The sequence below is a fragment of the Onychomys torridus genome, chromosome 3 (genome assembly GCF_903995425.1).
Source record: "Onychomys torridus chromosome 3, mOncTor1.1, whole genome shotgun sequence".
NCBI lineage: Eukaryota > Metazoa > Chordata > Mammalia > Rodentia > Cricetidae > Onychomys > Onychomys torridus.
This window is the reverse complement of record NC_050445.1, coordinates 102140116-102211593: the sequence shown is the minus strand read 5'-3', so window position 1 is coordinate 102211593 and position 71478 is coordinate 102140116. Positions and strand designations below refer to the sequence as shown.

Genomic DNA, 71478 nt, shown 5'->3' with positions numbered 1-71478 from the left:
TGCGCTTTAGCCTCCTTTTATAGGGTAGGCATTTCCTAACTCATAGGGTTGAGTGAGCAAAATCTGATTTAATATGTGTAAAGCACACAATGCCTGACCCATGGCAATGGCTAGATGTATTATTATTGTTATGAAATTAATAACAAGAGCAGAGGGAGTGGTAAGATGTGAATGAGTTTGAAGATTGGATAGCAGACAGTGCAATTGGCACTCTGTAGGCACTTTTATTTGTAGTGGATAGCCATCCCAGCATTGGCTGGGAAGTTCCAACCCCCACTGAGGCTTCGGTAATGGTCGCGCCCATAAGGCAGGGCGGAGAAGGAAACGGAAGAGGGAGGATCGGAAGGGGAGGTCGCACGCTTGGTTCCGGGACCCTGGACGCTGGAGGTAGAGCGAGCAGAGTTCTCCAGAGAACACTGCCGGACTGCACTATACCTTTGCCAGACCCTGCAACCTACCCCTTCATTGTAAGTTACCCCACAAAATAAACCTCCCTTTTAACTACGAGGAGTGGCCTAAATAATTTCACCAATATCTGGCTCCCAACGTGGGGCAAATCCCAAAGGCCTAAGCGGCTCCCTCCCTCAGCCTCCTCCCTGGCTGGCTGGTACCTAAACCGGCCTGCAAAGTTAGCTTAGCCCCTAGACCAGCGAAAACCCACATGACATTTATTGGAGCTCGCTCACAAGGTGGTGCTCCCAAGGTTCAGTTGCTGGGATGGCTCTTAGTGGTGCCTCTAATCTCAGAGCCCTAGGGTGGTCCTGAAAGGGTTCACAATGGTCAGTGACTCACAATTGAGGATGGCCTTTTGACCAGAGCTGGGACCTACTTTTAGCGATGCCTCCTCTGGATACTAGGGCTATTGGTTTTCACAGGGTGCTGGAGGAGTTTTCACTTGGTTTGAGATTGAGGATAGTGGGTCTATGAGCATGGGTGTAGACCATTGGTTCCCAACCTGTGGGTCACAACCCTTTGGGGGGTCAAATGACCCTTTCACAGGTCATAAGACCATCCTGCATATCAGATATTTACATTATGATTAATAACAGTAGCAAAATTACAGTTATGAAGTAGCAACAAAAATTATTTTTATGGTTGGGAGTCACCACAACATGAGGAACTGTATTAAAGGGTCGCAGCATTAGGAAGGTTGAGAACCACTGTTCTATAAGCTGCCTTGGTTGTAGTGTTTTTTCACAACCACAGAAATGTAACCAGTACTTGCCTGCAGTCACTCTGGTAGGATGTGGAAGAGGCTGCTTGATTGAAGTCAAGCCTCATGTTTTTTCCACCTCTGTTGAGTTGGCAGGAGGTCCCTTTCAGCTCAGATTAATCTGTGGGTCCAAGAAGGGTAGAAGTGGGACCCTATAAGATGAGGGGTTACAGTGTCACACATTGCTATGATCTTCAGCAAGGCACCTGAGAGCTTCAGCAGGACAGGGGACTGACATCCAGGACTCAGGAAGTTGAATGTTCAAATCTTCCTTATCTTTCCTCAAGGGGTAGTGAGGTTTGGAGGGCACGTGGCTCCCTTGCCAGAAGTTTGGCTCGGTCTCAGTCCCTTCCTGTTGATGTGACAGAAGCTTATGGCCTGGGTAACTAACTTATAGACAGCAGGCACTGGTTTGCTTCGTGGCTGTGGAGGCTGGCAAGGACTGGGGCTGCAGGTCAGGGATGTGTCTGGTGAGGGTGGGCTTCAGGCAGCATGGTGACATGGAGAGCAATTGACAGAGTAAGGGAGTCTGAGAAGGCAACAGAGGGAGCCACATCGAGCTGCTTGACACCCGTGTTTATTACAGCACCGTCTATAACAGCTAGCTACAGGACTAATGTAGGTGTCCGACAGCAGAAGGGATGACGGAAATGCACTTTATAATCACAGTGGGACTCTTCTCTCAGCCATAACAAGGAATGAAGCTACATTGTTTGTAGGAAAAACAGATGCAGCTAGAGACAATCATATTTAAATGGATTAAGTCAGTCTCAGAAAACAAATATTGTGTATTTCCTCTCATTCATAAGTCCTAGACTTCATAGACCCATGAAAGCAACTATGTACCAATGACTGGGGAACAGAGGTGACTGATGAAAGGGAAAGAATAAGGAGGAGAAGGCTGCAGGAGACAGGAGAATATGTACAAAATACATTCTGTATATGCACGGAAATGGCTTCACCTCTAACCCTTGTTTAACTATAATTAAACCCCTATGTCCTTACTAATCTTAATAATAATTTTTAGAAACACCTATTATGATGATGACATCAATTTGTTGACTATGGCAGAGCCTCATGATCACCTAGTCATGTCTGTCTAGGCTCCACCTTCCAGCACAGTTGCATGGGGGGGAAGTTTTCTGCCCTGTGAACTTCAGAAAAAGCTTCTAAACCTTAGAAAGTTCTAGGCCATGAAGCGTTCTTTCACTTGCAAATGACAGAAACTAAACTCAAATTTCAACTGGCCAGAGAAACAAATAGGTGGGTAGAGGACTTGGCAAGGCTCAGGAACCTGCAGAGTGTTGGGTGGACTGGCCTGCAGGCTCACTTGGGTCAAGAAGAGACATCAGGGCATTCCCTCTTAGACTCTACATGGTGTGAACAATTAACACATGTATGCTTTCCAATCCCAGAGGGAAGAGTACACTCATCTCCCAGCCCAGTGTCTTCCAGCAAGGTACAAAGGCAGCCCTGACCAGCCTGGTTCACCCCCTGGGCCCTTCATAGTGACCAGGAGAAGAGGAAGAAGCAGAGGTCAGTTTCCTGTAATCCATACAACCAGTGCCCCACTAGGAGCTTGGTTATTACAAGAGATGGGAGGGAGAGCAGCAGAAAACCCAGTGGGTTCATCCAGACCCTGGGAGTCTGGTAAGATGAGCTAGTGGCTGGAGTCTCCAACAGACATGGTCAAGACCATGTAGCTCTCATCCACAGGTGAGCCACCCTGTTTGGAAGAATTCCAGCCAGGGATGGGATAGGGGAGAGGCAAGCTTCAGTTGAAGGAAAGAGTTCTAAGGCAAGCCAGAAAGGCCTGGTGTGGACCTGGAGAGGCAGAACTTGATGGATTCACTTGGAAGGCATTTGCCAACTACACAGCAGAAAGGATTTTTGCTGTGATCACTCTTCCTTGAGCTGAGAAACAAAGATGTATGAACACTCATCCTCGAAGCTCAGCTTCTGAAGGAACACACTATAATTTTCAAAACAGGGTAGCTGAATCTGGGCAAGAAGCCAGGTATGTTCACCACAGGTGGGATCCTGTTTAATCACAAAGCTAGGTGAGAGACCTGGGTCCCAATTTGCCTCATCTCATGTTATCAGGAAGTGAGGCTCAGTGAGGTCAAGGGTCAAGGGTCATAGGGTTAACAGGTGATTTGCAAACTTACTTTTGAAGAAATCCATTTAATAAGTTAATAAGTTTACCTATGGATGGAGGGCAGGCTGAGGGGGCTGAGCAGCTTGGGGGCTCTGGCTCTTCACCTTGGTTTCTTTTCTTCTTCTCTGGTCCTTCAGCCAACCAGAACAGCTCTCCACTGTGCTTTATTAGGCATTGCACTTACTTTTTTTTTTTTTTTGGTTTTTCGAAACAGGGTTTCTCTGTGTAGCGTTGTGCCTTTCCTGGAACTTGCTGTGGAGACCAGGCTGGCCTGGAACTCACAGAGATCCGCCTGGCTCTGCCTCCTGAGTGCTGGGATTAAAGGTGTGCGCCACCACCACCCGGCAATTGCACTTACTTTCAAGAACACCTTAAAAGAAACACTCCAACCTTCACTTGAAGACCAAGGCAGTAAAGAACATGCATGGTGTGAGACCTGGGCACTCACAGGTGTAGATGGAAGGCCCAGTCAGCTGACATGTTTGATAGGATCAGATACAGTGGTGCCCTGCCATGCCAAGGTGCATGGATGCTTGACTCCCTGTTCCTGGCTCTCCTTTCTTGCTGGAGGCATTCCTTTGTCCCCAGAGCCTGCTCTGGGGAAACATTACCCCACGTGAGTAGCCTGTAATCACTGGCTGATGGGAATTGGTGTGTAAATACCCCTGCCCCTCAGGCTAACTCTGAAGTATATGGTGTTCAATGCTGCCACCTTGAGGTCTCCTTGAGTGTTACACTCTAGACATCAGCAACCAATGACTGGCTGGCAGGATAAACCCTGGTTGGCAATGCCCTTGTCCTGCATCCATTCCCTCCCTGATGCTAAGTTTCCTTGTACTTTCCATATAAGCAACAGATTTAATATATTCTCAGAATCTTCTCAGAACTTAAATTCAGACCCCCTCTCTATCTTAGGACCTGACCACTGAGTCGAGACAAGGAGACGGGTTGCCAGTCTGGAGAACTGGGATTTTAATGTTGCTTGATAGCAAACTGGTGTTGGTCTTGGTAGTGGGGACTTGGGTAGTGCTGTCCTGGTCTCCCTTTGGCTCAGAGGCCCTGGAAAGCCAGAATCTTCATCATAAGTATCTAGTTTAAGGTGGAGGGGTTGTGTGTATTGGCGGTGAGCATGGGAGAGAGATGGGACACAGGGAAGACAGGGACTCAAGTAGTCTGTGCTCAAGGCTACTGACCAGAAGCATGCCTTGTTAACAGATTTCACCGGAGTGGAGCATTGGGAAATTTCTTGGCCCCCAATGAATTCATTTCTAGGCCTCTTGAGGCCTCGGTCACATGGAACATTAGAGTCTTATTAGATAGCTTCACACCCTGTGTTCTATTGAAAGGTCACATGACAGGGAAAGTGAGGGAGGGGTCTTTCACTTTCACAAGCAGTCCATACCACAACCCTTGGGGAATAGGTTTAGGCTTGGGATCTCAAGTCCCAGGTTAGAATCGGGGTCCCGTTGCTTTGGGGCTGTGTGAAATGCAGAGCCGTGTACTTACACTGCTTGTTTGGGAGGCGCCGATACCACATCCAAGCCACCAGGGCCAGTGGTTTGAGGCCCTGCCTCTAGACTTGACACTGGGCTTGAAATCAGCTTCCATCTTTTAGCAAGGGCCGTTGTTAGACGAGCACCCGAGGAGAACCACTTAAAGGAGGGAGAGTTTATTCTGGGTCACGGGTTCAGAGGTGTCAGTTTGTCCATCATGCCTGGGAGGGTGTGGTGGAGCAGAGTGGGTCCCATCAGAGTGGGTAGGAAGCAGAGAGGGAGGAAGAGACTGGGGACCAAGTACAACCTTCAAAGTATAACCCTAGGGATGTACTTCTTCCAACTAGGACCACCCCTAAAGTTTCCCAGATCCTCTTAACATGGTGTCACCAGCTAGAGACTAAGAAAGTATTTGATACATGAGCCCATGAGAGGCATGTCACGTTCAAATCATAACAGCTATGTAAGCATTCCTTTATTAAAAGAAGACCAAACTGGATATTTAACTGTCAAACCCATTACGTATTGTCACTTATTTGCAGGAAGGCGGAGCTCTTCAGAGGGAACATGTTGTAGGTGTGGATGCTATGGGAGACAGGAAAGGGGCCATCATTCAGTCTTCTTAGATGGACCTAGGAGGAGCATCTGGGCAGCTGGGAGAGCCTTCAGAGTGAGGACCTAGCTGTCCCTCTCTGGCAGGGTTTCTGTTGAGCCCTAGCCTCTCGAAAGTCACCTAATAATGAATGAAGTCAAGGGAGTCTTTGATGTACCTAGGGTAGGCTGAGGCTTCCCCATACCAGGGCCAGTTGTCTGGAGCAGCTCATGGTGTTGGATGAGGGGGCAGCCTGCTCACATAGTAGGCCCAGCTCTGCGGCTGGCCTGTGTTCCATGTATCCATATGCTAAAACTTTCTCAGTGGTAATTAAGGTTCAATGAGGCATGAGGGCGGGTCTGATCCACTAGGATCAGTGTCCTCCTGAGGAGAGGTACATAATGTTCCTATTACTCCCTTTGTTACTGAACTTGGGGTCACACACTGTACCCCAAGAGGCCAGATTCAATTATTCTCTATAGTGCAGTTAAAATAGACAAATTGAGAATAAAAAGCAGTAAAAAGAGATTTATTCAATGTGACCACACTGGGAAGAGGGACAAACAGAGCCAGTGACTCTCTCAAGTCCATCTTTGGGGGTCCTGAAGTGAGATCGAAGTTTAGGGAGTGGGCTGGGGATATGTACATCTAAGCAGTCCTGGTCAAGGTGTGGTCCACTACTGACCCATCCTTGTCTGGGCTTCAATGTCCTCCTACGAGGTATTAGAACTGTGTGAAATCTTTCTGAGTGACAAGTTCCCCTTCAAGATGCAAAGACTCTGCCCTTTCCTTCTTCCAACAGGAGGCTCCCAGGGAAAATACAGTTTCTTGGGGTCCATTGTTTCAATAGTCTGATAGTCAGGTGAGAGACACATGGACATCTTTAGAATATCTTCATTCCCAAACTGGGGTGGGTACATGCTTTCAGTTTCAGAAGCTGGGAAGCAGAAGCAGATGGATCTCTGAGTTTGAGACCAGCCTAGTCTACATAGTAGGTTTCTAACCAGCCTGGACTACATAGTGAGACCCATCTCCAGAAAAAAGTTAGTAATCATTTCTGCTGGGCTAGTTACACTTTCTCCCAGAAGTTTTGGTCCAAATGAGTCCAGGGCATGGTATACTGGTATGTGGAAGGCTATGCAGTGGAGTCTTACTAGGTGACCTACAGTCTTTCCCTAGCAGGGCTCCTGTGGTCCTTCTCCAGTCTTCTGTACAAATCACAGGCACCTGTTAACCAGAGCAGGTGTGAGGTGCTGAGTCTGCTGGGATATTGTTTGAAGACAGAGCATGCAAACCTAAAAATGAGGTTTCTAGAAAAACGTGATTTCATTTATCACAACTCAGAAATGTAACCAGTACAACTTGTGTGCAGTCACTCTGGTAGGATGTGGAAGAGCTTGCTTGCTTGAAGTCAAGCCCCATGTTCTTTCCACCTCTGTTGAGTTGGCAGGAGGTCCCTTCAGCTCAGATGAATCTGTGGGTCCAAGAAGGGTAGAAGTGGGTCCCTATAAGATGGGGGGTTACAGCATCACACATTTCTATGATCTTCAGCAAGGCACCTGAGAGCTTCAGCAGGACAGGGGACTGACATCCAGGACTCAGGAGGTTGAATGTTCAAATCTTCCTTATCTTTCCTCAAGGGGTAGTGAGGTTTGGAGGGCACGTGGCTCTCTTGCCAGAAGTTTGGCTTGGTCTCAGTCCCTTCCTGTTGATGTGACAGAAGATTTCAAACTTGTGATTTCTAGAAACATGCAGTGTGAATAACACCTTCCTGTGTTACCTGGGATGACCCAGTACTCCCTGGTCACAGTCTCGTGGAGCCCAGAGGTGAAAGGAGGGAGGGAGGGGTGAAGAGGAGACATGGTTCAGCTCACTTCACGTAGGAGTTTCCCTTTGTATGTTATTTCATTTCTAGCCTCAAATTGAGGAGGGAGAGAAATAGAGATAGATAGATGATAGATAGATAGATAGATAGATGGAGAATAGATAGATGGTAGTAGGTAGATAGAAAGATAGATGATAGATAGATGATATATATATATATATATATGATAGATAGATAGATAGATAGATAGATAGATAGATAGATAGATGGATGGAGAATAGATAGACAGACAGGGAGGCAGTGAAAGAGAGACAGGCAGACAGAGAGAAAGAATGATTCTGCAGCCTCAGACTACTTGAGGAAGCTGAGGCTGAAAACCACTGCCTTACAGCTCTGCATCACCACGAGCATTGTTTACCCTATACCTGTATCTGTGAAATTTCCATCACTCTAAACTTTTCCTTTTGCATTAGTCATATTACAATATTTTCTCATGTAGATCTGTACTCCCAGTACCTCTCCAGCCTGGGGATATGTTACTTTTTTGTTAATTTAATAGCATTCATGTACCACTTCCTCGCTTTCATTTCTTGGTAGCTGGGTAATGACACACATTTATTTTCTACGATATTTTACTGTTTTCATTTTTCCCCCTGGGGATCTTTTCTCCTCCTGTCTTATACACACTGCCTGAAGGTTTGCATTGCTTGTCTGAGCTCTTTATATAGAGATGGGCTCTGACAGGTGTTCTTATTTGCTGGTTTATGATTGCGTTTCTTCCCTCCTCCCCTCTCCCCCAAGCCAGTGCAGTTTTAAAACTGAGAGCTGCACTTGCATCTCCCTGTGTCCCTCTAACTTATGAAACTTGATAAGTTGATGGTGTTGCTAGCGGCTGAGCACTTGGGATATTGAAGGTTTAATTTGCAATGAAATGAATTGGCTTCGGCTTCAGTCGGCTGTCTAGGCAGGAATGAGTTTTTGTGTACTTCCTGTCTCGAGCCCACTGCCAAGTGTGCAGTCTGGCATTCTTTCCTCCTGAGCTCTGACTTCCCCTTTTCCTTTCCATCCCTCTGACTGAATTAGCTGAAGAGGAACCCTTAGAATCATGCTTCAGGTCAATGGGGAGACTGGCAGTGCCATCAGTCACTGCAAAAGAAATGGCCCTTGATACTGGATTCCCTTCATCTGTTGGAGCACACTACACTTGCCAAGATATACTCTTGGTTTCCCTGAGGACCAGCTAAGACCAGCTGTTTACAGCTTCCATTTGGGCTAAGGAACCAATTGAGTCCCACTAATAGCTTGCAAAACATTTGCTCACTGATTTCCACCTCTTGTCATTTTGTCGATTTCCCTTTCCTCTCATGCAAAAACACTGCCTGGGCACCTCTTTCCTTCTATATGGCTGTACCAGAACAGAAAGAGCCCCAGAGTTTGAGTGCATGGACACTGGTACAAACTCTGCTTTTCTCTCCAGCTGTGTGAGCTCAGAGGTCCCCAGCTTCTCTGGATCACAGAAGTTTGAAGAGATGGTTTAATGGGGAAAGCCCCTACTGCACCAGCATGAAGACCTGAGTTTGAGCCCAAGAACCATGTAAGAAGCTGAGTGCTGGGGGATGTCTTTCTGCACTCTGTGAATATATGTTGTTCCCATTGGTTAATAAATAAGCTGCTTTGGCCTATGGCAAGGCAACTTAGAGGCAGGTGGGAAATCTAAGAAGAGAGAGAGAAAAAAGAGAAAGGTGGAGTCTGGAGAGATGCCAGCGCCACCAAAGGAGAAGCAAGATGCCAGCAGACTGGTAAAGCCATGAACCATGTGGCAAAACATAGATGAATAGAAATGGGTTAATTTAAGATGAAAGAGCTAGGTAGCAAGAAGCCTGCCATAGGCTATACAGTTTGTAAATAATATAAGCCTCTGTGTGTTTACTTGGGGCCAAGCAGCTGCAGGACTCAGGTTGGGCATAATGATGAGTACTTGTAATCCTAATATTGGGGAGGCAGAGATTGATGGAACCCTGAGACTTGCTGGTACACAGACTGGCATAATTGGCAAGTAAGCCCCAGATTCCAGGGAGAGATTCTGTTTCAAAGAAACAAAGCAAACACCTGGGGTTGACTTCTGGCCTCTATGTGTGCCTATCCACACATGCACACACACCTCAGCATCTATACCTCCCAAACATGTACACATAAAGAGTTGGGATTCTATTTAGTAGTCATGGTGTGTGCAGCTGGAGGGACTCACCATGCATCATCCCCAAGGAGCTACAGAGAAGCCTGTGTTTTCTCTACATCCGTGTTTCATAGTGGGTGACTCTGCTGAGTGAGGGTATGGAGGTCCATCTGAATGGTAGAGTTTTGCACACTGCTTGGGTGCTAGCCACCCCTGAAAGTGACATGGTTACATTCACATCAGAATTCCCGGAGCAACTTGCACAGTAGGGCCATTCCAGTCATGGGTTGCTGGACACCCTGCAGCCCTCATAGTTTCAGCCTGCATGCTAGCTAATGGTTTTGTGAGAGGGAAGCAAGGTGCCCTTGTGGGTTTACCTGGCCATGGAAGGATGAGAGTAGCTCACAGGAGCGGGGGACAGGCATCAGAAGCCAGCAGGACAGATGCTTTCCCATCCTCTCTGTGTCTTCCTTCTCCATCTCTCAGGTCTCTAACAGTTTCCAAAGGACTCCTCCTTCTTGCTATCAATAGACCTTCTCATTGGCAGGGAAATATTTCCTCTCCTTCTAGTGTCCTTCATTTTCTTAGGGTACCAAGGCAGGGCTTTAAATTGGATACTCCCAAGGGAGGACCTGACTAGCCTGGGTTGGATCAGAGTATGAGTTGGGGCAATGGAAGCCCATGGTTGGCCAAATTGGGGTCACATGCTTATTCTTTAAGCGGATGGGCCATGAGAGGGCTGGAGGAAGATTAGGAAGGTTTTTTGGTGAGTCCTTGAAACGCCCACAGTTCATCCCTTGTTGCTCATGTCAGTATCTTGAGGAAGTTGGAATTAGAGATTCCAGGAAGAATTGTAAGGTGTGATTTATTTCTTGGGAAGTAATTTTCTTTGTTTCTGAATAACCTCATCTATCTCAATAGGATGGGGTATGGCAGTGAGTTTTGAGCTCTTACTAAACTTGTTTTATTTTAACTACAGAAGTGGTGGAGATTATCCATAAATGTTCTTTTTCAACCTCTAGCCTTTGAAAAGACTGATAGACTGCTGGAAAGAATCATGGCCTTGTAGCATTAAAAAAAACCCTGGTACTGCAGAACTCTACAATCTGGTATCTGCAAGAAAGTTTGTGAGTTCACTTAGCCTGTTTTCCTGGCTTTGGAAAGGTCTTCCTCTCTTTCTTTCTTTTTTCTTTAGAGTTTGGATTAGAATCTTTGACTTCTTTTGGAGAGTATGGTGGACATGGCATTCTGTCATGGCCACCTGAAATCTGAACTGCCTTCCTTGGTTTTTAATGCATCATTACCTACCTCAAGAGCCTGAGCCCATCCCATACTTATCAGATAGTTGTCATAGTGTGCTTGGAACTGGGGATGGGACAGGGATTCAAGGATCTGAAACAATCAGGATGAGTTGTCATTCTATGTTAATAATGTCAGCCACTCATTTCTCAGCCTCCCTTGAAGCTAAGTGTGGTCATATGACCCATGATCCTTCAGTAGAGTGCAGATATACCTTGATTCAGAGGCATGTAAATTGGAAGAAATGGGAGGGCAGCAATAGTGTTTGTGGGAAGTTTCTCTGGGCAGTGATGCTGTACAGAGCTCACTATCTCCTCGTGTAGAAGATTCAGGATACAAGAATGTCCCCCATCATTGATGATGATGTATGTTAGGCAAGAACTCTACCAGGAACTACATCCCCAACTCAAACCTTTCTTTCTTCTCACTCATCATTTAAACATTGCAAACTTCATCTCTACTATATCATCTCTACCAGGAAAAGGAAGAATTTGGAGGTTCTGCAGCTTGGTGCTTCTTGCCACAACAAAAATATCATGTTGCAAGTTGGCTATGGTGGCCCAAACCTGTCATCTCAGTACTTGTAAGGATTATGCAGGAAAAAAAAGAAAAGAAATAAGTTAAAAAATAGTCATCACCTGCATGTATATGATTGGATTTCCAGTCTTCATGACATGTCCCAACTAAAATGCCGCTCTGAGCTGATTGCAAATTTGATAAGTGACTATTCTAAAATCTTTTGTGAACTTGCCGCACACACCTTCTGAAGGGCATTGTTGAGAAGAGGCCATATTTTGCCCCTTAGACTTAGTGATTCACGGAGCCTCAGTTGTCCCATCCTTGAGATGGAGAGAAACCACCTTGCTCAACAGGCTGAGGGAAGAACCAAATGTAGTGAGTGGGTAATAATATTAATGACCTATTCTAGTTTCATTTTTCTTGCTGTGGTCAAATATCCTAACAAAAAGCAACTTGAGGAAGAAAGTTTCTTTTTTTTCTCCTTTTGCTTACAGTTTCAGATTACTGTCCATTATTGTGGGGATTGTGTAATTATGGTATGATCATGACCATGATATTATTGCTGTAATGTAATTACATATTGCTGTAATTCAGGATGATGGTTGAATTTAGAGTCAGGACTTCTGGATTCAGATTTTTGGTGTGAAACCCATTAACAACATGATTTGAGCACTTTCCTCAGTTTTCTTATCTGCAAAATGGGGGTAATAATCATGGTGCTGCCAACTTTGACCTGTTGGGAAGCTCAAGAGGGAATGCATAAGACATGTTTTGATTGATATATTTTGTGTGTGTGTGTGTGTGTGTGTGTGTGTGTGTGTGTGTGTGTGTGCGCGTGCTTGTATGTGGAGGTCAGAGGGCATCCTCTCAGAGTCAGATGCATGTGGATCCTAGGGATCAAACTGAGATGGTCAGACTTAGCAGGGGACACTTTTACCTGATGAGTCATTTTGTCAGTCCTATGAAACTTTTTTGTTTTAAGCAGTGAGTGTCACACATACACATTAAGGTACCCTCATTGGCATCCTTCTCCATCATATTCTTTATAAATCCTGCTTGTGTGTGTCATTCAACATCATCTTTATGTCTATCCTTGGAACCATGAGAGACATTGAGAACAAAAGCCCAGGGTTCTTTCCAACTCTTCCTTCCATTCTAGCTACCAAGTTAGAGGTAAGCAGGCTGGGCAGGCTTTTCAACTCGACAGCCCAGCTTCACTTTTGAATTTAACACAGGGAGAGTAGATGTCATTGTATGTATTTCACAGAAGAGAAAGCAGAAATGGAATAAGAGCCCAGCTGTTAGCTAACCAGTCCTGGTCTGGACCACATACTGATTATCCTGAAGTCTTTTTACCTTTCTGCTCTCAGAAGCCCTGCTTCCATCTATCCTCTTTATGGCCACCGTCCAGTCACTCCGCCAGGGATCTGGATGGTAAGATTCAATATTCATAGTTAACACTCTTAAATTTCTACTTTCATTGATGGTGTAATATTCATTTTGAATTGGCCTTCATTTATGTTTCTCAAACCATATGTGTCTGCCCAAGGAGCAGGCTAGAAGCCAGTGTGGAGAGCTTCTTAGAAGACAGTGTTTGCTGAACTGAAGAGGTTCCATATTGGTTGGATGCCTGGGGAGTGAAGGATGGCTGGGGAGATCACTGGAGCTGGTCCTTTATGTGGTGGTTAATCCACTAGATCTTAGAATCATCTAGAGATGTTGTCATATTCTTTGCAAATGACCTCATGCCCAGATGTAAGATGATGTCCCCAGCTTTTGTCATGGAGACAATATTGACTTGGCATGCCATTGCCTTTCCCTGAGGAAGTTTAAGCCCATCTCCATGCCCTAGTCCATAAGAATTCCCAAGAGAGATTCTTCCCTGTGCTGATTTGTAACTTGGAGTTTGTACTTTAACTCAGACCAGAGTTTTCTCCATCTTTCTCCTACATTCTAGACGCCAAGTTGGAGACAAGCTGGCTGGGCATACTTTCCAAGTCTGCCTTGAAATGACACTGTTTCACACTCCAGCCTCCTTCTTTCTCTAGTTTGCTTTTGCTGGCTGTGTGGTTAGTGTTACTCCAATAGACAGAATCTAGAATCATCTGTGAGACAGGCCTCTGGGCATACCTGTGAGAGACTGTGTTGATTGAGGTGGGAAAACCCACTCACCATGGGTGGCATCATTCCCTGGCTGGGATCCTGGACTGTGTAAGTGGGAAAAGGGAGCAAGCCGCAATGCAGTTTGTCATTCCCTGCTTCTTGGCTGCAGATGTAATGTGCCCAGCCCCCTCAGGCTCCTGCCATTGTGATTTCCCCACCACGATGGACTGTAACCCAAACTTTGAGCCAGAATAAACCCCTTATCTCTTAAGTACTTTTTTAAAGAGTATTTTGTCATGGCAACAAGAAGGGGAACTGAGATAGCACGGAAACAAAGCTTTAGTTCCTCCCTGTATCAACATCACACTCACACGTGGTAGTCTGTGACCATGACTTTCCCTTGCAAAGATGTAGAAGAAGAAGGAGAGCAGTTGGATCCCTGCTTTGCAACTGTCATAGGCAGTGGGCATCCCCCTGTGTGAGCCCTCATCACCCTCCAGTGCCCTTAGGATGCAGCATGAGCTGTCATTTGAGAATCCCTGGTTTCAGGCTGTCTCTTCTCTGTTTTTTCCTCCCATCCTCCTCAGTGTCCTAGGACAATTCCTATTAACAGCAGCAGTTCAGTTTCTTTTACTTTTAGGCTCATGGCCTCCTGGACTCTTTCCCCAAATCTCCTAAGACAGTGGTTCTTAATGGTCCTAACACTGTGACCCTTTAATACAGTTCCTCAGTTGTGGTGACCTCCAACCATAAAATTATTTCATTGCTACTTTGTAACTGTAATTTTGCTACTGTTATGCATCATGATGTAAATATCTGATATGCAGGATATCTGATATGCAACCCCAAAGGGGTTGAGACCCACAGTTGAGAACCACTGTCCTAGGAAAATTTCCCCAGATAAAGATGATCCACTATCAAGAAGAGGAACTTTCCTCCTGCTTCTAGATGGACATTGTCAACTGACATACCCAAGTCTTCCATTCTGGCCTTCCGCAGTCTGCTGTGGTTTGGCTTAGTATTCCTCAAGGGCCCATCTGTGACATTTGTGGTCACCAGCCTGTGATACTACTGGTGTGATGACTTAAGAGGTAGGGTTATTAGTAGTTGTTAGGTTATTGGGGGCAGGTTATGAAGTGGATTGAGAGGGCCTTCACCCTGTCCTCTCCTTTTCTTCCCAGCTTCCATGAAGTAAGCAGGCCCCTTTCCCCATGTGCTCCTACCATGTATACTGTGGCACCACAGACCCCAACAAACATGGACCTCTGTGATCACAAATCAAAACTAACTGATCCCCTTTGGTTACACAGTGATTTCCCCTTACCTGAAACACTCCCTCCTAGAGGGAAGAGGCAGGCTCATGAGACTCAGCAACCTACTGAAGCTTACGTAGGAGGCTCCAGAACTCAGAAAAGCTGCAAGAGCCACAAGGCCCCTCTCCAGGGTTATAAACACACAAACAGTTTCTGGGGGAGAGGAGACTCTTCGGTGGAGCTGTCTACAAGTGGGGCTGGGAGTTCCAGGGATGAAGCTTTTGTGAGTCATCACCCATGCTGGGTGGGATTTCCGGTGCCACTGTTAACTCTTGAGTCACCCATGCTCTTGTAAGATGCTGGTAACCCACATTCTTCTAAGTAACTCCCTACCCCTAAACCCAGCGGCTCACTGAGCTCCTGTTGGATAGAACTGTATCCTTGGTCTGCTTAATGTCTCCCCAGGAAAAGCCACAGAACGCCTTTGAAGCTGATTCTCTCAGGTGTTCTGTCATTGTGCCCCAAGATGGCTAACCCAGGAACAACCTCAGACATAAAGCCTTACAAGGAAAGAGGTTTGGGTTTGAACTTCATTTCTACCCCTTGTTTGTTTGCTTGGTGTCTCCTCTGTGGCATTCAGACTCCAGTGTTCCTATCTAGCGAGGTTTCAGTTGACCAATATATGTGGCGGGATTCATGGCTGACCTCAGTTAGGATCCAGACAAAGACTGCCTCAACAGAACACCCCAGCTTCATATAAGCTGGAAGAAAAAAAAAAACCCAACCAACTCCCAACTGGTATCTCAAGTGTAAAATAATAGATCATCTTATAAAAGTTGCTTGACAAAAACCCCTTAACTCCAGGCCTTCTTAGTTTGAGGGAGGAATCTGTTAGTGTCTGTGTTCTAGCTAAGTTTTTCTTTGGCTCCATTTTAGAACAAAGTTTCTGACATAAATTGTCATCCAGAAAACTTTCCAGTTGATTTCATGAGCAGGCAAGGTGATTCGATGCAAGGCAGAGCATTGCCCTGTTTTTCTGCAGACTTTCAGGTCCCCTCCCTTTCTCAGACAATCTCTCTTCCCACACAGCAGTAATAGTTTCTATGATTGCTCGAGTTGAAAACATTTAATCACAAAGGTTGCCAGCGAGGTGGGTGGGAAGATTGTGAGCCTCAGTGTGTGGCTGGGTTGGCTGGGTGTCCCTGGATCATCAAGCTGAGTGGGCCCAGAACTGGCTGAGGAGCAGGAGTCCCTCCCTGGCTGCCTCACAGCCTTGGCCAAGTTCTGACCCCGTGGAAGCTCTTTGACCCCGGGCCATAGAGTCCCTTGACCTGAATGTCAACTCCAGACCCCATGTGTTTCTTCTTCTGGGGTTATCCCAGGCCCTTTGCACCTCAGAACTCGATGTGCTTATAAGGTGGGGGAGGGATGAAGTCCTACAGATGGTGGCTAAGAACTTAGGTCATTTTTCTCAGTCCTGGGTAGTTGGGGTCCAGGATTCTTGAGCTTAATGAAGAAGAGCTGTGGGTCCACTCCTGGCCTTCACCACTTTTGACATTTGTTCCACCCGGCCCTTCCAGAGTCTTCCTGAGTTACCTCTGCCCCAGCGTGCTCTGCCGTTTGGATCTCATAGATGCTTTAGACATTCCTGCCCATATTTCTCCCCTGTCTTTCAACTGCTTCTTTGCATCTCTATCAGTTGCCTCCCAACTCTCTGCCCTTTCCACACTTGTTACTATTCATTATCTGCAGTGATTTAGGATATCAGATAACCAACCTCGTTAAAATTCTGTCTGGAATGTGAGTCACCACCATTAGTGAGGACCTAGGCTCATGCACTAGGCGATGACAATATATCTGACTTTGGCAAAGCCCCTTTGGCTTTTTCCTGTATTCTGAGTCATACTCTGAAAGGTGAAATTCCCACATGAAGTGACATCTGACCACAGTGGGATGGAAGCAGAGGTGGGTCACTGTGAGTGCCCTGTGCTGGGGTGAGTATGACAAGTGGGTGATCCCAGCCTTGAGGGATAACTGCAGCTTCCTTGAGAATAGCTCCAGGCCTAGTGATTCTTCCTTGTGTCTCTGGGGGAAAAGGATCACCTCCATCCTGGATATTGCACTGAGAATGGATTCGGAGGATCAGCCTGAGGGCTTATAAAGAAGCAAATGTTGTGGGGCAAGATCACAGTTCAGTTCATGTATGAACCTGGAAGGGGCCAGCGAATGAGCCCCAGCATTGGGGACTCTACAAGGGTAATCTTCCAATCATCAGAGGCTCACATATGTGAATAAAAGATCTAATAATCTAAAAGAGGCCACCACACTTTTACATAGTAGTTAAAAGCCAGAAATAAGGAAAAAATGCCATGGTTAAGGCCATCTCTTGCTCTTGCAGAGGACCTAAGTTCGGTTCTCAGATACCACACCGAGTGGCTCACAACAGCCTGTAACTTTGGCTCCAGGGGATCTGACACCCTCTTCTGGCCTCTGCAGACACTGCATTCCTGTGCACCATTCCCCGTTCATGCATATAATTAAAAAAAAATACATCTTTAATAGAATAAAAAGTAAAAAAGGAGTAAGTCAAAGCACATATCTGTTTGAACTAGAATGTCATACAAAATGTACAACAGTCACAAAAATTTAATGAAATATGCAAATGAAAAGTTATGAACATCAGGTGCTATGAAGTCTATGCAAATGATTTGCACAGAGAAAGGACCGGGATGTCACGGCCAGTAATTCTAACGTGAATAACTACAGGTTCCAATTCAGTGGTTAATACAAAGAGCTTAGACTAGGTTGACACACTGGGGAGAGGTGAGGATTGTAGCAGATGTGGAGAACATGCCCCACATAGAGGGGGCGTCCATCCAGTGAGGACTGCAGCAGATGTGGAGAGCATGCCCCACATAGGCCCATCCAGTGAGGACTGCAGCAGATGTGGAGAGCATGCCTCATGTAGAGGGAGCTTCCATCCAGTGACAGTTGGGATGCCCTGCTGCTTCATCAAAAAGTTTTAAGGAAAATGATAAATCATAATACTTATTAAAATCTTGGTAAAAATAAATCATGTGTTAGTCAAATAAAGATGTTGATGGCTCAGCTTTCACTGTCTGCTTTAAAACAGACTAAAATGTTGACCCTGGCTGTCTCTAGGACTGTTCTTACAGGAAACTTTTTTTTTATCATAGTTTTGTTAATTTTTAGTTTTATCATTTCCTCCCTCCCTCCCTCCCTCCCTCCCTCCCTCCCTCCCTCCCTCCCTCCCTCCCTTCCTTCCTCTATCCCTCTTTTACTCCTTCCCTTTCTTCCTGGATGTGGCTTGAGTGTGTTTTTGAGCAGAGGCCAGAGGATGATGTCAGATGTCCTGCTCTGTCATTTTCTACACTATTCTCTTTAGACAGACAGTGTCTGTCACTGAACCTACATGTATTGGGGCTGGAGAGGTGACTCAGCGGTTAAGAGAGCTTTCTGTATATGCATGAGGACCCGAGTCCAGATCCTCTGCTACCACATACAATTCTGGGTGTGGCTGGGTGCACCTGTAAACCCAGTGCTGTGGGGAGTGGAGACAGGAGGATTGCTGGGACTTGATGACCATCAGTCTACCTCCAGGAATCCAGATAATGAAGTACCACTGGAGATAAAGATGGAGTTGGTGCTTACACAATCATTGTCATGTGAATGAAAGGACAAGGGGATGAGTATAGCAGGCGTTCTTTGGGCTGCCAGCTCACAAAAAATGACATGGAGACTTATTATTAAGTATGAAAGCTCGGCCTAAAGCTTAGGCTTGTCCCACTAGCTCTTAAACTTAAATTAACCCATGTATATTAATCTATGTTTTGCCTCATGGCCTTTTACCTCTCTTCCATCTTGCACCTCCTGTTTCCTCTCTGTGTCCTCTGGCATCTCTCTTACACCTAGATTCATCTGTAGCATTGGTGCATACAGGCCTAAAATATCTGATAGACTCTTCTGTGAAACAGGGATTTCCCCCTACTTTGTGTTGGCATAATTTGGCAGGTGTCTTCTTTTGTGTCCTCCTTGTCTAATGGACAGCATACTTTCAGCAAGGAGCCAAGGGCAGTTTCTTGCTCAAATGGCTTTTGACACAAAGAAAGCAAACTCCATATGGAGGTTCTGCGATGCCCATCATTCTTTTTTGAAGTAAATTGGTGCTACAAGGAGCAGACATGTCTCACTGTCATGAAAAGCCTTAGGTTATTAAAACATTAAAATGCTATATTCTGTAGGTGTTTGATATGTTTGAAGATCACCTACTTAAAATATGTATCTGATTGACATTTGAAAACATAGCTAAAATGATTATAGATTTGATTGTTATAGATGACTGACTACTAACCTGTATTTCTTTATATCCTAAATAGATTTTAAGGACTAGAACTTTACATTATATTTTTAAATGAGCTGCATAGGTACAATACCTTAAATAAGAAATAGAAACATATGATACAGTATAGCAAAATAACCTTAAGTTTTTAATCAGTATTTATAATACCAATGTAAAATATTTGAGATTAGTAGTTGCATTTTTAGTTTGAAAGTAGATACAACAATCTACCCTTTAATCCTATCATTTCTGTAACCCCTTTTCTTTTCTGAAATAACTATTTGTAACTAAACCCCCTAAGTGATGACAAACATCCGTAACTACCAAACAATCAAAAACCACCCACCCCACCCCTTGGGAATGTGGGCATTGTGTTCTCGAGACGGCTTCCTGTTGTCTGTGGGTGATAGCATCTTTGGGGAACCCTGAGAAAACTGAGATAATGTTCAAGTCCTGGAAAAACTAGCCATAATGTTTGTTGTCTAGTCTCATGTGCAATGGGAACACACAAGGCTAATCTGCAGTCCTGGCTGGAATAGTCTGCGAGGCTGGACCATTTAGGCTAGCAACTTTGAAAATTTTCTGGATACAGAATTTTGAGGAAATTGCAACAGAGGCACTCTAAGAGGCTAGATCACCTGGGCTACTGGTCTATTGATGTCTGGTCCTTTGGTTCTGAAAACACACAAACTTTTAAAAGTAATATCCATATCTGTATTAACACAAGTATGAGATGAGCAGTGTGCACAAATCAGTTAAAGATAATTTTTTTTATGTTAGAGCAGGTAAAATATATGTCACCTGTCTTATAGTTTTTCTAGGTTTCTTTCTTTATGTCTGTAGCCAGGATTTTCAGGGGGTCTCCCCGAGTCAAACCTGATCTCTATCAACCTTGAATTTATCTACAGCCTTTTATGTTCTGTGGAAATAAAAAGCATAACCTCTTCCCCAAAGCAATACATTTTCTGACTTCCATTTGAAAGTTAAGTCATTCCTCAAGTATCTAGGCTGGTTTAATTCAGCGGTCCCTCTCACAATACCATGTCTCTCAGCAGCTGTCGATCTCTCATCAGCAATCAAAAAATTCAAAGTCAACAAGGCACCATACAGGATCTAGACTCCCTGTGTGTTTTCTGTCTTTACATGGCTTATCCTTTATTTATTATTTTATTCTCTCTTTAAAGACTTTATTTTATTATTTATAAACTATTTTTTCTATGACTGTCTATACCCGTTTCTTTCTTTTTTAAGCCTAGGCACATTTTTTTTTTAAACCACACTGTAACCTGTTTAGAGATCCCCCCGCCCCCCCCCCCGCCACCCCGTGTCTGGTTCTGTCTTTACTGAGCATCTGAGCTTCTGACTGTGGGAGACAAATCTTAAACTGTCATGTCAGCTGCCACAGGCTCAACTTAGTACATAGTGCTGGTGGCTGGCTCCAGCTTTCAGGCAGCAGCTGGTAGCTGTGCCTCTGTATTTCAAGCATTGGCCCACCCAAGAGACTGCTGGACTAGAAGGCCACCTCCAGCTCCTTGTACAGAACTTTTCTTAGCTTTCTCAGGCCCTATGTTTGGATATTTGAACCCCTACATTGGACACCATATGTAGATGGATTTTTCTTTGGGTATCCAGCTCACAAAAAATGACATGGAGACTTATTAATTATGAAAGCCCGGCCAATAGTTTAGGCTTGTCCCACTAGCTCTTATAATTTAAATTAACCCATGTATATTAATCTGTTTTGCCTTTTATCTCTCTTCCATCTTGCACCTCCTGTTTTCTTTCTGTGTCCTCTGGTGTCTCTCATGCTCCTTGATTCATCTCTTTTCTTCTCCCTCTCTGCCCAGAAGTCCCACCTAATCTCTTCCTGCCTAGCTATTGGCTATAATGCACCTTGTCAAAGGCACATCTTCACAGTATACAAAAAGATTATTTCACAACATTTCACCCTTTTTGTCTAAATAAAAAAAGAAAGGTTTTTAACTCTAACACAGTAAGAAGTATACAATAAGAAGTCCCTGTGGTTTTCTGGAAAGCTGTGGGAGTCATTTGTGGATGTCACATCAGCCTAGCTCTCTGCCCTTCACTAGCTGTGACACAGTGCTAAGTGGTGACAGATAATTATAACTGTCACTCTGCTATGTCACATGTTCACTGTGTGCTAATACTCTGTTGAACACTTTGTATTCAGGTTGCCTCTCTGAACCTCATTCCTCATAAAACCAGGATAATCACGATGTTTGTTTTAGTGTGAAGACACCAAGCCTCTGGAGAACAGAGTTGAGACAGTCCAAGCCTACAAGAGAACTCCCTTTCAGTTCTGGCCAGCTGAACCATTGTGGATAGAAGCTAGCTAATTTCTCTACTCTGCAGACTTGAGGCAGGCCTGTGGGTGTGCAGCTAGAGATGCAGCTGATGACTTATTCAAAATGTGTCATTCTGTCTCCCTTTTCCGGCACTTATGTAAAACACACAATTTTTCATTTTTGTCAGTTCCTTACAGAAAAGGAGCTGTTCTATTCAGTGACTGCTTCATAAACACCGATTAAATCTAATTCGAGCCTATCTTTGGAATGTTGATTAAGTGTATCTGGAGAATAGTCCAAGCCCACCTGCAGCAGCTGTGAGAGCCTGCCTCACACTCATGGTGTTAGCTTGTTTATGCGGCAGAACTGGGAGAGTGAGCACTGTCATGCCAATGACCTTGTCACAACTCAAACCTACTCTGCTGCCAAAAATACACTCACACCCGTGCATAAGTTATACACACCGTGTCTTCGCTTTAGTTTGGGTCTGGAATGTTCTCCAGAGTTTTGGCTTGTGCAAGACTTGGTTCCCAATCTCTAGTGCTGTTGGCAGGTGGTAGAAACTAGGTGGAATCTACTGAGAAAGTTGAGTCATTAGGAGTGTGCCCTTGGGAGGGGACCCTGGCCTGTCTGTCTCCTTCCTTCCCATTTCTCTCTCACTCTCTATCTCTCTATTTCTCTGTCTCTCTCTCTTTATCTCTTTCTCTGTCAAGTGGTGACCATTTTACTCATCTACACTCCCCTCCCCAAAGCAACAGGCCAAATATGGGCTGAAACATGAGCAAAAGTCATCTTTTTCCTCTTTCAAAATTGTCTGTCTCAGCTTTTGTCACCAGGGCGGGAAGTTGATTAACATGTTTATATTTGTCTGTTAAATGATCTGTGTAATTTATCATTTTAGAACAGAGTTTTTTTCAATGCAATCTATTTTAAAATTTTTCATTGTATACATTTATAAGGAACATTATGACATTTTAATACCTGTATAAAATATGTGCTGATCAAATCAAAGGAGTTATCATTTCTAGTTCTTAATCGTTTCTTCATGTTCAAAGGCTTTAAACTCTAGTTTGTCCATTTTATTTTTTTGGTGCAAATGGCAGGACATCATTACTTTTATGGATGAATAATATTTCATGGAGTAACTATTCCACATTTTCTTTGTCCATCAACTGATGGATGTGTAGGCTGAGCTCACATCTTGGATATTGCACATATTGCTGTAATAATCGGGAACAAGTGGGTGTCTCTTTGGGACTCTGATGTCATTTCCTGTGGATGAATAGCCAGAACTGGCATAGCTGGATCGTGTAGTAATCCCATTTCTACCTTTTCAAGGATTCTTTGGGCTGTTCCTCACAATGGTTACACTAATTGGCATCCCCACCATTTATAAGACTTCCTTGCCCTCACCTCACATTCTCACTTGCATTTGCTTCCTTCCTTTTTCTAAAATTCCAATCTGACCAAGGCGAGAGAATGTCCCAAGGTTTAATTGCAGTTCTCAGGCAAACATTTTTCATATAATTATCAATCATTTGTATTTGTGCTGGTTGATTTCTTTCTTTTAAAGAAAGAAAATTCTTTATTATTATTATTTTATATACCAAACACAGTTCCCCCTCCCTCTACTCCTTAGAGAGGGTAAGGCCTCCCATGAGGAGTCAAGGAAGTCATGCATGTCAAGTTTAATATACTTTAACAAGCAAAACCTTAGTTCAGAACATCTCATTTGTATTTGAATATCAATGCTCTTACATAAATTTTGATAAACATGTGCAAAGTTTTCATAAAACTTAAAACTACAGAAATATTACCAAATACCAAATCCCTTCTCCCTGCATCAAGGCTGAGCAAGGTATTCCACCATAGGGAATGGGTTCCAAAAAGCCAGTTCATGTACCAGGAATAAATCCTAGTCCCACTGTCAGGGGCCTCACAAACAGACTAAAGCATACAGCTGTCACCCACATTCAGAGGGCCTACTTCAGTCCCTTGAAGGCTCCCCAGCTGTCAGTTTGGAGTCCATGAGCTCCTACTAGCTCAGGTCATCTGTTTCTGTGGGTTTCCCCATTATGATCTTGACTCCTACCCCTTGCTCATATAATCCCTCCTCCTCTTCAGCTCCAGGAGCTCAGCCCAGTGCTTGGCTGTAGACCTCTGCATCTGCTTCCATTAGTTACTGGATGAAGGTTCTGTGATGACAATTAGGGTTAGTCACCAATCTGATTACAGGAGAAGGCCAATTCAGGCACCCTCTCCACTATTACTAGGAATCTTAGCTGAGGTCATCCTTGTGGGTCCTGAGAATTTCCCTAGCACCAAATTTCTCTCTAATCTTATAACAGCTCCCTTTATCATGATATCTCTTTCATTGCTCTCCCTGTCCGTCCCTGCTCCAACTGGACCATCCTGTTCTCTCATGATTTTTATCAACTTGACATGAATCTAGACATATCTAAGAGGAGGGAATCTTCACTGAGAAAATGCTTCCATCAGATTGGCCTGCAAATAAGTGCATAGGTCATTTTCTTGATTAATATTGAGGTGGGAGGGCCCAGTCCACAGTAGACATTGTCACCCCTGGGCAGATGTTCCTGGATGGGTAAGAAACATGGCTGAGCAAGCCAGTAAGCAGTGTTACTCTGTGGTTTCTGCTTCATTTGCTGCCTTGATTTCCTGCCATGACTACCCTTGGTGATGGAGTGTGACCCAAGAGCTGAAATGAACTCTTTCTCCCCAAATTACTTTTGGTCATGGGTGCTTTATCACAGCAATAGAAACCCTAACTAAAGATGTATTTCTTCTTTTGGACAATCTAGTCAGACTATTTGCCCATTAAAAATGGAGTTTTGTCATTGAGTTTTTAATTTTTTTTCTTTCTTGTAGAGTCTAGATATCAGTGTTCTCTCTGTTGATGACTTTCTTTGCTGTAGAGAAGCTTATTGGCTTTGTGAGATCTCAATGGTCTCTTTTTCCTTGTGTTGAATGTGCTTTTTAGAGTCTTATCCAGAACACCATCATCACTGCTGATGTCTCAGTGTGTCCCCTGTTTTTGTGTAGTCCTTTCAGAGTTTCAGGTCATACATTCAGGGTTTGGGCTCACTTTGAGTTGATAGCTGTGCAGAGTGAAAGAGGTATGAACTCACTCTTCTGCATGTGGAGATGCTGTAGAATATTAGTTTAAGATGTGTTACATTTGTTTATGCTGTGGAACCTTTATTTAATGATAAAAAACAAAGATAATAAATAAATAAATGTAATAAAAGGAAAATACCAGTCCAGCCTAACAAAAGACAAGTAACAATTTTAGTTATCTGTACTTTGTTGTATTTTTAAACTAGGAAAGCAACATATTACATCTTCAGAACCCAAGGACCAACCTGAAAGAGCCCCCAGTGGTGAAAAGTGGAACAACCCAGGCAATAAAACAAGTAATAATAATAATGGATTATAACCCAGAGAATAAAATAAATAACCAAAAGCCCATGCAGGCATTAAAAAGATTGAATAAATAATAACTGAGAGAGAGATGATAAGGCCTTTCTTTAAAAGAACTCTAATTAACAAATGGGGAAGAAATGAGGAAAACTGGGAAGCACTCCAACAGCACTACGCAGCTAACTGCTGTGGGAACCACCAAAAATGACTAAACTCGGTAGGGAAACGTTTAAGGGAGAAAACACTACCTGAGAGTTTTAAAGAATTGCCTTCTCCACTGTTTCTTATTTACAAAAGAGGAAATAGAAGGTTGACAGTAGGTGAGCAGACAGACAGGACCTTCTCCAGGTGACCAAGGCCAACATCACCAGTAGCAGATGAAGCACCACCATGGGTATCACCTGTGTAACACTCTTACGCGATATCGGACATCTTAGTCCATCAAATTATGAGGAGACAACAGGCAAACACAAATGGAGGAACACCTTCTGCTGTTGTTTGTTTTTGCTCTTTTGGGGGCCAGCCACCCAGCTCCCAAATAAATCACACATGGTGGCTTATTATTGATTATGAACACCTGGCCTTAGCTTGGGTTACTTCTTCCCAGCTTTACCTAACTTTAAATTATCCCGTCTACCTTTTGCCTCTGGGCTTTTTCCTTTTCTTACTTCTGTAAATCATACTTTCACTCTTACTCCGTGGCTGTCTGTGTGGCTGGGTGTCTGTGTGGCTGGGTGTCTGTGTGGTTGGGTGTCTGTGTGGTTGGGAGTCTGTGTGGCTGGGAGGCTGGGTGTCTGTGTGGCTGGGTGTCTGTGTGTCTGTATGTCTGTGTGGCTGTGTGGCTGGACCCTATCGTCGTCCTCTCCTTGTTCTCTTGCTCTTTCTTCTTTTCCTCCCAGATTTCTCCTTCTATTTATTCTCTCTCCCTGCCAGCCCTGCCTATCCTTTCTCCTGCATCGCTAATGGCCATTCAGCTCTTTATTAGACCATCAGGTGTTTTAGACAGATACAGTAGCAGCTTCACAGAGTTTAAACAAATGCAACATAAATGAATGCAACACATCTTTGCTTTTTTTTTTGTGTGTGTGTATGTGTATACATGTGTCAGGGGCCAGAGGACAACGTGTGAGAGTCAGTCCTCCCCCCCTCCCTCCTCCCTTCCCTCCTTCCCTTCCTCTCTCCCTCCTTCCCACCTGCCCTCCCTCCATCCTGTCCTTCCTCCCTCCCTCCTTCCCTCCTGTCCCTTTGCTCCTGCCCTCCTCCCCTCCCTCGCTCCTGTCCTCCCTCCCTTCCTCCCTCCTCCTGCCATCCCTCGCTCCTGTCCTCCCTCCCTCCTGTCCTCAGTCCTGCCTTCCCTCCATGGTGCCTTTTTCCCTTCTTTAGTGGAGTGCAGTGGTTTTTGCATCTGAGGCCGATAAAACTGGAAGAGTGAATGAAGAATCCACCTAGGAGTGGAAACAGTCTGAATAGTATTTTTACCAGAAACGTAACGAGAACTTGATGATGCCGAGGAGATTTGTGAAGTCCATGAACCTGTGTATTGCCAAAACTTCAATTGGGGGAAAATTACTGACTCAGAGCATTGTGGAATCTCATTTTACAGTTAAGGACTGAAAACATGGCTTCACTGAAAATATCAAATTTCAAGGTTCATTTATCTCCAGTGTGGGAAAATTGTGCTCATGGCTTGTGTTTATGTCTGCTGCATTGAAGGAGCAGCTGTGTCCCCAGAGCCCCAGAACCCACACCTGCTGATCCTGGAAAGCACTGTCAAAATTTTGAGAATAATGAGCTCAACAAGGGGGAAAGACTGGATGGCTTCTGATTCTGTCTGAGCAATGCAGGGTTCAAGATCAACACTTTGGATAAAAAAACTAAGAACAGATTTTACGTGTCTTGTCTTTGCCCAGAATTGGAGTGAAGAACAGCACTGGCAGAGCCCCCTGCTCTGTAGAGGTCATGTGTGGGAACCCCAGCCTGGTGATCTCAGATACTCAGGTGTCTTTATTGCCAGCAGAACTGTGGACCTGGCTGGAGCTGACAGAGGCCACAGTCACTCTAGTTTTGGAATATCCAGGAGTTTAAGCATGTGACTTCTGGGGCTGGAGAGATGACCCAGCAGTTAAGAGCATGCATTACTCTTGCAGATAACCAGCGTTCAGTTCCCAGCCCCCACAGGCAGCTCAGAACCACCTGTAACTCCAGCTCTAGGGGATCCTACCTAATTTAATTTTGCTGACTTCCTAGGACACTAAACTCATGTGCATGAACCCATGCTCATACACACACTCATACACAGTCATCTCTCTGTGCCTGTTGGTTCCACATCTACATATTCAACAAACCATTGATTGCAATTATTTCAAAATTTTTGCTTCAGTGTTGAACATGCATAGCCTTTATCCCTTGTCACTTTCCCCCATAAACAATATAGTAGGCAACTCTTCTCATGCACTTACACTGAAATAGGTGTGATAAATAATATGCAGATGATTTAAAATTCAACCTTTTATGCTGTGGGTCACCACCCCATATGGGGTAATAGAACTAAATGAGGAGGTGGTTAAAAATTTGGCAACAAGGAAAGGCTTCTGAATGTTCAATGACCCAACTTAATTCTGAATCAAATGGGTAATAAGTTCCAGTTGCTTCTGGTGATACTTGCTCATGCTGCATCATGAGACTCTATTGCACCTTGGTCCTGATCACACAACATGTGCGTTTTGTACTTGGCATGCCAAGCACCACATAGCATCAACAAATAGCTCCTGATGACGAGGCTCAGAATCAAGACCATCATACATTAAGAATTGCAGTGTTCATACTGGACATAAAAACATTTTTGTCCTTATGAAAACATGATAGTTTAGTTATAGAAAATATTTTAAAAATTCATGTCTGAGTCATTGACTTGATTTCATAAATCATCATCATTGCATGAATTTTTGCCTAGGATTTGGCCAGAATTTCCAACTGTTTCAATGGACCACTACCAATTTCTGTCATTTAGTACTAATGCATTTAGTTTTGGTTGTTGTGAATGAGGAATCTGTCCCACATGTGTATGTGTTTGAAGACTTGGGTCCCAGATGGTGAGGCTTCCCAAAAGAGATTATTGACTGAGGGTGCTCTCCTCCCTGCTTTCCTCCAGGACAATCCTGAGACTTTTGTTCACAGCCACAGGAAGATGTGACTTCTGGGAATTTGGATCTCATGACTTCAGGGCCTGGGCACGAAGCCCTGCAAGGCATCTCCCATGGTGGGTGGTTAGCCATCCTGCTTCACTTTCCTTCCTTCTGTCATTTGCTGTGTATTCACTTCTCCCTCGTGTCTCCTAAACCTTGCCACTGTGTTCTCTTCGAGCATCTGCTGCTGGGGAGCCTAGCCCAAAAGAGTTGGTCTTCCGAGCAGAGCATTTGAGACTTCAAATGCAATGACCACGAGATTGTGACACATGGCCATCTATTCCACTACACAGAGTTGCATAAAAGTGAGAAATGTCAGACCACCTTCATGCAGAGGTGTACTGCATGAGTGAGAGACATGCATTAGTGTTTAGAGTTGGTGATGCTTATACCCCCTTCCCCAATAGTGCTGTCATGGGAGTATGCTTCCAAGAGTTCATAAGGTAGAATTATCATTCCTCCATGCAGCAGTGTTGAGAGGTGGGGCCTACTGAGAGAGAGAGGCATATAGATCATGGAGGTTGAGGACTAATGATTGGACCTGGTGAAGGTTCATCTTGATCCCTACAGGAATGCCTTCTCCTTCCTTCATGCTTCCATTATGCTATGAAGCGGTATTCATGCCTCAACAGATGTGGCTGCCTGATCTTGTGTAACTATGATCCAACTAAACTTATTGCCTTGTGGATTATACAGTCTGGGACATTGTGTCACAGCAGCAGCAAACTGAGTCAATAACCAGGCTGAAAAGCACGTTTGAATTCCTGTAGGAAACTCCTTCCTCATTTGCCCTCCATTTTTGCCAGTTTTCCCAAAGGTATTTGTGGAACTAGGTCTGACCTAATCTAGAAGATGACAATATAATTCACTTTAAAAAAAGATTAGAAAAAACTTTATTACAGAAGATGTAATAACAAATAATACACTGAAATTAACCAGACCCAAAGACTATCCATCTCAATGAACTTTTCTACAGTTAAGAGTGGCCATTTGGAATGGAAGCCATAGAGTCTCACATTGGATTTCATACTTTCACTACCAACAAGTACTTAGCCACAACAAAAATGGAAAATCCATAACAGAGTTAGAACTAGAAAACAATTTGCTTTAGAGATGACAGTGTGGAGGGTGAGTTATTTCCTCAGATCTCCTGAATATAAAGAAGAATCTCCCATTTGTTTCTCCTTTCTGTCACCATAAAACAAACCATTTGCAGCCTCATTGCTGAAGGTGATCTTGAGGATACTTCCAAAAAAAAAAAAAAAAAGATTTAGTTCTATTAGTTTTAGTTATGTGTTTCTCTTCTTTCATGCCCACTGTGTGTCTGTGTGCATGTGTGTGCCACATGTGTGCCAGTGCTTGGGGAGGCCAGAGAGGGTGTCTGAGCCCCTGGAGCTGGAGTTAGAGGTTGTTGTGAGCCACCTGGCATGGGTGTTGGGAACTAAACTCAGGTCCTCTGGAAGAACATCTCTTAGCTGTTCTCCATCTCTAAGCCCCTCAGTGACCACTGTGACCAAAGAGAGCAAACCTGGGTCCACAAGAAATCCAGTTTGTCTTGCAGGGAGAACAAGTGTTTTTCTTCTAAAATGGCCAACAGCCTTGCATTTCCTTACCTGGTGGCATTTTGTTGGTCTGACTTTCCCCAGTGACATTAAAGGAGGCAGGTGCTGTTTGTTTGATTTGGGATTGATGATTCAGGGAATACCCTTTGTGATCTCTACAGTCTTTGCCAGATCATATGGTCTTTGATAATGAGATTTTTTTTTTCTTATTTAAGATTCATCTCTGAGTCAGACCATTGCTTCCTAATTAAGAGGGTTGGGCAAGCTGTGTTAAATTTTGGTTTCTCTACAGACTTTGATTTCAGCAGACTGTGCTACTGTGGACTTAGGGTGGGGCAATGGTAGATGACCTACAGCCCTTTGTGGCCAGGCATTGCTCTCCTCCCACCCCTCTTTCTTTTGTTTTTTCCCCCCTTTTCTTTCTTTATCTCTCTTCCTTTTCATTTCATTTTTAAAATTTTGAGACAGGTCCTTATGTATCTCAGGCTGGCCTCACCCTTGCTGGGTAGCATGGGATGACTTTGAATTCCTGATCTTCCTGTCTCTACTGAGTGCTGGGGTTTGGGTTAAGGTGCTCATCCCACATTCCCTGTTTATGCAGTACTGGGGATCAAACCCAGGGCCTTTTGGATAATAGGCAAGCCACTACCAACCAAGCTATATCCCCAGCCTTCATTTTTCTGGTATTTCCTCTTCCTTTTCTCTGTTCTCTTGTGGCATCCAAAACACACCAGCTCCAGCTCATCATAATCAGCGTTTCCTTTTCTGATATACTGTTCCTGAGTGTGGATGTGCACAGTGCCTCCTGTGTTCCTGAGTGTGGATGTGCACAGTGCCTCCTGTGTTCCTGAGTGTGGATGTGCACAGTGCCTCCTGTGTTCCTGAGTGTGGATGTGCACAGTGCCTCCTGTGTTCCTGAGTGTGGGTCTGCATAGTGCCTCCTGTGTTCCGGAGTGTAGATGTGCACAATGCCTCCTGCAGAGCATCCCACCCAGCAGACACTGCATTGACCTGGGCCAGGAGTCTTCACTGAAAGTCTTTAAGCCCTTCCTTGAGAAGCTGTACTTCGGAATTTAAAAAAAAAAAAAATTCCTCCATTTATAATTAAGGAAAAATATATTTCTTCCTTGGGAAGAAAGCAAATCTCTTATTTGTCCCAGCAAAATGAAGAAAACAAAATTTTTAGATGACATCTTATTAATTTAAAGATATTAATAACTTGCTATGTGTATTTCTTATTGGCACCATGTAGGTCCTCAGTGGTACTCCTGGAAACTGCTTGAGACCCTGTGTGAGGAAAGGATGGCTTTGGATTGAGATGGCCTAATCAGTCTGTGACTTCCCAGCACCCCCTGGTGGACAGTGCTGCTCGAATTCCATCATGGAATTCTTGACCTTGATTGAATTGGAGACAACATTCCCAGCCAGATACCACCTGTCTGGGTCAGGTGGTTCCCACCCTTGTCCTATTCCCAACCAAAACTTCTTAATTTTCTTCTGTGATTTCATGACATCTTCTGATAATTTCCCTCTATTGTGTGTACATGTATCTTCATAGGATGTATGTATATGTGCAGCTATGTACATGTGTGTGGAGGCTACAGGTCAACATTGGGATACCTTTCTCGATTACTCTCCACTGTATTTTTGAAATGGGGTTTTTCACTCAATCTGGAGCTCACATTAACTGGTTAGGTCAGCTAGCCAGAAGGCCCAGATATCCTCTTGCCTTGGCTTGCTCAGAGTTGGGATCACAGCACACCACCACACTGGGTTTACTTGGGGGCCTGGGGTTCAAACTCAAGTCCCCAAGATTGTGTGGCAAATACTTTACCCACTGAGGCCTTTCCCCATTTTGTTAGTTCCCACAGAGTCTCACTGAAGCTGTGACAGGACAAAGAACGTGGGATGGAAGGCTGAGCCTAGTGTTAGGAGTTTGGGGCCTGGGCCTTTCCAGGGACTGAGCACACACAGTGTACTTCTCCCAGCCTCTGTCCCTGGTCTGTCTCCTGGCTGCTGAGTGAGATGGTTGGTGACTCCCGAGGCTCCTTGCAGCAGGATCAGGTAGCATTGTAAAACTTAGCCTTTCGGGGTTGGAGTTGGCTTGACATCGAGCTTAGAACTTGAGACAAAGTTGTTTGCCTTTGTGAACTTCAGTCTGTTAAACAGAGACAGTGCTCAGCTGACTGTCTCTGTCCCTGGGGAAGATTAGGTAGGACTGTGTATGGAAAGCTCAGGCTCAATGTCTGGCATGTGAACCACCAAGCTAAGACACTGGAAAGGCTGCTTTGTGTGTGTGTGTGTGTGTGTGTGTGTGTGTGTGTGTGTGTGTGTGTGTGTGTGTATGTATGTATGTATGTATGTATGTATGTATGTATGTATGTATCTTGTGAGGATGCTTCTAGAGAGCCTCCCCCATCCATACCCTGTAGCAGGTATCATAGTTTGTCAATGACTCTGCTACTTATTTTACATTTGGAAAGAGAGAATCCACAGTGACTCATTCATCTCAGTTTTTAGCGGACAATGATTAATCCCAACTCAGTACCACTGGAGCCTTGGGCCACGTTCAGCCACATGGATGTCACTCCATCCTTTCTATGACTTGGCATGGGGGCCAGAGTCAGTGGTGCAGAAAATAACATCTGCCTATGTGGTCCATGTAGCTAGGGAAAAGGCAATGATGCCATCTGACTTCACAGCTGGAATTCTGTTGGCCTCCCCTGAGCAGGGCAGGCCCTCCTGAGCTGCGCTCCACCTTTCTTCTCCATGTACGGTTCCTTCCTTCCTTCCTTCCTTTCTTCTTTTTTTCTCCATTTTCTATTGCTCACATGCATAGAACTTGCTGTGTGCTTGCTCAAGTTACTCACAGGGGTGAACACAGTACACCTCCCTGACTACCTCATGTTAATGGCTCCCTCTATCAGGGATAACAGTGCTACTGTGGGTGGGAGCAGGCAGACCTTAGGAGGAACTTCTCTAGAGCATCCTTCATTCTCGTATTGATGCTGGCTTGCAGAAGGGCTGAATCAGACCCATGATGTCTTCCACTAAGTTCAGTCAGGAGGACAGGTCCCCAGGTCTTTCATTTCCTGTGAGTGAAGACGCTTTCTGTCCTTTGTCCTACACTGTGCATAGCAAACATCTTTGGGTGATGGTTTCAGATGGGCTAACCTCCAATTAGGAAGTATTCAGATTCTTTTTTTTTTTTTTTTTTTTTTTAAAGCTGAGGATCGAACCCAGGGCCTTGCGCTTGCTAGGCAAGCGCTCTACCACTGAGCTAAATCCCCAACCTGTATTCGGATTCTTGATGCTCTGCATTGCTCTCCAGCAACATGAGGCACTGCACGAGCAGTTGCTTCCTGGCCTTCTTCATGTGGTCCTGTGGACTCAGGGAACAGGCGTCCAAATGCTGATGGTTTGGCTCCTGCTGTTCCTGTGAGTAATGAAGTCCTCCATCTTGGATTGACAATCTCATGTATTTACACCCACGAACCTGGCTGGTGAATGTGCGAGCTTGCACTGGGTGCAGTCATCCCTTCACAGTGCTGACAGGTTCTGTGACTGTGACTTAAGGGAGGCAGCTAGACAGGCTTTTAGAGATGAATCAGCTGTGTCCCCCAGTCTTAAATCGCTATAAGATGCCTGGGGCAGAGGGGAAGAAGGCAGAGAGGAAGTGAGGAAATACAGGTGCCGGAGAGATGTGTGCTGTCCCTGCAGGTGAGGGAAAGGGAGGCTCCAAGTGAAGATGCATGAGGCTTTGATGGATGGGAGGCTGGGCAAAGGAGGCCCGGAGAGAGGGAACAATATGCAGGCACAGAAGCGCAAAAGCCAGGGGTGGATTAAACGCTTGGTCCAGGAACACAGAAGCCAGGGACCCATGGCTAGCTGGTCTGGACGTGTGGTCTGCCCCTTCTTGAGCCACTCCTCATCCTTCCTACCCTGCTCATTGGCCTGGTTCCCTCACTGTCACTGGGATGTTCAGTGTGAGATGCTCTTGGGGAGGCTAGAAGGAGGTGATGTCAGGGTATTGATGGGTCAAAGCTGAGCTGTCTGTTCTAGCAAGTCCCCGCTCCCTCCAGGGGCCTCTCCCCTGCTCTCCTGCATTATAATGAATTCCCTTCCTCTCAGAGGCAGCAGCTCTATTGTCACTGGACAGATAACCCTCCACCCCCTCCCCTCCGCCCCCATGGATGACTCTCCCTACGTAAGTAGATGCTTTTTTAAAAGATGATTAAATTTTATTTATTTATCTTTGTGTATGCATGCCCACATATATATAGGTACCCCTGTGCACACAAAGGCCAGAACAGAACAGGGGGTCAGACCCCTTAGAGTTACAACCAGTAGTTGTGAGTTGCCCAGTGTGGGTGCTGGGGTGCAGACTTCAGTCCTCTGACAAAGTAGTAAACATCCCCAAACACTTTGTGACCCTGACTGGATGTCAGCTTTCCTTGTGTCACCTGACTGGCCCAGACCTGATGTGGATGAGGCGGAGAGTGGGTAAGCCAGATCTTCGGGGACTGTCTTCAAGCCTGAAGAATGTTTCCAGCTGTCACCTGTTAACCTCCACTCTGTCATTAAGACAGAGTGCCACTGTCGCCTCTCCTGGGATAATTCCTCTGACCCCAGTACCTTTTCTTCCATACTGTTTATTGGCTGTTGTAAAAATCTCCCCTTCTTTTCTCCTTTCTGATGCATGAATCTGTTTTTAAATGATTCTTTCCTCTGGACATAGCATGATCATCCCATTGACCCCTTGGGGTAGAAATCACCTTGACTTAGTAGCCATGGTAACAACAACAACAACAACAAAAGGGCAGTGCAGTGATAGCGAAGTCTCTGGCAAAGATAATGGGGCTGTCAAGATTCTCTATAAAAAGAAAGAAGGGGAGAGAGTCCCAGAACCCTCCTGCCTTGTACCCGCCAGCTGCAAGTTGTCTTGGGAGATGCTGGAGTGTATAGGATATGGAAGACTCCATGTTGTGGCTTCCATGAGATCACCATCCATAAAAGAGTGCAGTAATGCTTTGGGGTCACTTACCTTGCTCTAAGTAACCTCCCATCTGTGCTCTACAAGCAAGTCCACTAAACTTGTTGGTTTATCAGGTGGGACTTGGGTGGACTTAGTCCATCACTGATAGCCCATTTGGAGTGAAGAGATGTTTGTTCAAGTCTTTCCAGAAAAAGTAAATGCAACAGTGTCTGGTCAACTTCTGTATCTCTTTACTGCAGAGAATGTGTATGATAACTTAATATGCTGATGCATGGGTGGATCAGACAGATGGATACTTGATTCTATGCCCAGGAGACATGGAGCAGAAAAGCCCAGGAGGCTGAGAGTAACTATTGTCTCAGGAAGCACTTAACCATCACCCTGAGATGACACAGCGGAGACATTGACATCTCCATCCCACAAGGTCACCTGTGTTGAGGTGTCCCATGTTCATGGACTCTGGCTATGACAGGAGGTTGGATAGGAGAGAACTACTCTACTTTGGGTAAGGGGAGGTCGAGGAAAACCTGCTAGAAGAGGTACGTGTAGGTGGGGGGAGTTGGAAGGATGGAGAAGAGATGGGAATGAAGACTGAAGGACCAGTGAAGCAGAGTAGGGGCAGAATGAGAAGAAACCCAGCATGGCGTATGGCCTGAGGAGTTGTCAGAGAGGCGTGAGGAGACCCTGAGGTAGGAGTAGAGGCAGCAGGAAGCCAGTGGAAGCAGCTCAGAATAATGTGTTGTTGTTATTGTTGCTATGACGACCATGGCCTTTGTGTGTTTTGTTTTACTTGCGGGAATATGACATTTGAGTGTCCCGTCGTGGGCATTGTCAGCTGGGATTGTGGGGGACATGAGGACTAGTCAGCCTCAGAGTTCTGCTTCCTTTCTTTTCTTTCTGGCCAGGGAGAATGAGATAGTGGGCTATTAATAACCACTCTCTGGGGGCCTGAGGTCGGGGCTTGGTGGAGGCTTGTTTTTGCAGCCTGAAATAGTCCACCGTTTGCCTGTCTAGTGGGCATGCTGCCAGTCCAGTGGGTGTGTGTCCAGAATGAACAAAGAAAAGCTATTTTTACCCTGGGGAGCCCAAGAATGCGTCACAGAGCTTCAGAGCCTGCCCTGCCCACCCCACACCCAGGCTAGTGGCTAGTCCCAGGGGACATGGGTCTCCTGGAGGTGTCAGTGGGTGGAAAGGCCACTTGTCCTCCTTCTTGTCTCCTAGCTGGAGACTTGGAGAGCATATAAACTTCTCATGCTAGAAGCAGTAAGGATTTAGTTTTATCCCTACTATAACAAGGACAAAAGCTAGCCTGTAATAATGGTGGCTCCAGCTCTGAGATGTCAGGCTTTGTTTTGACCGACTTTCTGTTCACTGTCTCTTACCCTGAAATGTCTCTATGAGGGACAATCCCACTTTCCATTTGTGAAGCTGAAACTCAGTGAGGTTAAGTGATTTGTCTGGGGTTACCCAGCCAGGGAGTGGTTTGGCCACGTACTGCAGAGTCCATGCCCCTCTTGCCACTGAAGAGTGTCTGTCCTGAAGGGGGATGGGAGCAAGGAGTCCTCATAGCAGTGGCCTTGGTTCTGGCCCTGACCTTGCCTCTTGAGGCTTCAGTGTGACTAAGTCCTTATGGTGATGTCTGGGTTCCTGGCTACCTCCTGTTGGTAGCTGGGAAGGGACTCGTAGAGCCCCCACAGTGTGAGGGTGTCTGTAGGTAATACCAGTGTGTCCTAGGGTGAGGGGGGTCACATAACTTAATATTTATGAAAAAGGGGAATGTAGGATGTCAGGAACCTGCAGAGCAGAAGCATGGATCCTGCCCTCCCATGGTGGGATACACTGGGAGGACCATGGTCTTTGTGTCTAGCCTTTGTCACCCTCCCTATTCACTTAATCCCTGCTATGCTTCGGTGACTACTCTAGCCACAGCCTCTCCAGGCTACCTCTCAACCTCTTTCCATTCAGCATATAGGGCCATCCTCCCCTCTGGCCTTTGTCACAACCTGTCTGTACAACTGGCCAGTGGCATTTCAGGACTATAGATGTTTTATATGCCCATAAAGTCACTTTCTGACTGGGTTGAACCCTTCTTGAGGGTGGGTCCTAGTCTGTGCTTCTCTATGCCACTCTGTCTATCTCCTCCTTGCAAGTATTCAGTGCCTTCTGGCTGTCCATAGGATATCTCCCCATACGTTTGTCTACCCATTTGTCTGTCCATCTGTTCATTCATATATCATTCATCTACCCACTCACTCATCTATCTGTCCATCCACCTATCAGTCTACCTGTCCACCCACCCTTCCATTTTCCATCCACCTATATACATATATCCAGCTATCTGTCTTCCCATAAGTCTATTCATCCACTCTTCCATCCACCCACCTATCCAATAGACATTGAGAGCAGTGTGAGGGATACAGAGGACCATTAGACATTTCTTTGGAGTTTAGAGTCAAGAAAGGAAGAGATACTTCACGGATTATGTTATGACTTGAAAATGGTAAGTTCTGTGAAAGAGGGGTTGAAGAAGTTGGGAAGACCAAGGGGACACATACTCTAGTCATGGCTCTATCATTGTCCACTGGAAGACCTGGGGATAGTCATTTCCCTCCTGTGACTCAGTCCTGACCTTTGAACTGAGCATGGTTTAAAGTCTTACCTCACGATGTAGTAAAAGTTGAATGAGATATGTGTGAAGTTTATGGCCCCTTCTCCTTCTTAACACAGTAAGGACCACATCTTCCTTGTTCTTCATGGTGTCTCTTGATCTCAAGGACTATTGTGGTAATAGGAAATGGAATGCTGCCTCTCATCCTTCTTCAGATTGCCATGGCCTGGTGTCACCAAGGGGACCAAGAATGGAGAGATGGGCTGCTGGACCAACAAACCCTGGCTCAAGCTGGAGGGTTGTTTGAAATCACTGGAACCATGCTTAAAGTTTATATCCAAATGGCTCACCAGCTGCTTTTGCTGAAAGATGAGGGTAAAATTGCCAGAGGGTTCAACTGACTGCATTTTTACACCCTCATCTCAGTTTCCCAGAGGACACTGAACCCCATCATGGTCTGAACACACAGTCCACAGCTCGTGAATCTCATTCCTGTTCCTTGGGCAATTTGAAATTGTGCTTGGCAAATGAAGGGGAGGGATGAATGCATCATGGTCCTGGGGCCTAGAGGCTCAGCTCAGGCCATTGAAGAGACAGAGGGGACATCCAGTGGAAGGCTGCAGTATGACTCTGGAAGGTCACAGGTCCTGGATAGCCCTCTTCTCAGGCTATCTTGCTCCTGGGGTGACCAGCTGGTTAGAAAGAAATGCAGTAGGGAGTGAGATGATGGGGGCCATTTGTCCCTAGAGGTTGAAGTTTTTCCATGTGAACTCAAACCAGAGCCATTTTGAGCTCTGTGCTCTGTTTGAACATTGCACAAGCCTGCTAGCTCCCCCTCTCCTTGATCATTGTTAAAGTGGGGCACATGGTGTTAAAAACCAAAACAATACAGGTTCTTGTTTTCTAGCAGCACAGTCTTATGTTTAATTGGAATAATGTTCTTTTGAAATTCAGTTTCCCCTGTGCCAAAATGGTGCATGGAGAAAGAAGAAAGGACATGGGGTGGGAGGTGTTCTTGAAAATTCCCTAGCACCTTGTGCTTGGGAAAGAACAGAATACAGTTGTGAAATCATAGTCTGTGCCTGTCTTCCTGGGCAGTCCCTGTTAACCAGAGATGAGGGTCTCCTGCTTTAAACCCATTGAGAGCTTTCTGGGGACTGAAGCTGAATGGTGATGAGACCCAGTGATTAGGTGGCCTGGCTTGCTGAAAATAGGTGGAATGGAGTGGCCTTTGCAGAAACTGGCAGCTCCAATGCCTGTTAGAAACTGCCTGCACACATGCCTGGGGTTCCAAATGAAGGTGTGCATTTAATTCCAGGCCAGCATTTTCAATAGGCTAGAGCAGAGAATGGTGTGTGCACCAGCCTGGCAGGGATGAAAATCAGGGCCCTGTGTGGGCATCCCTGTGCTCTTGAGGGGTGACCTTGAGGAGTCTGCTCATTTAATTAGTCGTAACTACACTCCCCCTCCTTCTGCTCCCCAAGCACCAGCATCTGTCTGTAAAATAAGCCATGTTCCTAACTTGTCTGCCCTAAGGAAAGACACATATGTTCATAGTTTATTAAAGATTACAACACTAATTGGAAATAATAGGAAGCAAGGTAGATATCCATCAAGTGAGAAGAGTTAAATACATCATGGCACATTTCTAAGATAGAATACTATAAAGTCTTCAGAGTGAGTGGGGCTGGACATGGTTGATTAGTACTTAGAAGGAGTAGGAAGATGATCATGAGTTCCAGGTCAGTCAGAGCTAGCTACAGAGCAAGATCTCACCTCAGGACACCAACCAACTAACCAGTGAAACCAACCAGCCAACCAACCAACCAACCAACCACCAATCAACCAGCCAGCCAGCCAACCAACCAACCAACCAGCCAACCAGTTAACCAACCAACCAACCAACCAACTAAACAAACAACTCACCAAATAACAAAACAACTAACCAGCTGCCAATCAACTAACCAAACAATCAAATAACCAAATGAAACAAATAAAAAGAAAATGGAGCAGAGACATGAGGGAAGATTCTCACATCATATTAATCCAAGGGAGTCAATCCAGAGAGTCCTTCTAGGGCTGAATCTGTCTCCCAGTTCAAGCAGTGAAGCCCTAACCCTCAAAGTATTTAGAGACTGGGTCTGTGGGAAGGAATCACAATGCCCCCAATCCAGGAGCCTGGAAGGGGCATAAAGGAATCTTCCTACCATCTTGCCAGAGAATGAAACAGAGCTCCCGGAGTGCTGCGATTGTAGCAGTTGAACATTGTGGTGTTTTTGTGTTCCCCAAAATATTGTGTACCCAAATAAACTTATCTGGGGTCAGAGACAGAACAGCCACAATATTAAACATAGAGGTTAGGCAGTAGTAGCACACACCTTTAATCCTAGCATTCCAGAGGCAGAAATCCATCTGTTCAAGGATATAGCCAAGCATTTAATCCCAGAAATCGAGCCTTTAATCCCAGGGAGTGATGGTAGAAAGCAGAAAGGTATATAAGGCATGAGAACCAGAAACTAGAAGCATTTGGCTGTTTAAGCATTTGGCTGGTTAAGCTTTTAGGTTTTGGGCAGAGCAGTTCAGCTGAGACCCATTTGGATGAGGACACAGAAGCATCCAGTCTGAGGAAACAGAATCAGCTGAGGAACTAACTGGCAAGGTGAGGTAGCTGTGGCTTATTCTGCTTCTCTGATCTTCCAGCGTTCACCTTAATACCTGGCTGAGGTTTGATTTTATTAACAAGTACCTTTAAGATTCATGCTACAGAACATTGAGCTAGTTCTGTGACATATCATAGACAGGCACAACCATGCAAATAGCTGGTCCTCAGAAGGAGGGGTAGTCATGTCATCCTAACCAGAGCAGGGATGTCCCCTCTTCTATCCCCAGGGCATCAGTCAGCCATATGCTCACATCCACAGAAAACAGCCTTGTGGGGAGGAGCCCACAGAAAGGGGATTCACTTGCTTTGCTCATGGACATCAGGGAAGGCTTCTTAGAGAGGAGGAAACATTGAGAAGGTCATGGGTAGATGAGTTTGATAGGGAGTGAACAAAGGAGGCAGATATTCCAGGTGGAGAGACTGTATACACAGAGCTTGGCTTGTGGCTGAGAATCTGCCAGGTGGAGTATGATTAAGAACTTGGGGGTTGAGGATAGCATAAAGGGTAAGGCCAGGAAAGATGATAGGAAGCCATTGAGAATTTGCAATTTGTATTTGAATTATTCAGATTCTATAGCAGAAAGATGAAGACTTTGGTCTTCATTACTTTCTTCTCCCTTATTTTCTTATGTGTGTGTGCTTGAGTGTGCATGCACAGTGCCTGTGTGTGTGTGTGTGTGTGTGTGTGTGTGTGTGTGTACACATATATGCATGAACACACACACACACACACACACACACACACAGACATACACGTCTGTAGGAATAAAAGACAGCATCTTGGTAGGCAGGTAGGCATTATAATTATCAGTGTTAGGCTGTAAAAAAAGTAGCTTCCATGCAAAAGATCTGTGGTTGGTTTATAGCCATTAGGCCATATTATTTGTAAATAATATAAGCCTCTGTGTGTTGATTTGGGTCTGAGTGGTTGCAGGACTGGTGGGTGAGAGATTTATCCTGACCGTGGGCCAGGATACAGGAAAACTTCTGACTGCACCTTTACATTTGGGACATCATGCTCAGTGCCAGGCAGCATAGATGTCATAGAAGACACTGTACTTCAGCTGGCTGCTCTCTGCAGGTGACCAGGCAAGTCCCTCTCTTTTCTTATGTTCACAATAAGAAGGTAGGCTAGAGTTTTCTGAGGTCCCCAGAGGCCATGGTGAGTTACTTTCACATAGACATGACCAAAATACTAATTTTGAGAGAGAAGATTTATTTTAGCCCATGGTTACAGAGATTAAAGTCCATGATCTTTGCTCATGGGGTCCTGTGGTGAGGAAAAACAGTATGGCAGCAGGAACATGTAGAGTGTGTGTTTCACCCTATGGCAGACAGGAAGCAGGCAGAGGATATACAAGAAGGGACCAAGGCAGGATGCAGTCCCCAAGGACACACCCAGCCCTTATAGTCCTACTTCCCAAAGTTTCTACCAACCTACAAAAACAGTTTCACCTTTTATGGGTGGGGCAAACATTCAGACTAGTTTGGGGGGGCATTTCGCATTCCAACCCTCCCAGTCCACAGCAGCAATGGTTCCCCAGGCCAGACCTGAAGCTCTTATGCCTGAAATCCCCTGTGCAGATGCAAGGCTGGCTGGTGATGTCTGTGAAGGTTGATGGCGCCTTGCAAAGCAAATTGAATTTCTGTTTGGAAATTTCAGCAATCAAATAGACTGGCCTTTTAAAATTCCGAATTGGTTTTGGAGAAAAATGGATCTGATTAGTAGGAAGGGAGAGAGAAATGGAGGGACAGGGAGACGTGGGTGGAATGACTGCCAGGCAGCCTTCTGCCTTATGAGATTAGCCTTTCTGGCTTACTGATGACAAGCACTCTGTCCTCTTTGCCAGCCATGATCCCCCACATGAGACCCTGTCCCATTTTTCTAGCCTAGAGAAGACAGTAACCAGAGCTGTAGAAACTAGATCCAATGAGTTTAGCCTGGAGTGCTCAGGGTGGGCTTCTGCAGGACCTGCTGGAAAGTGATGTGAGAAGTGGTCATGGGTGGAAGCAGGGCCACTATAGTTAGTTTCCAGATCACATAGGGCAGAGCTTGCACTGTTCCCAGGCGAGCCTTGGCCACGCCTCCCTTCCCCTGCCTCTCTGCACATGGCAACTCTGAGACCCCACTGATTGTTGAAAATGATAATCTCTAGAGATAGCAACTTATGGATGCTTAGGATGACTGGTGGTGTTTCTTCTTTCCTTTGCTCTATTGGAAGCACAAAGCTTGTCTTTGCAGAAGACAGTTCAGAAGCCCAGGATGCTGAGATGATATGGTCCCTGAACTATAATATTGAATGTGTTCTTTGTGTGTTCATCACAGATTTGTAGAGCAGCTGATATTTGCTGGGTTCTGTTCAGTGGGCTAACCATGCAGGAGGAAGCTAAGTGGATACACATAAAATCTGGTTCTCTTCTTTGTTTGTTCTTGTAGTTACATCCAGATCATAGGGTGTTGAGAGATATTAAACAAAACAACAGTAAGATAGATAAACGTGTTCTGTGAATAAAAATGAGATGAGGAAAGGGGGTGAGAGCTGGGGTAGTGGATGTTCAGTTTTAAACGTGATGGGGGTTGAGGGCATTCTGTGGTGTGAAATAAGCTAAAAACAAGGAAATACTGGACACTCTGTCATTATGTGGAAGCTAAACACATCAACTTTCTTTTGTGTGTGTGTGAGAGAAGGAGATTTACAGAGCTGAGCTACAACTGGCAGAGCCAGCACTGAACTACCATTAAATAGGAAGGGGGAGGGGGAATTCTGTCTCTATAGTTCACAATAACATGCATATTTTATAATGATCTAGAAGAGAGAAGTTCAAAGCCTTGAAACACAAAGAAATGATGAAAGGAACACATCATGACACACCAGTCACTCGGACTGGAGCAGCACATACATGTACTCAAATGTGTATACCATAAATAACCCAGACATATGCGCATGTGTATGTTGTATATACATCATAAATATGCTCCAATGTTATCTATGAAGTAAAAAGAAACCACTGAGCTCAAAGAAATTTCAGGGGAAGGTAGGGACAGCCTCACTGGGTAGGTGATATCTGAATAACGATTTGCCTGAGGTGAAGGAGTACATTCCAGGCAGAGGTGGTGACATGTACAAAGGTCTTGTGGCTGCAATGTGCTTTCTGTGGCCCGGGAGCAGGGTGGAGGCTGCCAGGGCTGAAGTCAAGAGTGGTAGAGAGATGAGGGCAGAGTTGCTACAGGGGAAGATGTAGCCTGTCTTTGAAGCCCTTGACAAGAGCTTGACTTCCTTTCCCTGGAAGTGGCAGTCAGGTTGGGAGTGGAGCAGAACACAGTCACTATGCAATTTTTAGTGTTATAGTGCTCAGTGCAGGGTTGGGTAGGGCATACTGCCTCTGGGAGACCAGTGAGGGTGCACCATAGTGATCCAGAGGAGATGGGACACACAGGGAACATCTTAGTCACTGCCCTATTGCCGTGAGAAGACACTATGACTACAGCAAGTATTATAAAAGAAAATATTTTGCTTACAGTTTCAGAGGGTCAGTCCATTATCATCATGACAGGGAGCAAGGCGGCATGCTCGGCACTGGAGTTGCATCTTGATCCTCATCTCTAAAGAGAGAAATGTCTTCTTCACAGGGTTGTTGTGAACTTTGAGATTAGAACCATCTCTGGGGGTCATTTCTCTCTCTCTCTCTGTCATGTGGGGGACATGGAAAGGTCCCTGTCCTTCTTCCTGCTGTGTATTTAGGCAACCTCCTGGGCCTGTGGGATGTGTCAGGCTCCCTGGCTCCAGAGAAAGAAGGGCGTTTGGGTGCGATGCAGCAGGAATACCCCACTTAGCTCCATTTCTTATTTGTGTCAGAAGCATTTTCCTGCATGCCAGCCTCGGTTCTGCCCTGGGCACCGCAGTCTCTATGCGCCAGCCTGCAGATAAGCCAACAACAATGTTATCGTGGATTCCAGGCCCAAGCAGAAATCATTTTCTGGGCATTGTTGGCCCTTGTCAGGGTCTGGGTGGATCTGGGTTTAGATGGATGGTGAAAGGGCAAGGGGCAGAGCCTAGCACCCAGTAGACACTCAGTGAATGTCCCCAGAAGAAGACAGGTGTGTGGAGATGGGTGGTGTAGGAGTGGCCAAGTTACAACAGATCCCAGAGGCTCCAGCTGGGCTTTTTGCTGTGTGACTGTGGGAAAGGTACCTGACCTCTCTGAGCCTTTTATACGTCACGTGAACTGAACAGGAATTTGTAAATTGCAGAGTGCTGTATAAACAGAAGGTAGCAAGGGATGCTGGCAATGCAGAAGGACTACTGTACACCATTGGTGAGAATGTACAGGGTTGCAGCTGTTGAAGTCAAGATGGCCTGTGCAAAAAATTAACACGTTGTCAGCACACAACCCCCAGTTGCACTTCTGGGTGCCTACCCTGTGGTATGGAAAGCAGGATCTTAGAGAGCTGTGGTGTCCTAGGAGTCTGAAGGAGGAAGCAATGTAAGTGTCCATCTGTGGGGAAATGGACAAATCACACCAGTCCCTGCTCACAGCAGAATGTTAGCCTTCAAAACAAGGAAATTCAGATACATGGATGAACTTCAAGATACATGCTAAGCAAACTAAACCAGTCATAGAAGTGCAAATAACAGATGATTCCATGCATGTGAGATCCTCAGAGTTCATAAACACATAGAGACAGAAAATGGGCGAGGATGCCCAGGGTGGAGAGAGTTAGGGCTCCTGGTTCATAATCTCAGGTGTGTGTGTGTGTGTGTGTGTGTGTGTGTGTGTGTGTGTGTGTGTACAGCACATGTGCACACATGCGCGTGCATACATGACTGTGTGTATTCCCACGCGTGTATGCATGCATGTATGTGTGTGAGCTCACTGATTGGTTAGGCTGGCTGCTCAGCAAGCTCTTTTTCTTTCTACTTTCCCAGTGCTGGAATTAAAGGCATGCTCTGCCATGCCTAGCTTTTCCTTGAGTGTTGGGGACTTGAACTCAGCTCCTTAGACTTGCACGCAGGCATTTTGCCCTCTGAGCCATCTCCCTAGCCCCCAGAGTATCAGTTTGATACTAGACTGTGCCCATAAAAATGGTAAGATGATAAATTTCACATGTGTTTTTAATGACCTTTTTTTTTTCAAAAAAAAAAAAAAAAGAAAAAAGAAAAACACATTTATGAAACCACAGCTACCATCTTCCTGTGCACAGTTTATTGTTAACAAGAATTGAGCCTTTCCTCTGTCCACACAGGAGGCCAACAACTGAACCCTGAATAATGGAAATTCTGGGTAAATCCTCAGGTAGTCATGGGGGTCTTGATGGGGTCAGAAGAGGTAAGACAGAAAATGCTGTGTCTTTGTTTGAAAGTCCTGGAATTGCTCAAATTTCACCTGTCCCTGACTGACACAGCATTGGGGGACATGTTCCATGATTGCAAAATGACCCATTCTCAGCCCTTCTGTAAGGATGATTGGCTTGTTAGATCTGTGCCTTGAGGGAGGAAAGTGAGCATGGGCCCTGGGGCTGGAAGCAGGGAACCTCATCAAGCTCCTAGCTTTCTGGGAGTTTTCATCTGAGCTGAAGAAAGTCCCACTCAGAGTGAGCTAACCTCAGGAAAAAGCTCTTGATTCCACTGACTCATTTTGTTTGTTTTGAGACAAGGACTTTTTGCTTTAAAGGCCTGACAAGTATAGAACTGTGTAGACCAGGCTATCCTTGAACTTGAAGTGATCCTCCTCCCTCGGTTTCTGGAGTGGGTATTGGCACCTGTTTACTGATTATATATTGAAGAGACTCTTTGAAGGAGTGAAAAACCAGTGAGTGTATTATACCAGTTCAGCTGTCTGCATCTAGTGGTTTTTAGTCTAGACTGCTCAATCTGCAATCGCCTGGGGGCTTGTAAAAGCATCTACACTCAGAGTTCTGCCTCACACGTGGGCTTGATCAGGGCTCCCCAGAAGGAGCCAGGATTTACATATTTGACACCTGTTCACCCACAGAGAAATAAGAGCCTGGGACCAGGCCCCAAGGAAGTGGATTAAGTGGGAATTCCAGGCACATGTGGCGGCCACCATTTGAATGGAGAAAGGCCAGTGCTTTTTGACTCCCTCTGGAGATGCTAGTTTCAGGGAGGAAGGGGGCGATGCTGACAATGGTGGAGGGGACTAGCTAGGCAAACTCAGACAGAAAGTGAAGAGGAACGTGTACACTGTGCCCTTCACGCACTGACTGCTCCAAAACCAGTGTTCACAGTGAGGCTCTGAGCACGGTCTACCTGGCTCTGAAGACACGTGCTGCTGTGTTCTGCTACTGGTTTAAGCATTAGACAGCTACTATGACATCACCCAATGCCTGGGGGGAAGGAGACAATGGTCCCCTTCAGATGATTTCCCACCAGCATGTCTGAGATTCACTCTGCTGCCTCTATCCAAGGACAGCCTTTAAAATACACAAGACACATTTAGATGACCCCCCCACCCCCACCCCACCTCCTGCACTTCTGGGCATCTCCCTTCACATCATATTCAAAGAGAGCCACATGAGATGGTTTCTAGGCTGCCATTGAGAGCTCAGCCTGATCCTAATACTCCCTGGCACCATGACATCCCCTGAGATCCATGCTCTGAGCAAAGGGCACTATGAAGAAGAGTTGATTTCTGGGAACAAAGTGCTCAGATGCCAGCCTGTGGGAGGGGGCAGCTCTTTAGGCTTCTTTTTCAGGTGCTTAGTGTGAGGTGTCAGGGGAACTCAGCAGGGCCTGGGTACTTGGGGGCCGTGGTATTGGAAGAGTAGCAGGGCCTGGGTCATGTGGAGAAGCTTTACAAAGCTATCTTAAACCCCACAGATATGGAAAGAATGCAGATTGCTTGGTACCACGGCTGGATCTTCCCCACTCTGTCCACCCTGAGATACTGGCAGGAGGCGGTAGGGCTTTAATCTCACACTGGTCTGAGTTCTCGTATAGGCAGTCCTTGTTCTTGCTCACAGCATAGAAGCAACATGGTGATGAGTGTGATTGATTCCAATTCACCCAGACATGCTATTGCACACAATATCCTTTATTAATGCCTAAGCAAGATTAGAAGGTTCTAGAAGCTTTTCTCCCCTGTGCATGCTAGGCAAGAGCTCTACCACTGAGACACATCCCCATTTGTCTATGTATTTTTAAGAGCTATTATGAATTCTTAAGCTTGGCTGGGGTGGGGGTATAGCAAAGGACTATCACTCTTGCTGTCCAGTACTTCCAGGTCCCTGAGAGGCAGCAGTGACCAGCAGTTTTGCAGCCTTGAGATTTCTGTCACTCCTAATACTCAGCTCTATTTAATATTCTGTTCCTTCCTGCTTGCTGCTGAAATTACTCCCAATGGCTGCTTTTTTTTTTTAAATGCCAAAGGAGTTTAGGCAAGTGTGGCTTGCTGAATGAGACACCCCAGATAAAATGGTGGGGCACTATAACTAAGCTACTGCTGTGCTATCATTGATCTGTCTGCCATCTCTATACCTGTCTGTTAATCTGTCATTCATCAGGTTTAAACTCAAACATACTCACACACATACATAGAGATAAAAGCACACACATCCATGGTCATTCTGTAGCCATTAATGCCATTCCCTGGGCTTGGAATCATTGTTCAGTACACACAAGTACCCAACGTTCCTTCCTCAGGGAGCTGTTCTTACTCTTGTATCTGCAGAAGCAAAGACATCTAGAACTCTCACAGTGAGGAACTGCCCCACTCCTACCCACTAAAAGCCCATCTATGAGGATTGAGTTGTTTGTTTTTGTTTTTCAAGACAGGGTTTCTCTGCATAGCCCTTGATGTCCTGGAACTAGCTCTATAGTCCACACTGGCCTTGAATTTACAGAGATCCTCCTACCTCTGCCTCCTAAATTCTGGGATTAAAGGCGTGTGCCACCACTGCTGGACCAGTTGTCTGTTTCTTAAGTCAAGCTTGTGTGGCATTTCTGCTGCAGATCCCTGGCATCTTCTTGAGGGTGGCAGTTAGTAAGGAGGGGAGAGGCAGCTCCAGCACAGGAGCTGTTTCTTATGCACTGTGGCCACCCAAGGCAGGCTTTCCAGAGCAGCCACAACCCTGTCTTGGTTAAGGAGTATCATGATAAACCCCTTGAGTACTAGTGGGCTAAGCAAGTCAGGTCTGACCAGAGCATCATGACCTTGGCTAGGGACACTCCCAGCCCCAGAGGAAGTCCTGCTAAGGCCACAAGGGAGAAAGGGACCAACTTTCAAGTCCTCTACATTTATCAGTGGGAAGCCAACTTTGGTGGTCAATATTTTGACTCCTCTGGAAGAGGTGAAGAGAAGAAGGGTGAGGGATGAAGAATTTTCTGCCTCACTGCCAAAGGCTTGTGAAGGGCTTTCCAAGTCTGCAGAGGGCACTGGAGAGATGGCTCACTCAGTAAAGCACTTGCTGTGTAAGCATGAAGACCAGAGTTTGATCCCCAGATGTGGTGGTATGGGTTTGGAACTCTAGTGATGGTGAAATGGGAGGCAGAGAGTGTCCCTGGCTACCCAGCCTAGCCTACATGGTGACATTCCAGGCTGACAACAGACTGTTTAAAACAAAAGGTGCACAGTGTCTGAGGTTATACACCAGAGATGTCCTTTGCCTTCACCACATGTGTGCATACATGCACACCTGCGCACACATACACACATGCACCCATCCACCCACCCACAAACTTACACACATGTACATAATTCAGAGAGACCTGGGGCTCAGTTCAGACAGAGGTAGGCTTTGCCTCAAAATGCTTGAGGTCCTGGCTTCCAGCCCCAGCAAACCTCCACAAACAATCCCACAGGGGCTTCCCAGGGGTATAGAATGGTAGCAGGATGACCCACACATCCTAGGAGGGGACCTGGCTTTGGCTGTGATGTCCTGTGTGCTGTCTTGCTCAAAGACACAAGAGACTACTGCCCAGACTTCAGGGATCCCCAGCTAGTCTGAGCACCTTTGTGGTCTCTCCTTTGACGGGCAGTCTCCTGTGGTTGCTAACCAGTTCCCTGTGTTCCCTCAGGACTTAGAAGCCTGCTCCTGACTGGTGCATGGAGTAGCATGGTGGTCTGGCACTTGGGCTTCTCTCAGACAGAGGAGGATTTGAATCCTCCCTCACTCAGAACAATGGCAGGATGTGAGTGCCCTGTGCAGAATGCAGCTGGGACCCAGGCCTCGAGCTTGGCAAGTGAAAGGCTCTTGTGGGACACTCAAGGGCCTGGGACATAGGGTGGGGCCCTGCTCTGACAGACACATGGTGGCTTTGCCTCTGTTATGTGTGGAATGGTAACAATGGGCTGGGAGGGGCTGAGGGTAGTCTCTCGGATTGGAACCACAGTCTCAGGAACACAGATACCCACTTGGCTGGAAGTCTTGACCATGGACCGGGACCCCAGTGAGGATGACAGTGAGTAGAGCCTGGGATAGAGCGGGCCACCTCTGCATCTATGTCGCCTGACTTCCATGAGCATCTCTGTCCTGATTAGCTCTTCCTTCCTTTTTCCTTTGATGGGAATAGACAGCTGGTGACAGCCAACAGCCTCTCTATTATGTGGTCTGGGGCAAAGGGAAGGCAATGCCACAGCTACCTCAAGGAGTCCCCTATCCCCTTATCCAGCCAAATAGAAGCCTGAACCTCAGGATTCTTCTCTCTCATTCTTAGATGCAGCTAATGCATAGCATTGCTGCCAAAATTCCACACACACAGCCTTGTTTATCACAGTCCTGGTGACCCCAGTCTGTCACTAGCAGGACAGAGATACAATGGGAGCAAAGGGCTGCTTAAAACCTAAGAAAGGAAACAGGTTTCAGAGGAAATGGACTATGCTTACATAAAGGAAAGTTTTCTTTCTGAGTTGGAATGGGCAATGTGGTGGTGGTCGGGGCAGCAGCAGATGGAGAATTGGGGGATATCGTTTTGGTTTAAATTGACTGTGGGGTCTTGGGCCAAGACACTTAATGTCTCTGAACCTCATTTTTTCCATGTGTAAAAGGAAGTTGGGTCAGGAGGTCTGAATGTGAGGACCACTAGGGTATGGGTACAGTGTCATTGAATTGCTTTCTAGGTATGCAATGAGGGTGTTGTCATTCTTATGGGAACACTATAGGGGTCTGTGGACCAAGCACATCTTCATGGGACTGAAAGTCTTCGCATACCCAGTGCCATCTTTTCCCCTTCAGCTGTGGCTCCTTAGCAGACTTTGAATTTACAGATGCTGCTCCCCTTCCCACTGGCTAGGCTAGCAAGTCAGATCTGGATTCAAATCTAAGCTCTGCCTCCGGATTTCTGAGTAACTCTGTTCAGCTCACTCAGACTCTCTGGACTTCATTTTCCAAGGCTATATGGGCTGAAACAGAGAACTGAGGGGCCCAGAGGCAGGGCTGTGATGGGAGAGCTGAAGGTAGAGAGGTCTGAATATCTCTTTATATGCTTAAGTGAAGTTCTAGCCATACACACTCATGCACTTGGGGGTGCTTTGCATACCTAACACTCACATGTGCCTACTGGATGCCTGCTCTTTCTCCCAGTATTCTAGAGAAGAACTCATGAATTGAAAGGGATAAGATGTGGAATGTGATTCAATGGGCAGATGTGCATTGAGATGCTGATGTTCTGGAGAGGACCACACTGGGATCCTGTTAAGACAGAGAAGGTTCTGAGCCAGAGAGAATGGCATTGGGAAAGATAAAGATGAGAAGGCTTCTCTGTTAACTGTTCTCCTCCACAAGAACAATTCTTTTCATGCAAAAGAAAATTAGTTTGTGGTTGGCAAGCAAAGACCCCGCCTCTCCATCTGTCTTTGCAAGGCAAATCTCAGCAGCAGATTGTTTGGGGACTTGGAGACAGGTGTAGAGGCCCTGGGGACATGGAGGCAGGCTTGAGCTATGAGCACTTCTTTCTGCTATGCCTGTGTGGGCTGGTAGCCTCAGGTTGAATCTCTGGGCCTCATTTTGCTGTTGTATGAATGGGGGAATGCAGCAGTCATATAGAATGGGGAGGCCACTCCTGTGGGAGTTTAGATAGCACCGTGTGTGACAGGGTGAGGCACTCAGCCATACAGCTGCCCCCAAACTCACCCCAACGTCGGGTACAATGTGGCACAATGCAGGTGACCTCCATGGTCCTGTTGTGCTCCTGTGACACAGGAAATGTGCCCTTCTGGGGAATCAGCCTGGAGTCCTTTCTTGTTTGGGTGGAATGGTGACATAAATTTAGCACTGAGGTACTGGGATGGCCTCAGAGGTCAGGGTGGCTCCAGGGTGATGTATGGGGCTCTAGTCACCCACCCTCCATTCTTCCCATCATCCTGTCCCTTTTATTTGGTCTCTAGGAGGCCACTGTAGCCACATGGCCTTTCTCTGTCTTCCCTCCAAGAGATGGAGTTTGGTGCCCTAGCTGACCCAAGGCTGCCTGACAGCCAGGGCAGTCTGGGAGACAGAAGTGGCCTTTCTTTCTACACTTGACATTTTCATTGTTCTTTTCTAGTTTAAAGGAACACACATCAAGTTCAGCACAGGGCCAGTGGTTTTTTATATGCCATGCTCAGGGCTGGAGGCCAGCACACACAGCCCCATTATATGGGCACCAATATGACTTGCTTTATTTTGATGGGACGGGGAATAAGTTACACAGATCTGTGTGACATCTGAGAGGGCATGGCATGGTGGAGAGCCCAGACCCATAGCTACGCACATGACCTTGAGCCCTCTGACTCTGGGACTTATATCTACTCAACCCTGACTTTGATCTTTACTGAGCTCTTGGGAACTACAGTGGATAGACACATATGGACCCTGGCTCAGAAAGACCCCCATTCCAGCCTCCACCTTCCTGACATCCCAGTCCTTCCTTGCAGTAAACATTTTCAAACACTGGCATGCAAGGGTTCAAGGCAAGTGGCAAGCTTAGGAGCCAACCTTGATCCCCACCTCATTCCCTACAAAGCACTAGAGTGGGACAGAGTCACACTTTTTCAGCAGGGTGTGGCTGCTTTCATGCCAGCAGTGACATCCAGTAAGTGAGCCTGAGGTTGTTAAACCTACTGAGCCCAAATACCTCTCCCCTACCTCTTTACAGAAGACAGTGGCTGACCCTGGTAGCTAAGCGTTTTAAATCAGCAAACTCATTCAAAGCAAAACCATTTGAAGACCTCGGGACCCTGTCACTGTGTATCACAGCCACCCTTCTTCCCACTAAGAAGGACGCCCCCTCTAGCTACAAACCTACTCCTGTATTTTTTTTACCTTTGAAAAAAGCCTTAGAGGTACAGGTAGCTTGTCTCACTGCTAGAGAAGGGCATTCCTAACTTGGAGGGTGGCAGGGAAGGAGTGTCAGTCTTCATGACATTCCCTTCCTCTCTGCACTGTCCCTAGCCACACACTGCAACCTTCAGCAACCCTCAGCCCGGCCTTCCATGCCCGCCTGGCTGCTCTTCTGGAGAGCAAGCCCTGCTTAGCATTCTGCTCACCACTCCTCATACTAACCTAGAAGGAATGGCCACAGAATTTAATTTTGGTGGAAGTAAAAATCTAGAGGGTTCTCTGACGTTTATCCTACAGTGGGGGTCAGACTTATGTGTCTGCTGGGGAAGCTCTCTATCACCAAGCCACACCCTCAGCCCAATCTAGGGTTTGGAAGAGGTGCCTTCCCCAAAGACCAAGGTGTTTTGTGTGTGCCCACCCTCATTTTTTTTAGCTTTCCCTGAAGTCACTGTCGATTCTGTCCCATCTCCTTGGCTGCTGCAAAGTTTGACATGACTCTCTTCGTGTCTTCATGACAGGTATGGCTGACCTCAGTTTTGAGGCTGAGAGTCCCGTGATGCCCCCTGAGGAGCTCCTGGAGGGACTGCCCAGCTGTGACTGGCTTCTTCAAGGGCGTGGTGAGTCAGAGTAGTCATAGTTCCTACAGCTCTTTCCAGGGGCTCTTGCTGGTTGGGGGGTGAGATAGTTCCCCTTTCTCCTGGGGTCTTGAGAAGTGGGAGGTGGGATTTGGTAGAGAGTGGGCAGTGTTCTGTGGCCCTGAACATTCTGCTACCCAAATGATGCTGGCCTTAAAATTCCTATTCTATTGGCTGAAGCTGCATTCCATATATCATTTCTATGTGATTTTGGACTTTGGAAATATAGGGTCTGGTGAATCTTAGCAAGGCAAGTCCTCTGCCACTGAGCTATAATCCCAGCCCTCTTTACTTTTCTGCTTTTCTTCTCTCCTCATTGTCCTCCTCCTCCCTTTCTCTCTTTATACCACAGGCTGGCCTTGAACCTGCACCAGGCCAGCCTTTCTTTCACTGCACCAACACCTGTTCTTCTGAGCCGGGATGATGTCTTCCTTCCCTCTCTTCTAGGAAGGCAGGTCTTCTTTCCATCCTTGGAGGTCCCGGGAAGGTCCCCGGAACCTGCATCTTGGTCCTCAGTCCTGGAGCACAGGTGAGGCTCAATGCATTTCTACATGCCCCTGTTGCCCCATGGGAAGTCTCTTTGGGAGTGCTCAGCTCTGACCTTGCCTCAGCCATTGAAAAACCCTCTGGGGATACCCTCTTCATCCCTGACCCACTGAACCAGATCTCCCTAGGGATGTGGCCTGGGAATCTTCAGGGTGTCATGCTCTGAAGTGGTGGAAACCACAGACCACATCAGAGCTTTGCAAACTCTGGCCTCTGGGCCAAACCCAGCCCCCAGGCTGTATCTGTAAGTCCTGTGATACTGGAATCTGGCAACAATCATTTATGTGCATATTGTCCATGGCAGCCTTTGCCTGACGGCAGAGCTCAGTGCACACGTTTGTTTGGCTCATGCTGCTCAAACATTGACTCTGGTTCTCTGTTGCTGAAGTTCTCCTTTCCCCCAAATGTCTGTCAGGGGGCCCATGTATATCTTCTTTGTTTTGAGAAGTCTTGCCACAGAGCTCTGGGTTCCAGCCAATTCTATGCAGAAGGGATGTGGTGAGGCCCCTTCCCAAATGCTCCTTGTGGCTGAGCATGTGGCCTGCTTAGAGGAGTCTCCTGAGCTCAGAAGCATGGAGCCAAGTGACCACAGAAACTGTCAGCCCTAACTCATCTGTGACCACAGAAACCATCAGCCCTAACTCATCATCTTTCTCCTCCCTATAAGTTGGTTTTCTCAGGAGATTACTATTATTTTTTAAGTTTACAATTTAGTCTCTTTCCTAAGCCCCATACTTGGGCTAATATGGGTTCCAGGCATTCTAGAATGTCCTACCTACCCTAGGCATCCTGTCACTTGGGCCCCTTGGCTAGATGTCCCCCCCACACTGACACCTCAGCACAGTCAGGCCTTGGATCCTTTCTTCTTTGGGCCTCAGTGTTCCCCTACACACTAAGGGAGTGGTTGTGGTGAGCCCACAGGCCCCTCCCAGACCTCTGCTCCTTTGCCCTCTTGCCAGCAGAGTCCCTGTGGTGACCGAGGAGGTGGCCCGGGAGGCCCTGCTCAGCTTCGTGAACTCCCAGTGCTGTTACAGCAGTTCAGCTGCTGGCAACCTCATCATCCAGGAGCTGAGACAACAAACCCTCTGCAGGGTAGGGACACTGGGTTGTGGGGACATTGGTCCTGGAGGTGCATGCAACCAGTCTCCCACAGCTTCCCTATTCAAATAATCAGAACATAAGACTCTCATCATGATTGACAACCTCCCCTCCTTGCACTAGGCATTGTGAAAAGCAGATTGAGACCATGTCATACTCCCCCACCCCACAACTGTCCATCACAATGCGGTGTTGTCCACAGTGTCTGGAGCCAGTACTGGGGATCAGGAGAGGTGGAGATACTTGACCAATTGGTTAGATGTGGTAGATCTAGGGTTCAAAGTTAGGATTTTTTGACCCGAAGCTTGGGCCTCCTTACACCCTTTCATGAGTCACAGAATGAGGAAGGACCCTCTGTTCCCCTGACCCTGCCTAGCTTCTGTGTCTCCCAAGCCATGCCTGTGCCATAGAACTGGGGAGCTCTCACCTCTGACACTCAGACCATAGAAGGTGCTTCAGTCTCCTGCACCGACAGGGCCCTGGGAGAGAATCTCAGGCCACACTTGCTGGTGTCAAACTTTTCCTCCAACGAGACACAACCAAGTGGAAGTCAGGCCATGAGGGTTGATAGGTACTGGGTGTAGAGGAAAAAGAGGCTGGCTTGCAGCTGTGTGACCTAGGCAAAACAGCTGGCCTCCTTAAGCCTCCATTTTCTCCCACTTAAGAGACGAAGAGACAGAGTGAGGGAATAGTTTAGTCAGAAAATGCTTGTTATACATGCATGATGCCAAGTTCAGTCCCCAGAACCCACATTAAAAAGCTGGATATGTGTTTAGAGCTGAATAGAATTCATCTCTCTTTCTCATATATATACATATATACAATTTGGCATAATAAATGTATATATACCCCCCCCCCCAAAAAAAAAAGCTGATATGGTTGTGTATGCCTGTAACTCCAGCACTGGGGAGGCAGAGACAGGAGGATCCTTGGGGCTCAGTGGATGGTCAGCCCAGGTTAGCCAGTTCCAGGCCAGAGAGAGACCCTGCATTACAAAAAGAAGGTAGACAGCACCCGAGGGGCTATATCTAAGGTTGTATTCTGATCTCCACATGCATGCATGCAAATGTACTCATGACCTCCACTTCGTGCGTGTGCATGCACATGTGCGCGTGCACACACACACACACACACACACACACACACACACAGAGAGAGAGAGAGAGAGAGAGAGAGAGAGACAGAGACAGAGACAGAGACAGAGACAGAGACAGAGAGAGACAGACAGAGACAGAGACAGAGAGCGCGAGCCAGGTCCCTTCTCACTCACCTTAGGTTTGTGCATAAGGATTAAGGAAGACTTTGTCATGAGTCAGGGGGAGCTTAGAGCAGGAACCTGGGGCCTCCATGCACCATGGGCTAGCATCTATAGGATGTTTCCTGTAGATGATTCCCCTGTGGAACTTCATGGGATTGTACTGGGTGGGGTCCTGGCTGGGGTCACACTTTTGTTCGCAGCCGCCTGTGCTGGTGGAAGCTTCATCCTTTTGCAACATAGTACTGTTACCACGAAGGACACTGTTTGTGACACACTCGTGTTCTCTTCTGTAGTACCGGCTAGAGACCTTCAGTGAATCCAGAGTCAGCGAGTGGACATTTCAGCCAGTCACCAGTGAGTGAACTGTCTGGAGTCAGTTTGCTTGGAAGGGACCAGGCTGGGGCTGGGGAACCATATCAGGACCTAGCTCAGTCACTAATGCTGAATCTGATGTTTGTCTTTGTGGGGTCTCAGTTTCCCCACTTACTATAAAATGGTGGGACGGCTTTCATCTCAGAGACTCCCCAGTGCTGACTGTGGGAGGTGGTCCTCTCTGGGAAGTAGTGTGCAAGAGGCTGGGGCAGCCTAGCAATTGACTTTGACTGCAAAGACAGCATTGTGCTTGGACATCCACCAAATACCCCTAAACTTCTAGATGATCAGATTCCCCACCTACTGTGCCACTCTACCTCTGCCATGCTCTAGAGGCTTTTTTTCCTTTCCTGGGAAGACTTTTCTCTGCTGTCCATCTCTAGTCCATTCTTCAAGACCCAGCCTGTGTCACCTTCTCTATGAAGCCTTCCAGGATTTCTTTTCCTCTTCTTTCCCAAGCAGCATGTACAAGCCTTTTGAGTTTTCCAGGCACTTTATGCATACTTTCAGTGTGAGAACATGCTGTCTGGAAGATAAGGATGAAACCAGGGTAGTGTGTATGGTGGTGACGGTTCCTGATCATTGATTCTTCAGAGTGTGCCCATCGTGTGCTGGACATTTTATATACATTCTTCAATTTAATTGTCACTTCAATCCTACATGCTAGGTGACCATTATTTATCCCCATGCTACAGATGAGATGATTAAATTCCAGAGAGGTTAAACTACTTTCCTAGAGTCACACAGCTGGGAAGTAGAAGAGCCAGGATTCAAACCCAGGTCCAAAGTGCTTAACCTTGGAGGCCAGGGAGGCCCTGTACACACTCTTCTGCAGCCCTAGCTCATGATGTGCACCAAGGAGGGTGTCATGCTGTTTGGTGCATACACAAAGTTTATCCCTGATGCCCTTTACTGTCCTCACGATGACCTCTTCTGTGTCAGACCACTCAGTGGATGGACCCCAGAGAGGGGCCTCTCCCAGGCTTTGGGATATGAAGGTCCAAGTGCCTCCAATGTTTCAGGAAGACACCAGGAAGTTCCAAGTGCCTCACTCCTCTCTGGTCAAGGTAACAGCTGATTGGATCATCTGTATTGCTCTCTAAGTCGGTTTCTCCCTATTCTCCATGCTTCCTCAGACTTTCTCCCAAGCACAGCCTGGTAGGTCATGTTTGCGGTAAAAATAAAACCCAACTTCAGAATAGCATGCATCTTAGGGAAGCAGCATTCACACAGCAAGAGGACCATGACCAGCTGGAAATATCAAGGGACAGCATTCCTAGGGCAGCCGTGTACACACATGCTTCCTTGCTTGGTTTTCGCTTGAGAGTAAGATAAGTGGAGGACTCAACGAAATTGATGTGAGCTAAAATCTGAAACACAGTGGGCAAATTGCTTGCTGAGCAAGCACATGGCCCGAGTTTTTAATCCCTAGTACATATATAAACAGCTGGGTGTGGGGGCTCGCACCTGTAACCCCATCATTGGAGAGGCAGAGACAGGAAGACCTCTGGGGCTCACTGGCTGTCCAGCCTAACCAGATTGGTGAGCTGCAGGTTCAGAGAGAGATCTTGTCTCAAAAAGTAAGCGGGGGTGGAGTGGGTGGTGGTGGTGGTGGTGGTGGGTGGGGTGGGGTGGAGGAGGGGGAGGGGATTGACAGAAGAAGACACTTAACAATGATCTCTGGTCTCCATGTGAGCCGTGCCAACACAAGCATACAAATCCCACACCCACACACTCCATGGAGCTTTTCCTTGGATGCCAATAGGGGAATAGGTTTGATGTCTATCTGTTGTATAGAAATCTGTCTTAGCAGGAAGTGTGGGAGACCTGGTAGCTGATTGACACCCTCACTCTGTTCTTACTGACAGTTGTCTGTTTTCTCATTATCACTTGATTTAAGGATGTAATTAGACCCCGTGGGTCCTTATAGTTACCGCTTGTGGAGGAGCTGAAGAGGTCAGGAACGCATTTCACTCTTTTTTGGACGATGCAAGAACGATTTTCGTTCAATGACAAGAGTCTAGCAGTTAGCTTCTTGCCTTTCACAAAAACGATGTCCGTTTCATTCAAGGCCCATGCAAATGAGCTGCTGATGCAACCTCTATCAGCCTTTGTAGTGTAGTTTAGTCCCACAGGAAGCTAGAGTGTGAGCTAGCTGAGGGCTCACAGAAACCCCATCTTAGCGTGTGGGAAAGCCTGGGCTGGGCTTTGGGGACGTTCTAGTATGAGGCCTTGGGTTGGCACTCAGGCCCCTTTGTCTCTCCAGCTACTTGGAAGGGCCTTTCCCCTTACATTTCCCCATGATATTCTAGGATTGGGAGAATGAAGCCTTCTGGGATTTCTTCTCTGCCACTCTCCCAAGCGGAATGCATGAGCCTTTTGGGTTTTCAGCACCCCCCCCCCCCAATGCATCCTTTCAGTGTGAGAGCATGCTGTCTGGACCTGCTTAGGGACTTCCATCCAAGGAGAACTCTTCCCTTTCAGGAATGTCACAAATGTCACGGGCGTGGCCGCTACAAGTGCAGCGGCTGCCATGGAGCCGGCATGGTGAGTCATGGGTGGGCCATATGAGTCAGTGATCCTGTGTGAGTGTTGGGGTGGGCATAGGGATGGTAGGGTAGGTTAGGGCCTAGCAGCTCCCTGCACCCACAGTGTCATCTCTGGTAGGTCATCACCCTTTCCAAGTCTCCCGTTTCCCATCTGTGGCTGGGACAGTCAGCATGGATGCCTCCAGTGACCCTCATGCTTTGATGGTTCAGTTTAGGCATTTCTCACCTTCCTCCTCACAGGCACTGAGGATCTGCATGGGTCTGGACCCTGTAAAAGAATGGGTCCTAGGGACCATGCTAAAATGCCTTCCCAAGAAAAGATGAAAACAACATCTGTCCCTTTTCCTAAGGTCCCAACCACAGACCCAGGCACAATTCTGCCAAAGTTCATTCTAGAGAACCAATAAATACATTGGGTAACTTATAGGTAACCCCCAGGGGTGTGAACGCTCCTCCCTCAGCATTCTGGACCTGAAATGTATTACTCAATAGGGAGAAGGCTTCATGTCTGCATAGATGGAGTCCCCCTTCCCTACTCTTCCCAGACCTATATACTCTAGCGCCTCCCTAAGGCAGAGTTGCATATAACAGGTGATGGAGAGTGACTGGACACGGAGGTGAGAGTTTTGTGACCCTCCCCACCTATCCACAAGGGGGTGCAAACTGTCAACAATCCCAGTTTGGATGATCTTTTGCAAGAGGGTACAGCTGAATGACCCAAGATGATGGGTGGATGCTTGACTGTGAGGCCAGTCACACTAAGACATCCTGGGTTTACAAAGGACAGGAACTGTTGGCTCTGGAGACAAGATGTTCAAGCCAAGGCTCCCAATTTGAGTCTGCTCATCAGACACACATCGATCACTTACTGTCCCACCATGTCCCAGTGTGCCTCGCCCTCTATCCTGGGGCCTGCTGGGTACTCACCTCTCACCTGCTCACTGTGGGTCTCAGTGGGCTGAACCTGGTACCTGGCTTTTCTCTCCTTTCCATGTCTCCTGCTGCTTGCTTCCTGTGGCGTTGTCTGCAGCACCCCCTGCATCCCCACCCCCATGATCTTTTTGTTTTCTCCTCCCTGCTCTCTGTGCTTGCTTTGAATGTCAGGAGTCTACCCCTGGGTACTTTCCTAAAGAGCACCTGCCCTCACTGTGGTCTTCAGCCACTGTGCTCCTGGCTCTTTCCAGACACTTGGTTGGAGGCAGGTTTTGGGGCTTTGGGGTGGGGACAAATCAGAGAGGAGAAACAGGGATCTATGGACATGATCCTGTTCCTGGCAGGGTGCAAAGCCACTAATCCGCAAGCCACAAAGCCACAAGCCACAAACCCAGGGGAGGAAGAGACCTGGGTCAGGGTCACGCAGCTGGGTGGGAAGCTGGTCTCTGGGTGGGTGGCCTGGGCCCTGCTTCTGGGAGGGAGATGCTGAGTCTGGGCATGTCCACAGGTGAGGTGTTCATCCTGCAGTGGTACCAAGCGAAAGGCCAGGCAGCCCCGGAGATGCCACATGTGTTCTGGCTCTGGTAGGCGCAGGTAGGAGTGGGTTTGCAGTGGGTGGGGAAAGGCTCTCTAGTCTTCAGTTTCTTTCTGGTCACTGTGCAGCCGAAAAGGGCATGGGCCCCCATCTTTCTCTCATTGCTGTGCTGTCAGAGTCTGTGCATGTCGGATGCTCTTGTACTTTGTCTGAGGGTGTGCTTGTCTCAAGGCCCAGCGTGTTAGGACATCATCTAAAGTATGTGGGGCAGGTGTGAGGAGATGGGGCGTGGAGAAGAGCTCCAAGGAAAACCAGCTGGAAGGGCAATTTTAAACTCCGAGCACAGCCTCCTTTATACCCCAGAGCAGGGCCTGGTTGGAGGAGCTGCTTAGCATGTTGCTCGACTGACTAAAGAACCCAGAACATTCCATTTCTGCTCTTGGGGCTTTGCATACAGTAGGTGGTGGTGGCATCTTGTGAATTATGTCTTCTCACTATTTGTAAATCTTTAAAGGGAAACAAAACTACAAGAAGTGAGAATGGTCAAAATTAGATTGGTTAATGGTCAAGCTTCACTGGCCAAGATTAACCATACCTTCTTCCATGACTAGTGAAGAATGGTTTTTTTTTGTTTGTTTTTTGTTTTTTTGTTTTTGTTTTTGTTTTGGTTAGAACATTATTTTATTTTATTTTTCAAGTAAAATGACCCAATTCAAATTGGCTGTGGCAAAAAAAAAAGTATAGGCCCAACAACTGTATGGCATCAGGTCTAGCTGGATCCAGGTGTTTAAATAGTGTCACCAAGCTGGAGTGGTGAGGGGACCAGGTTAAGCAGCCTGGTGGGGAGGGACACTCTTCTGAAGAATTCTAAGAGCATCCTGACGTGGTTTGCATGGGTCCATGTTTGTGTTGGCTTAGTGTTGCCAGAGAGATGGAATGAGGTAACCAGCCAGGCTGAGATCGCAAGCTGTCCACAGAGGGTGGGATCAAAAAGCGAAAGAACCAAGTGGGCTGGGCATGGGAAGGGTAGGTTCCTAAGAGGACACTAGGGTCCAGCTGTCAGAGGAGGGAGGGTGACGGTGGGCAGGTACATGCCACCCTAGTCAGGGAGTCATCTACTGAAGAGGGTTAATTAGGGCAGGGGCCTCTGAGAGCCACAGTAATATTGAGCCTTGTTCACTGTGGCCACAGGTGCAGTACCTGCTCTGGGCGGGGGAACAAGACATGTGCCACCTGTAAGGGGGAACGGAAGCTGGAGCACTTCGTCCAGCTGGTGATCATGTGGTAAGTGACACCCAGGGGCCAGGTCTGGAGGAGGTGGGGGGTGTTGCTGGTACAGAGAATCTCTCCATCATAGGGGCTCCCACCTGGTCCAGGGGGAGCAGCTGTGGGGGTAGAGGATGCAGACTGGCTTTGGCTCTGAGTTTATTTTTATTCTCATTTTTCAAGTTAATTTTTTCAAAGCTTTGTGTGAGTGTGAGCATGCCCAAATGTGGAAGTGCATGTGTACACGCGCAGGCACGTGAGTGTTGTGGCCGTCGTGTAGCGGTCAGAGGACAACTTGCAGGAGTTGGTTCTCTTTTGCACCATCTAGGGTCTAGATATTGAGCTCTGTTTGTCAGGCTTGGCAGCAAGTGCCTTCACCCACTGAGCCATCGTGCTTGCTTTAGCTTTGAGTTAACATCCGTCATTGTCACCTGCTAGGGCAGCAGGCCCAGGGCCCCTGAACACTGATGACTGGGATACAACTGTGTATCTGTGCCTCTAGGTCATCCATGGATGTGTTCCTATCACAAAGCCTTTGTCCTGTCCCTGGCCAAGATAAATGCTAGGCAAGCCACGGTACACGGGGACTAGCTCCTCCCAGGCCAGGGCACTGAGCTTAGAGAGGCTGCGAACTCACTCCAGCCCCAGTCCCCAACCCCATGCAGCGCAGGTGTAATGATTGTGATGATCAATGATTTGAAGCTGGTGCTCCGCTTTTCCTCCCCCACCTCCTCCCAGGAAGAACAGCCTATTTGAGTTTGTGTCCCCACACCACCTCCACTGCCCTGGGGAGCTGCTCGCCAAAGCCAGAGGGGAAAACCTCTTCAGGGATGAGAATGCCATGGTAAGGAGGGAGCCTTCACACACAGGTGGCAAGGAAGTGGGCATCCTGAAGACTAGCTGGAGCATCCGACCCTCTCTGGGGGTTAGGGTAGATGGGTATGGTGGGAACAGGGCTGCCCAGCCAGAGATGAGGCCCTGGGTGACTCTGAGTGTCAGGGCCATGAGGTCATCAGCCCCCTGCCCGGGTGGATAGCCTGCCCGGGTGGATCGGATGCTGAGTGGAGGTGGGAAAGATCATTGAGCTGCCAGTGCTATGAGCTAAAGGAGGAACCGTAAGGGAGGCAGGGCTTGTCTCCACATGGAGAAGATTTCATACGGCAGCCTGAGAATGGGGATATCTCAGGGACTGAGTCAATGCTGTCATGTATGGGCTGTATGAAGCTGCCAGCCTGCTGCTTGAGACTCTATACCATTTGTTTTGTTCCCTCTGGGCACATAGCGAGCAGTTTTGATGTCGGTGCGATACACGACCCACTTGCTGTAGTTCTGGCTTTATCTCAGCACTCAGCATGATGCTCAGCACACAGTAGGACCACAGAAAGGGAAACATAAGGTGCAGGTGGGAACGTAGGCTCTCTGCACCCTTCCCTTTTGTCCTGGACTCCCTGAGCCAATAAAGTGGTGAATGATGTCTAAAGAGTTTCTCTCAGCTTGCTGCGTGGCCTCAAGGAGTCTTCTCCATCACTCTCTGGGTCTCCTCATCGCTCTAGTGGAGTCAGCCCTGGCATCTTCCATAACTCTCTGTGGGGGTGCTCTGGGAGAGAAAGTGAGGTACTCTGTTTGTCTCTCCAGGTGTACCCCATTGTGGACTTCCCACTGCGGGATATCTCTCTGGCCTCCCAGCGGGGCATTGAGGAACACAATACCGTTCTGGCTTCCCGTGCCCGCATCCTTCAGCAGGTGAGGCAGGGGAGGCTGAGGATGAGGGCTTGGCTTGGGAATGCTTCCCTGCCCACTCAACGGAGAGAAATGAGGCTTTGCCTTGAAGAGTGAGGGTGCAGGGGATCGAGGGCCTGGGAAATGCACAGTTCCGGAAGCTTCAGGGTTGAGGCAGTGTGGCTGGAGTTGAGGACCAGCATATGAGGCTTAAGGAGCATGAGGGACCATCGGTCACTGGGAGAGAGGACTGGGGATTTATTTACAAGAAATGAGTCCTATGTGATTTTGATTCTAACTCCCTCATATTCAGAGAGCAGGAAGGAAATCCAGTCAGCACCCTGGCCTTAGGCCGGTGCGCTGCTGCATTTGGAGTGTTCCTCTGGTGGCCACGAGGTGGCAGTGGTGTCTGCCACGAGAATCACCATCCCTGCAGCATGGAGTAGAGTTCTTGGGGTCTGGAGAGATTGCTCAGTGAGTAAAGTGCTTGCTTGTTGTGCAAGAATGAGGACTCGAATTCAGATCCCAAGTACTCGAATTCAGATCCCAAGTACCCACATAAAAGCCTTGCTGTAGTGGCGCTAGCCCTGGGGGTCCAGGCAGCTCTTTGGAGCTTGCTGCCCAGCTCGCTGCCCAGTGAGAGCTTGTGTCTCAAAGAAAAAGAGAAAAGAAAAAAAAAAAGAGAGCAACAGAAAAAGATTCCCAGTATCGACCTCAGGGAACACCCTGTGCTTGAGGTTAGTGGTGGGGAACCTGGGCCTTCAGCCAGGGCTTAGATTCTGGGTCTCCCGCATCCATCCACCTGCGGTCCTGGGCAGCTGCTTTGAATATCTTCACGGCTGGTTTCTTCCCTGAGTGCTGCTGCGGGCTAAGGGTTCACAGGTGCTAACCTGTGCCGTAACCTGCTTTCTTTTCTGTCTTTCCCAATGAGTCCCATTCCCTTTTCTCTGCACATCTCTCCTGCTGGATGGAGAGAGAAGGCCAAGTTGCATGCTTTAAAGTGAACCGGGACCCTGGGATCTGGAAGGGGACTTCAGCGAACTTCAGGCTCCTCAAATTCCACTGCCTCCCGGGGCTAGGTGGTCGCCCCGGGGACCCTCTGAAGGCTCACTCTCCACTCAGCTCTGTGTCTGCACACAGCAGGGAGTTCTCAGACTTTCTAGCATCCAGACGTTTTTACTTGGAAGGTTTGGACTAACCCTTCCCCTCCACTGAAACTCAGTGTCTGTGAAGTGGTAAGGTTGGGTCTTATCTCAGGTTGGGCTCTACAAAGGAACCCCCCAAAATGCCTATATGAGTGTCACTTACTGTGAAGGGTTGCTTGAAGGACTGGGGAAGGGTTGAGAGGGAAACCAAGCCAGTTAGTTATATGGCATTCCCAGTCTGATCTCAGAGTGGCTCTGAGCTCCAGTCAGGCTTCAGTGACTGTGGTTGGGGTGAGGAGGAAGTCAAGCTAGGTGACATGTCAACGTCAGTCTGATCCCTGGGTGGCTCTGAGCTTCAGTCATGCCCTAGTAGCCACCTACCTGGAGGTCAGGAGGCTGGGCTGCTGCTGCTTGGCACTCTCTGCCCTGGACATGGACCGTAGGCTCTGTACCCCTCAGAGAACTCTGCAGAGAGTTGGGCTATGGGGGTTGGTGCTCAGACCTGGGGTGGGTGCAGCAGCAGGCTGTCAGGAAATGGGAATGGGTAGGGATAGATCACCCACTGGTCTCCCAGGGAGCTGGCTTTGGCATGGGTGGAGTTTTACAGCTGTTCCCTGAGTAGTTGCTGCAGTGCCTGGATCCTGGCAGCCCACAGTCTGGGCTTGACACCTGTTCCCAATATACCAAAGCAGCGAGAGATGTACTCAACACAGCACACTGAGAAGAGGCGTACCTAAAGGAATCTAGGGACTCCCTCCCTCCCTCCCTCCGTTCCTCCCTCCGGGTCTGCCGTTGGGATTCTGACAGGTTTAGGTCCTGGTCAAGGTGAGTTCTCACACATCATCAACCCATCAGATTCCAGGCTGTCCCCTTTTCTGCAAGGTGCCCAACAGCACCTTGTGTAATATCCCTTCCCTGGGGAAAATTCCAGTTCCTGGGGATCCGTTGTGTCAATAGTCTGATAGGGAGGGACATGAGTGCCTTTCTAGAATATCTCCGCTCCTGCCAGGATGGTTTGGCTTACATGAAGGAGGAGTCCCAAGTGAGACATTTACTCTGGGCTTGGCAGGAGGGCTCAGGAATACTAGGGCTTGAGGGACAATATGACTTGAGCAGCTTGCACACACTGGTCACCGTCTGGGGGATCATTATACTCATAGAGTGTTCAACGTGAGTCCTTTCATAACCTGCGGCCTAAATGACACGTTATGTGAGTGACTAGTGTGGCCTCTAAAGTCTTTCTCTTACCTCACAATCTCACCTCAAGCAACATAATCCATTGTAGAAAATCCTGGAGCTGGAAAGAGCAAGGCAGGGGATGTATGTGCACATTAAAAAAAAAATATTTCTTAAGGGGACAGAATGCTGAGGTCACATTTTCTAATTGGCCTTTGGTCCTGGAGCCAGAGCCAATGATCTACGATGGTGTTTTGTTCTTATTACAGAAGGTGGGGAGTGGAATCTAGTCATGAGGAGGTGGCAGCCACCACAATGTGCACAGTTCTAGAAGCTGCAAGTGGATATCTAGAATTTTCCATTGTAGAATACAGCCAAGAGGCAAACACATAAGCAGACAATCACAAGAGGCCCATCATCTGAAGGGCTGAGGGCTTGGGTGATTTGTGGGCTCAAATGCAGAGCTTCTGAGCTCATAGTGGATGGAGGTGGGGCTGCTGCTGCTGCTTGTAGAAGGGTCTAGAAGTCAGAGTGCTCCTGATCCTCTGCCTAGACCTCTGGGCAGCAGTCTTGGCTCTCACCTTCATGTGCCTGTTAGTCCTTATTTAGGAGGCTTTGGATGGCATTTTTTTTTGGGGGGGGGAGGGCTTCTGCCTTTTGATTCCAAAATGATCATTTGAGTCATAGCTCCTGGCTTATGAATATACATTAGTTTTCCGATTTCATTTGGCATCCCAACTCTGAGACAGTTTTGACCCCATTCTACAGATAAGAAAGTCAAGGTCTAGAAAAATGGAGCTCAATACCACACAGGAGGGCTCACAGAAGTTTCTAATCCTGATCCTGGGCAATGTCCTATGTTCCTAGCTCCTCCTACAGGGCTCAGCTCTGCTCCAGTCTTCCTTGGGAACTCACAGGCAGTTAGGAGAGAAATCTGAACAACCATCTGGTTTCAGCTTCTTCGCCCAGGGCCTCTGAGTGGTCAAGAGCTGCAAGCAAGCTGGGGTATTTCTGATGGGAAGAGCTTGCAGCAAGTGAGGAGGGTTTGGCTCTTAGCCGTCACACCCTTTTCTTGGGATTGGGATCCTATGCCCAAGAGTGCGATGTGGAAGCAGCATGAGCAAAAGGCACAGGGCAGAACTATAGAAACTATAGAAACATCCCAGGGACATGCCACTTCAGCGTCTGGAGGAGTTACAATTGTATACCAGCTAGGGGTTGCCCTTGCCAACAGTCAAATAGTACTAGGAACTAAAGGTGGCAGGGAACCCTGCTCCCATTGCAGGAGCCCCACTTCCTTCTTTAGCAGAGCTGGGGGTTGGGAAAGTTTTGAACTAACTACTCAGAGAAGGGGCTGGAGATGAGGGTCTGAGGCAGACTCTGTGGGAGACAGGGTTCTACTCTCTTTTTGAGGGGAAGTTATTTAGGAAGAGGTGGATGCTGGGAAGAGATCTGAGCTTGACATGGGAACTGCTAAGGAGAGGAACCCAGGCTTGCAGTGTTTGATGTTTGGAACCTGAAGTCTCATGAGCCTCTGTTTTTCCCATCTGCAAAAAAGGAGACCATTTGAGAAAGACTCCCCTGAGGCTGTGCTGACACACAGCTGTGGTGGTGGCTGAGGGACTTCTGAGCAGATAAGCCTGATAGAATCCACCAAACGCTGGCATTTCTCTAACATTTTTATCTTAAAACCAAAATCAAAATCAATAAGCCACTCCATACATCTCTATGCTAGTTTGGAAACACAAGTGTTGAAAGCAGCTTTGTTCTCCACCCCTATCCAGTATCTCATGGAGACATTTATGTTTCTGGAAATGTCATGTAGCTTCCTTGAAGTCCCCTGGGGATGCTCATGCCTCATTTCTAATATCAGACAGTGGCTGAAGAGAAATTAGTTTTTCCCAAAAAGACATACTCTAGGATCGCCTGGGAAGAGTCTCTCCCAATGAGGTTCTGTTTAGGTCAGGTTTTCCTGTGGGCATGGCTGTGTGGGATTGTCTTGATTATGTTCATTAAGATGGTAAGACCCATTCACTGTGGGCAGTGCCATTCTGTAGGTTTGAGCTCTGGGTTGTGTGAGTGTAGAGATGGATGAACAGAAGAAGGCATGTGTACATTCCTGTTCTCTCTGCTCTGGACTTTGGATGTGACAAGCTATTTCAAGTTCTTGCGTCAACTCCCCTTAGAGATGGATAGTAACATGGAGTTATGAGCCCAAATAAACCCTTTCTCCCCTGAGTTGCTTTTGGTCTGGCTATTTTTATCACAGTAGCAGAAATGGGACTAGCAGGGGAACATATCAGGAGATGCATCTAGATGTCACATCTGGACATCCTGTGCACCCAGCTCTCCACATTCCCCCACAAGCCATGGGAGCAGATGCTGCTTCATAAACAAATGAGTGTCATGAGTACAACTCTGTGTTTGGCCATTTGTTTCCTCAGCGCCAGACCATCGAGCTGATCCCCATCACCGAAGTTCATTACTGGTACCAAGGCAAGACTTCTGTCTACTACATCTATGGCACTGACCACCAGGTATACGTGGCTGACTACCCTGAGCGCTATTGCTGTGGATGCACCATCCTCTGATAGGCACAGCTATCCCCAGAGTCCACCAGTCATGTTTGACAAGGGGACAGCAGTGCTCTTTGAATTTAGTTATGTTGGTGATGTTGGACAACCCCTTGCAAACTCTGGAAGTCTTTCTGAACAATTGGTCAACCATCTGTCAAGACTCAACTCCTGATGGGGCTCATCTGCTGGGACCCATGTTTAACTTATAAGAATTCTCCTAAGCAAGTTTCTGTAGAATAAGGGAGAGATGTAATATGAATGATGGGAGCGCTGCCTTTCTCCCTCTATCTAATACCCCTGTTGTGTAGGGGATCTCATATTGCTGATCCCTATTTTAGTCTGGATTCTACTATAAGCCTTGAGCCATGCTCAGCATTATAGGAGTGTTGAAAGATACTTATGGGTCAACTTCCACCCAGCACCTTTGCTTCCTAACCTCTGGGCTGGAAACACTGACGTAACCATTGCTGGAATGGTTTGGTTGTACTGTGCAAGGTCTGAGACCTCACTTAGAGGAAAGAAGGCTGGGCTGGTTCACGGATGGGCACTCTAGTCACTTGAAGGCTAGTTTTAAAAACATCTTCTGGTGGATGGGAAGCTGCCTTCTAGGCTACCTCCATACAGTCTGGGTTTCCTCACAACATGGAAGCTATATAGTGGCTGTCACTCATGGGTACTGTGATGGCTAATGTTGACTGCGAACTTGCCAGGATCTAGAATCATCCAGGAACCAAACCTTTGGGCATGTCTATGAGAGAGTTTCCAGATTAGATAAATTGAGGTGACAAAGCCTGTCGTGACTGTGAACAGCACTATTTCATGGAGTGGAGTCCTGGATTGAATTAAAAAGGAGAAAGTGAGCTGAGCACCAGTGTTCATCTACTTCTTCCGGACCACAGATGCAATGTAACCAGCTGCCTCACGCTCCTACCACCGTGCCTTCCTTATTGTGACAAATTGTACCCTTGAATTGTGAGTAAAAATACAATAAACCCCTCTTCCTTAAGTTGCTTTTGTCAGGCATTTTTGTTGCAGAGAACATGAAAAGTCAACAATACATGTGCTTAATTAAAGAAATAGAGGTCTCATCCCAAACTTCAGAAAACCCAAACAAAACCACATCTGTGATGGAAGGATGGGAGTCTAGTTGCTCCCTGTTGCAGGAAGGGTTTCCAGAGTGTTTTTGAGTAGATGTGGTTTGGGATCAGAGGATGTGAACTGGGTCCTACTGGTGAGGCTGGACAGGCAGAGGGAGCTCCCTGTAGATCCACATGATGGCTCAGCTTTGGAAAGGTGTTCCTGGGTCAGGAAGGCTACCATGTTCCTGACTATGAGGAACCAGAGGGCTGTCATTTTGTAATACCTGTCCTTGATTCAGAACAGGTGCTGTACAGAAACAGTGGCCTCTGGACATGTTCCCATATGGGCCATCCAGGACTCCCTTCTGAAGTCCAAGTTCTGTCTTTCTTGGACCATTTATCCCTACCCTATCCTTCTAGGATATGGCCCTGGGAGGCTGGGTTGGGAGGAGTATGGGGGAGACAGATGCAGAGCATTTGTACCCTCTCTGCTACTGTTTGAGCCCTGGATTTACTCATACTTGTTTGGCTATTTCTATTTCCTGGACTTGGTGAGCCATATATTGGGAGATGCTGATGGATAACCTGATAATGTTGATGAGAGCAGCAGGGTCCATAGTGGGCTGGGTAAAGTGCCTCCAGCTCTCTCAGGACTGGGGCTGCAGAACCCAGTGAGACCTGGGCTGAGAAGTCGAGGCCATGTGAACCTGGTAGCTGAGCTGAGATTGAACCCAGTGCTTTCCACATCCAAAACCCTGGCTCCTGCTCTGGCTGCCTGCTACCAAGTCCATGGGCTCTACAAGGCTGGAGGGACACACACTGAGATTGAACAGCAGGGCCTGGACAGCAGCTGCTCCCTAGGGACAGAGCCTTGTGGTGGCATGAGAAAGAAGTCTCCAAGGCAGATCTTTCTGGAGCACCACCATGCCCTAGTGTGGAGACTCTGCCTCCAAACTAACAAGGTAGCTTGCAACTTATGCTCCCATGCCCCTTGTCCTACCTTTGTGGCCCTCAGTGTAGGTGATTCTGCCCCACCATGGAAGTGTTTTCTGGATGCTATGATGGGAAGGAATGCTGTTGGCATTTGGTGGGTGGAGGGCAGGTAACCAAACTTGCATTGCTAACCCTCTGGCAAAGCCAGCCATACATATGTCATCAACTTTATGTCATACACATCCCATTGATGTTGAAATGGAATATAAGTATAGAAATATTGCCAGCCATTTCTTTCTTTTCTTTTCTTTCTTTTTTTTTGTGTTTTTTGTTTTTTTGAGACAGGGCTTCCCTGTAGCTTTGGAGCCTGTCCTGGACTAGCTCTGTAGACCAGGCTGGACTCGAGCTCACAGAGATCCACCTGCCTCCCGAGTGCTGGGATTACAGGAGTGTGCCACCACCACCCTGCCAGAATGCTCCTTTTTACATAGTGCTCAACTCTGTTCTCCTGAGTCCCTCCCTCCCGTACCTTGTTTGGAATACCAGATCTTTTACCTCATTTTGATGTGTGCACATATATGGGCACAACTGATTGCATTCCTGCATCCTTTGTTATGCCTGAGCACTTATGTGCTGAAATGCACGTATTTTTATAAAGCAATTTCTTCTAATTCCTCCTTTGTGTTTAACATTGCATGTAAGTAAGCTGTTATGTTTCTTTTTTTCCTTGCTCTGATCAGATACCCAGCAAGCTTCAGCTTCAGAGAAAAGTTATTCTGGCTCTCAGTTTGCGAGGATACAGTCCACCACAGTGGGGAAGACACAGTGGCTGGAGCAGCCAGAGGGTGAGATAACTGGTTCCAATACCTATATGTGAGGAAATAGAGAAAATTGGGTTGGAAACAGAGGCAGCTCTAGCCTGAAAGGTCCATCCTTAATACTCACTTCCTCCAGCAAGAATCAACATCTCTAAAGGTCCTACAACCTCCCAAGCCAGCACTCTCAGCCGGACACTAACCATTTAGGCACACAAGCCTGTGCAGGATGTTTCACACTCAAACCATACTGGCTATGGGGGAGTATTTGGGGATCAGAAAGAAACACGAGCTTTTAAAGGCTGATATCAACTATGCTGTTGGCATGGGAACTCAATGAGAACATTTTAGCTGGAAGTGGCTTCAGAGGGACACTCAGCAGTTGAGCAGGAGAGAGAGAGAGAGAGAGAGAGAAAGAGAGACAGAGACTATAGACACACACATACAAAGGGGTGGGGGGAAAGATGCCTAGCTTGCTTTCTAGGTCTGGGCCCCCAGTGCATGGTGTGGTCAGTAGATGTTCCCTCCTCAGCCCCCTTTGGAAAACCTCCAGAAATGCTCCTAGAAGCCTCTCCTTGATGACTCCAAATCCTCTCAAGTTGACAATGAAGATCATCATTCACAGACAGACACATATAGGTTGAATAAAATGGATCCTGTGGGTAGGGGACATCCTGTTTTTTATTGACTTTGAACCTTCAGGTCCAGGAGCCCAGCTGAACACAGCTAGGTCAAAGTCCCTCCGAGGCTTTACCGTTCCATACTAACTCTGTGACTCAGGAAAATGGGCTGTGACTGAATCCACTATGAGACCCTCC

At 46.9% G+C, this 71478-nt stretch overlaps 1 protein-coding gene across 2 annotated transcripts; it reads left to right on the top strand.

Annotated features, from left to right (window-relative positions):
• Positions 1-49141: 49141 nt before the first annotated feature.
• Ssuh2 (ssu-2 homolog) lies at positions 49142-67848 on the top strand. Of its 2 annotated transcripts, none has more exons than XM_036180350.1 (12): positions 49142-49170; positions 52544-52642; positions 53108-53189; positions 54169-54298; positions 55856-55916; positions 56877-57001; positions 58419-58481; positions 59925-60010; positions 61143-61235; positions 61956-62061; positions 62853-62960; positions 67702-67848. In XM_036180350.1, the coding sequence occupies exons 1-12, from the start codon at positions 49143-49145 to the stop codon at positions 67846-67848; spliced, it is 1128 nt and encodes a 375-aa protein (XP_036036243.1). In that variant the 5' UTR covers position 49142. The 2 variants fall into 2 exon arrangements, with proteins under 2 accessions (XP_036036243.1, XP_036036242.1); XM_036180349.1 differs by having other exon boundaries at positions 54166-54298.
• Positions 67849-71478: the final 3630 nt, after the last annotated feature.

Coding starts and splice junctions, on each gene's coding strand:
- Ssuh2 (XM_036180349.1), top strand. CDS start 49,143: ATGGACCGGGACCCCAGTGAGGATGACA. Junction 49,171..52,543: donor GGACCCCAGTGAGGATGACA/GTGAGTAGAGCC, acceptor TCTTCATGACAG/GTATGGCTGACCTCAGTTTT. Junction 57,002..58,418: donor CTCACTCCTCTCTGGTCAAG/GTAACAGCTGAT, acceptor CTTCCCTTTCAG/GAATGTCACAAATGTCACGG.